The following is a 71,229-nucleotide window of genomic DNA, read 5'->3' on the forward strand; positions in this document are numbered from 1 at the left end:
CCCGGGCGCCTCATCCCAGACGTTCGGCAAATGGGCCTTGGGTATGACGCGATAAATACGACCAAGCACTCGTCTGATGGCCCGGGTCGTCCTCTTTCACTTGGTAGTGCCAGCTTCTCCACGACTTTATATGTTGACGCTAGAGAGGTTAACTGCCAGCTGAGAACGGCGAGCCCGAGGCGGTGATGGGGGATGATCCTCGTCTCATTTCAGGCAGCCGCGTTGCCCGCCTACTGGAGAAACTTAAGAAACCAGGAATTTGAGCACGGCTACGACATAAACCCGGGCGCCTCATCCCAGACGTTCGGCAAATGGGCCTTGGGTATGACGCGATAAATACGACCAAGCACTCGTCTGATGGCCCGGGTCGTCCTCTTTCACTTGGTAGTGCCAGCTTCTCCACGACTTTATATGTTGACGCTAGAGAGGTTAACTGCCAGCTGAGAACGGCGAGCCCGAGGCGGTGATGGGGGATGATCCTCGTCTCATTTCAGGCAGCCGCGTTGCCCGCCTACTGGAGAAACTTAAGAAACCAGGAATTTGAGCACGGCTACGACATAAACCCGGGCGCCTCATCCCAGACGTTCGGCAAATGGGCCTTGGGTATGACGCGATAAATACGACCAAGCACTCGTCTGATGGCCCGGGTCGTCCTCTTTCACTTGGTAGTGCCAGCTTCTCCACGACTTTATATGTTGACGCTAGAGAGGTTAACTGCCAGCTGAGAACGGCGAGCCCGAGGCGGTGATGGGGGATGATCCTCGTCTCATTTCAGGCAGCCGCGTTGCCCGCCTACTGGAGAAACTTAAGAAACCAGGAATTTGAGCACGGCTACGACATAAACCCGGGCGCCTCATCCCAGACGTTCGGCAAATGGGCCTTGGGTATGACGCGATAAATACGACCAAGCACTCGTCTGATGGCCCGGGTCGTCCTCTTTCACTTGGTAGTGCCAGCTTCTCCACGACTTTATATGTTGACGCTAGAGAGGTTAACTGCCAGCTGAGAACGGCGAGCCCGAGGCGGTGATGGGGGATGATCCTCGTCTCATTTCAGGCAGCCGCGTTGCCCGCCTACTGGAGAAACTTAAGAAACCAGGAATTTGAGCACGGCTACGACATAAACCCGGGCGCCTCATCCCAGACGTTCGGCAAATGGGCCTTGGGTATGACGCGATAAATACGACCAAGCACTCGTCTGATGGCCCGGGTCGTCCTCTTTCACTTGGTAGTGCCAGCTTCTCCACGACTTTATATGTTGACGCTAGAGAGGTTAACTGCCAGCTGAGAACGGCGAGCCCGAGGCGGTGATGGGGGATGATCCTCGTCTCATTTCAGGCAGCCGCGTTGCCCGCCTACTGGAGAAACTTAAGAAACCAGGAATTTGAGCACGGCTACGACATAAACCCGGGCGCCTCATCCCAGACGTTCGGCAAATGGGCCTTGGGTATGACGCGATAAATACGACCAAGCACTCGTCTGATGGCCCGGGTCGTCCTCTTTCACTTGGTACTGCCAGCTTCTCCACGACTTTATATGTTGACGCTGGAGAGGTTAACGACAAACTGCCAGATGAGAACGGCGAGCCGGAGGCAGTGATGGGGGATGATCCTCTCATTTCAGGCAGCCGCGTTGCCCGCCTACTGGAGCACTTAAGAAACCAGGAATTTGAGCACGGCTACGACAAAAACCCGGGCGCCTCATCTCAGACGTTCGGCAAATGGGCCTTGGGTATGACGCGATAAATACGACCAAGCACTCGTCTGATGGCCCGGGTCGTCCTCTTTCACTTGGTAGTGCCAGCTTCTCCACGACTTTATATGTTGACGCTGGAGAGGTTAACTGCCAGCTGAGACGGCGAGCCCGAGGCGGTGATGGGGAATGACCCTCGTCTCATTTCAGGCAGCCGCGTTGCCCGCCTACTGGAGCACTTAAGAAACCAGGAATTTGAGCACGGCTACGACATAAACCCGGGCGGCTCATCACAGACGTTCGGCAAACGGGCCTAGGGTATGACACGATAAATACGACCGAGCACTCGTCTGATGGCCCGGGTCGTCCTCTTTCACTTGGTAGTGCTAGCTTCTCCACGACTTTATATGTTGACTCTGGAGATCACACTTATACGGCTTCTCGCCTGTGACGCGCCAGGCTGATGTTCTGGCTGAATTGCTTAGGACAGAGATCGCACTTGTATGGCCTTTCCCCCATGTGTGTACGCTTCTCAACCCACAGCTTTCTGCTCTCTGCGAATTCTGCAGGACAAAGATCACACTTATGCGGCTTGTCGCCTGTGACGCACCAGGCTTGTGTTCTGGCTGAATGGCTTAGGAGAGATCGCACTTGTATGGCCTTTCCCCCATGTGTGTACGCTTGTGAACCCACAGCTTTGTGCTCCCTCCGAATTCTGCGGGACAAAGATCGCACTTATACGGCTTCTAGCCCGTGACGCACCAAGCTTGTGTTCTGGCTGAATTGCTTAGGACAGAGATCGCACTTGTATGGCCTTTTCCCCATGTGTGTACGCTTGTGAACCCACAGCTTTGTGCTCCCTCCGAATTCTGCGGGACAAAGATCGCACTTATACGGCTTCTCGCCCGTGACGCACCAAGCTTGTGTTCTGGCTGAATTGCTTAGGACAGAGATCGCACTTGTATGGCCTTTCCCCCTTGTGTGTACGCTTGTGAACCCACAGCTTTGTGCTCCCTCCGAATTCTGCGGGACAAAGATCGCACTTATACGGCTTCTAGCCCGTGACGCACCAAGCTTGTGTTCTGGCTGAATTGCTTAGGACAGAGATCGCACTTGTATGGCCTTTCCCCCATGTGTGTACACTTGTGAACCCACAGCTTTGTGCTCCCTCTGAATTCTGCGGGACAAAGATCGCACTTATACGGCTTCTCGCCCGTGACGCACCAAGCTTGTGTTCTGGCTGAATTGCTTAGGACAGAGATCGCACTTGTATGGCCTTTCCCCCATGTGTGTACGCTTGTGAACCCACAGCTTTGTGCTCCCGCCGAATTCTGCGGGACAAAGATCGCACTTATACGGCTTCTCGCCCGTGACGCACCAAGCTTGTGTTCTGGCTGAATTGCTTAGGACAGAGATCGCACTTGTTGGCCTTTCCCCCATGTGTGTACGCTTGTGAACCCACAGCTTTGTGCTCCCTCCAAATTCTGCGGGACAAAGATCACACTTATACGGCTTCTCGCCTGTGACGCGCCAGGCTCATGTTCTGGCTGAATTGCTTAGGGCAGAGATCGCACTTGTATGACCTTTCCCCCATGTGTGTATGCTTGTGAACCCACAGCTTTCTGCTCTCTGCGAATTCTGCGGGACAAAGATCGCAGTTGTACGGCTTCTCGCCTGTGACGCACCAAGCTTGTGTTCTGGCTGAATTGCTTAGGACAGAGATCGCACTTGTATGACCTTTCCCCCATGTGTGTACACTTGTGAACACACAGCTTTGTCCTCTCTCCGAATTCTACGGGGCAAAAATCGCACTTATACGGCTTCTCGCCTGTGACGCACCAGGCTTGTGTTCTGGCTGAATTGCTTAGGACAGAGATCGCATTTGTATGGCTTTCACGAAAGGGGGTAAGCTTGTGAACCCACAGCTTTGTGCTCTCTCCGAATTCTGCTGGCAAAGATCGCACTTATACGCTGCGAAAGGCACTACAACAGAATGTGTTCAAACTTACTTTTAGTGTGTACATTTATTTAGTTTGGTCGTGACACAAAAGGGAATTCTCGGGATTTTGGTATCAAGTTGGTATATGTAAGTGGTTGGAAATCATTTTTTTATTTTTTTACGTCGATTTCTTTGTTCACTTCACAAACAGACGAGACGTACGGCGTAAAACAATGGAAGCCTGAAGAGAAGCACAATGGTAGATAGCTGGGCTAGTTTGATGACTATCCCTGGTCTGATTAACGAAGTGCCAAAGGAGTATGAAGAAGAGATGTAAAACAAGCACAAGCGCTTGTGTTTCCCTTACCTCTCGTGTTCATGTTCCTTCCGCGCTTCAGTAGTCAACGATAAAGAAGATACGCATTCATCACGAGGGGAAGAAAAAGAGGGAAGGGAGCAATATAAGAGCATGTTGCTCAAGGAAATGAACGTTCTCTGCAGCTCAGAGCCTGTGAGAGGATGTCTTTTTCATGTCTGTTTGTCTCCCCGGCACTGGGTTTCGTGACACTTCAAGGCATCACCACCAAATCCAGCTCCAATCCAACTATTTTTGAACCTCAGTTTGTTCATGCATGCAAGTTTTGAAACATTCCACCAGAAAAAAAAGCAGAAATAAAATGGGATATGATATACACCGCATCTGCATAGCCTTTTCTCCCTGCGCATCATCATGTGTTCATGAAGGACATACAACAGCACAGAAGTGACACTTAATTGGACGGATTCTTTCGCCTGTGCATGGCATCTGTACTTCCACAGTTTCAAATCTCAAGTGTCTTGTGGAGACATGTGAAGCCACAGGTTCCTGCTCTGGCTGAACTAGCTCATGCTCAGCCAGCAGCTGTTTGGTTCGCTTGCTCGTGCCTGCTGGTCCTGTGAATGATCCCTGAATAACAGAAGTGGCATTTGTACGGCTTCACACCCATGTACCTGCATGCAGCTGTAACGCTGCAGGTTTGGCACTACCTCAAGTTTGCAGAACAGGGAATGCTCCTGTATGGCTTCGAGACTGTCTGTCTTGTGGCTCTGTAGGTGTCTGCTCTGGCTGAACTCTGCAGGACAGACGTGGTACTTTTATGGCTTCTCGCCCTTGTATGCCCGCTTGTGCTGCCGTAGGTTCCTGCTCAGGCTGAAATTACCAGGGCAGACATCACACATGTATAGCATCTCGCCCGTGTGTGTCCGCTTACGCTGCCGTAGGTTCCTCCTCGGGCTGAGCGCAGCACGGCGGGCACTGCACTTGTATGACTTCGAACTCATGTGTGTCCGCTTGTGCTGCTGCAGGCTCCTCTCACTGAACTCCGCTGGGCAAGCACCCCACTTGTATTGTTTCTCGACGGTGTGTGCTCGCTTGTGACGCTGGAGCTGTCCTTTCTGGCTGAACTCCGCCAAGCAGGCATCGCACTTGTACGGCTTCTCGCCCGTGTGTGTCCGCTTGTGCTGCTGCAAGTTACCTCTCTGACCGAATTCTGCAGGGCAAAGATTGCACTTGTATGTTTTCTCGCCCGTGTGTGTCAGTTTGTGAACCGACAGGCTCCTGTTCTGGCTGAACTCAGCAGGACAGAGATCGCACTTGTACGGTTTCTCGCCCCTGTGTGTCCGCTTGTGACGCTGTAGGTGCCCGCTCTGGCTGAATTTTGCTGGGCAGACATCGCACTTGTATGGTTTCTCGCCCGTGTGTGTCCGCTTGTGCTGCTGTAGGTTCCCTCTCTCACTGAACTTCGCTGGGCAGGCATCGCACTCGTATGGTTTCTCGCCGGTGTGTGTCCGCTTGTGACGCTGGAGATGCTCATTATGGCTGAACTTCGCTGGGCAGGCATCGCACTTGTATGGCTTCTTGCCCGTGTGTGTCAGCTTGTGCTGCTGTAAGTTCCCTCTCTGACCGAACTCCGCAGCAGAAACACTGCACTTTGATATTTTCTTGCCTGTGTGCATCAGTTTGTGATACGACAGGCTCTTGCTCTGGCTGAACCCAGCAGGACAGAGATCGCACTTGTACGGTTTCTCGCCCCTGTGTGTCCGCTTGTGACGCTGTAGGTGCCCGCTCTGGCTGAACTTTGCTGGGCAGACATCGCACTTGTATGGTTTCTCGCCCGTGTGTGTCCGCTTGTGCTGCTGCAGGTTCCCTCTCTCACTGAACGCCGCTGGGCAGACATCGCACTTGTATGGTTTCTGGCTGGTGTGTGTCCTCTTGTGACGCTGGAGATGTTCGTTATGGCTGAACTTCGCTGGGCAGGCATCGCACTGGTTTGGCTTCTCGCCCGTGTGCGTCAGTTTGTGATCTGACAGGCTCTTACTCTTGCTGAACCCAGCAGGACAGAGATCGCACTTATATGGTTTCTGGCCTTTGTGTGTCTGCTTGTGACGCTGTAGGTGCCCGCTCTGGCTGAACTTCGCTTGGCAGACATCGCACTTGTATGGCTTCTCGCCCGTGTGTGTCCGCTTGTGCTGCTGTAGGTTCCCTCTCTCACTGAACGCCGCTGGGCAGGCATCGCACTTGTATGGTTTCTCGCCGGTGTGTGTCCGCTTGTGACGCTGGAGATGTTCGTTATGGCTGAACTTCGCTGGGCAGGCATCGCACTTGTATGGCTTCTTGCTCGTGTGTGTCCACTTGTGCTTCTGAAAGCTCCTTCTCCGACCGAACTCCGCAGGGCAAACATTGAACTTCTGTGTTTTCTCGCCCATGTGTGTCAGTTTGTGATCCAACAGGCTCTTGCTCTGGCTGAACTCAGCGGGACAGAGATCGCACTTATTCGGTTTCTCACCCCTGTGTGTCCGCTTGTGACGCTGTAGGTGCCAGGTCCGGCTGAACTCTGCCGGGCAGGCATCACACTTGTATAGTTTTTCGCGAGTGTGTGCTCGCTTGCGAAGCCGCCGGTGCACAATACGGCTGAACTTCGCAGGGCAGGTATCATTCTTGTACAACTGCTGGTTCATGTGCGTTTGCATGTGACACCGCAGACTCCTCCTCTGGTGGAACTGTGCAGGACAGTGGTCGGACTTGCATGACTCCTCGTCAGTACGCTTTGACACGTGACTCGTGTCACTGCCAGACGGCAAGAATGCAGAGGGACAGATGTCGTACCTAAAACCCTCCTCTCCCATCTGATCCCCTGATGGAGTAGCTGGACACTTTTCAGACTCATTGTGACACTGTGCAAGCACGTGACGTCTCCGGCTGTCTTTCGACGTGCACGCAAGTGCACATGGCTTGCTCTGGTCTCGAGGTTGCTCCATGGGAGGACTGTCCATAGGGACTGGTGAAGTGCTGTCGAACTGCGCTTCAACGGTTATTGTGCTGATATTGAACTGTGCCTCTGAAGAAGTGCAACCAGAAGATGCTTGATCACAAGTGCCTCTGGGCTGGTCGTTAATGTGGAGCAAACCAGTGCTTCCTCTTGCTCCTGTAATTTCGGAAATTGGAGATTAGGTGGGCATACCAGCACAGGCGCACCTCTGATGGCACGGCCTTTGCCCTCAGGCTGTTCGTGTTTGACTCAGCAAATTATCTCCCTTGCACACTATTGAGGTCCTAGGTTTAAAGCGACTGCCCCCTCCTCTCCTCCAGGTATTTGCTGTGAGGCAAAGTGTCGTACTTTCAGGCAGAAGGCCCAGAGCTCGATACGGGACAGTGAGAGCCTTTTGTTTCCTTCCTTTCTTCGTTCCTAACCGGGGGCGCTCTTGACCGCATAGCACGCAGTATGCCAATCATCATCGCAGATGATATTGCTCTGTCTCCGGATCAGCTAAGAAAGGGGGTGCGCACCGTTTTATGTATCAACATTCCTCCCAATCGGAAGATAAAACAATACGGTTCTGAAGGTTGGTTGGCCTAGAATGATTTTGCCAGCGAAGAGCGCCACCTATTAGTGCCCGAAAATCCGGGCCCTATTGATGAGGAACTTGCGAAAATCACTGCAGTGTCTGAAGAAAAAGAAAAGGTGGAATCCCTTTAAATGGAACCTCAAGGAACCTGGAAAATATGTTCCGTTTATCGGAAGGTCCATTTACTAAATTACCGTATTTACCCGAATGTTAGTCGACACCCCCTCTTCGAAATTCATGAAAATGAAAAAAAAAAAAACTTTTGTGGTAACAAAAACGTCAAAGATGTATTCATCGGGAAAGAGTATCGCACATTGCTTCAATGACGCCGCGTAGAAACGACGCATTTTAACCATGGGAGAGAAAGGAAGAAGGAACTTTCGTTTTGACTGCTTTTATTGCTGTCGTTCGTCACACGTTCAAATCCCTTTCACCCCTTTCCCTCTCTCTCCCCCATTCCATGTGAGGAAGCGAACGCGCGTGACAAGCGCATCGGCCGCAGAGCAACGTGGTTGCGCAGACCACGATTATAAGTCGACCCCCTACTTTCGATCGTCGATTTTGGAAAAAGGGGGTCGACTTACATTCGAGCAAATACGGTATTTAAGCCATGCTCCTTGTTTTCACAAGCCACTGGCATCTGTACTCAGTGTTGTGTAATTTTTAGCAGGGACATGTAACGGTAATGGTAACGGAAACAGGAACAGTATATGTATTACTGATATTGGAGATAGTAACGATAACGGAAATGGAAACGCGTACCACTGTCCTCCATTACCGCAAACAGAAACGGAAAGGAAAATTATCGTCCGGTATTGAATTCAGGTAATGGCTAATACTGTTGTGCGACGACATTTCAGTGACTTTTCATTTTATTTTTATTACTTCATTCCGTGTAATGCCCTAAATGTTGCACGACAGCAATGAACTTCTGGACCAAACCAAACCTGGAACCACATACTGGATGTCGAGGGTGCATCATTCATGACATTACCTACCTATGATGAATCAAGACATGAGACTTACACAACAGGCTCCACGCACTGCACTCTACTCTACCATAGCACTTGGATGACAGCATATGAGTTTTATATTTATTTACTTTTACTTTCTGCGTTTCGCCGTGGCCACGGCAGTATTGTTTGCTACTGAGAGCAACTGCCAGTGAATGCGACACTGGATAAACTTTACGCCCATCTTGGGTTGCTGGACTCAGAATGACAGAAGACCGACTGAAGACATGTTCTTGCACTTCTTTAGAAACCTTGCAAGATGTGCGCATCTGAACAGCATAAAATTACTTGTGCAGTGTGTACGCGTGGCATACCGAAGCAGCACTGGGGGAAAACAGTGGCATAGAGCTGGCATAGAGCTGACATAGAGCTGACATATAGCTGACATAGAGCTGACAGAAAGCTGACAGAGAGCTGACAGAGATCGTCCTCCCGCAGCTCTGCAACAGCCGTTCCATTACCAGGAACAGTAACGGAAACGAAATAAAAAGCTGGTATCAGAAACGGATAACGGAAACGAAAATTACTTAACTTGAGTTCAATTACCAATGGTTTTAATGGTCATTGAAGAACACCCATATGACAGCCTGGGTATAAGTACCCTTGAGCACTTTGTACTTACCCTCTGATGCTGACAGACAGCTGTGTCCCATCTGGTCCTTCTCTGCCAAGAGTGCAACATTGTAAGGCTCCGTCTTCACTTGTACAATTTGATGTTCATTCGAAGAGTTCTCTTGATGTTCCTCTTTAATGTGACACATCCCAAGTGTTGCTCCTGAAGCAAAACAAAACAGGAGAGAATAAGCCACATCACTAGGCTTCAAGTCATGTGACGGCCACCCCCATAGCCTTTCTGAACCCAGTTTTAGGGCATCACTCTGGAGAAGGAATGCACCGAAGCATGTTTAGTAAAATTTTGTCTAGTGCTGTACTTTTCAATACAGTAGCACCAGAAGGTGTGGAGTGTGTTTGTTATGGCTAAACATTGTGGGAGCACATGAAGGGAGACACACTCTGCACCATGGATTATTTTGCACTTAATTTCTCTGGTTGCATCTACTGTTCCTTATCTTCTCAGTCACAAACATTATGTGCAGTTGTTTATGCGGCCAAAGTCTGCGACAGTTGTAGTAATACGAAATTGTATAAAGGATCTCCAAGTCTATTTCGTCCAGTTTGAGAATCTTCCATACTAGAGAACACATGCTGGAAAACTGATACAAAACGAACAAAAAACTGAAAAGCATTTCCGTTGCATGCCACTTTTTGTCCATATCGTGCCATTCAATTTGGTGTTGGCCGAATCCCCTCAAGCATTTTCGGTTTACCTTCTGATGTTGGGTCGCATCTGTGTCCCATTGGTTCCTGTCCTTCCAAAAGCACAACATTGTAAGCCTCTGTTTTCACTTCTATGTTTGGATCTTCCTGTGAAGATTCCTCCCGAGGTTCTTCTTTAATGTCACACATACCAACTGTTGCTCCTGAAAACAAAAAAGGAGAGAAGTAAGCCACACTGCATGGATTCTAGTCATGTGACGGCCACCTCGGTACCTGTTCTGAACCCAGTGTATAAAATATGCTCTTCAGCGATGAGGAAATTGGGTATGTTAAGGAGGGGTCTGAACAAAACCCCTGTTCAGCATAAGACTCATAAATCAATTGCCAGGCCAAGTCTCGCGTATGGGTGATGTCTGGGACTCATATAGGATGATCCATGTGGGAAAAAATTGGGACTATTCAATACCGTGCGTTGAGGTTTATACAGGCGTGATTCACGAATCATTTCAATTGGGGTTGATGAGAAAACGGAAGAACGAAAAAATATGCGGTCAACGACTCTCGTGCGGTAGTTAAGCTTGCCATCATCAAAAAATCAGGATGCATACCAAACTGCAGTGTTCAAATTCCCTCAATCAAATTCCCTGAGAAAAACAAAAGGAAACTTGGTGCCTGCTCCAACGTTTTGATACAGATACATTTTTTAAGTATTAGTGAGGCTTTTTTAGTTTTCTGCCTCAGAGTTTGTCGTACTGGCGATCTGCCAGTCACGGTCACGTTGCTGCGGTATTGCCTCTCAACCACCAGTCGGCGCTCGATCGCGATTCGCCGCGCATCATCACGGCACTACTCTGCGGTTTTCCCTGACTTCAGCTGTTTTTTGGCCAAATTCCCTGACAATTCCCTGTTTTCCAGGTTGGTAGACACCCTGAAAAATACTATTGTCGAATTTCAATTGCAATAACTTGAAATTTGCCTAGCCAACAGAACATTTGTTTACGGATAGACAGAACACTGCAAAAAACAAAAGGAAAGGGAAAGGAAAAGGCAAGGAATGAAATCGCAATAATAATCTGATCAGTGTTAACAAAAGCAACCAAAGCAGCAGCTCCCCTTTCCTTGTATTTTTAAATGCTCGTCCTATCATGTGGGCAGGGGCATGTCCTCCTCTCATCGCATCTTGGCGGCCGATTTTGTGCACTCCCCATAGCATTAGAGACTGCGCCTTCCCGTGTATTAGACTAAGTTCGCCATGGGCTTCCTTATTCTGTAAAAAGAAACGTTAGGTTGTCTAGGCTTGCAACTGAAATTCGACAAAAGTATTTTTAGTACATTTTCCTTGTACTCTAGAAGATTGCAATAGTGTATAACACGTACACGATTTACCAGTCTTTATTAGGGCATTAGAGGGCTGTATGTAACACTGCATCCATGAGATTCATGTTTCATTTGTTGGTTTCTTGGTCTTCCTTTGCTGTTTCTTCTCTTCTACATTGCACGGGTGAGTGTTCTTGGCGTATGCAGGAACTGCAGGTCTCCTCTTGACTTTGCGTTTCACACTGTAGCTATTGTACTTAAAGCCTTACCGTAGTGAATATGCGAGGATTGCATCTCTCCAGTAACAGTATTTATAAATAATAAATAAATTCACTGGCGATTTAGCGGTTAATGCGAGAGAAATACGTTAGCAAAATTAACAGTCTTTTTCTTGGCCATACTTAACTTCCGGGCATCCACTTCCGGTTGCCCACCTCTAGCCATTGCTTCATTTCTGATTTGGCACTCCCAATTACTATATGCAAGTCCATTTAATTAACCTTTAATTCCCCTCGGTTACTTTCAATTCTCCTTTAATTAATTTTGATATCGGCAGCTTAAACGAGGTAATCTTGAATTCCCTTAATTACATTTAAGTTTACTTTCCATAATCACTCTCAATTCCCTTTTAATTACCTTTAACCGCCCTTCGTTAGCTCTGTTAAAACCTCGGGTCACCTACAGTATTCTTCAGTTTCATTTAATCTTATCCCTTAATTACATATATCCTACATTAATTACCTTTAAACGAAACTTTTGGCTTTAATTCCCCCTAATCACCTTCGATCACTCTGACCTGTTACTCCTAATTACTTTTGACTACCTCAATTTCAAATAGTTTGCCTCCATATATATATTTACCCCCTTGTATCCGTTTTGCATATCCACTTATTCCACTTTCTCAGTGAGGCTTCACCATCTCACACCCGGACAGACACACATACATACATACAGCTTTTCCCATTTTGACACTCCCAATTCTAACGCATTTAATAAAGAAATAGTCGCGGTACAAGGATTTAAAAATTTTGTCGCCACTTTTGGCCATCAAAGTAGCTGGTTGAGTGAGTGAGGTGGAACGGGAGACAGGAAAATTTGGTATTGGGCCCTTGCTCAGGTTGTTTCAAAAACGAGGTCATGCACCCAAAACTTAGACGTAAGCTGGGACCTGTTTTTAGGACGCTTCGTGCTATGTAACAAATCAATGTGGCCAATGCAACCTACACAGAGAAAGTCTGCATATTTGTCGACGTGACGTTAACTACTAAGAGTTGGCCAATCAGAATTGTGTCTCCAACGGCGATAGCCAACCAGGAACGATTACACTGACTAGAACAGCACAGGTAAGACGGTTCGAACCGATTAATATCGGTTCAAACCAGTATTTTGGTTGCACTGAACCCAAACCAAACCAATAACCTTGAAACAGAACTTGAACCAAACCCAAGAAAATAACGGTTCCGAGCCCCGATTGGAAGCTTAGAAATCACGAGAAACGAAACATCTCTTCCCTAATTAAGGGTTCTTTCAGGTGCTTGCAGACTTAGCGGTGAAACAGTTCCAGTGTGGTAAGCAAAAGACGCTCGCACTTCGCACGCTGGAGACTCAGCGGCTATCACGCAAGGTAGTTTCTCTAGAGGTCACATCATGGCGCCACCAGTTTGTCGCACATTGCATATAACACAAACGCTACCCGACACACCAAACATCACGACTGCTTTTAATCTCTTTTGGCACACAGGATTGCCTCACTGTGATCCCTCCATATATATTGTTCCCCTGACGCTGGGTTTCCTGACATTTCACATGCATCACCACCCAATCCAACCAGTCCAACTCTTTTTCAACCTCAGTCCGTTCATGCGAGTGAGTTTCACAACATCGGACAGAAATAACATGATGTGGGATACAAACTGCGTCTGTACAGCCTTCCCCCTCTGCGCGCGTCGACCATGTGCTTCTTCAGGCCTCCGCACTCAGGACAACAGAATTCATCCTTGGGTGGCCTCTTTCTTGTGTACATGGTCTCCACACTTGTACTGTTGCTATCCCAGGCACCTCGTGGCTACTTGTGAAACCACACAGTCATGTACTGGCTGAACTAGCTCCTGTTCTGTTAGCAGCTTGTTCTATGGCTTGTGTGTGTGTGTGTGTACAGTGGCTGAGCTCTGCAGGACAGAGGTTGCAATTGTATGGCTTCACGCCCATAAAAGCCCCCTCGCAAAGGGGCAGATTTGTGATCTGCCTGAAGTTTGCGGAACATATAGAATGCTCCTGTATGGCTTGTCACTCGACGCTGTGGCTGATTTTTGCCGGATGAGGTCGCGCTTCTATGGCTGCTCACCCATGTGTGTCCGCTTGTGATGCTTAAGGTACCTGGTCTGGCTGAACTCTGCAAGGCAGACATCGCACTTGTACGGCTTCTCACCCGTGTGTGTCTGCTTGTGCTGCTGTAGGCAGTCATTCCGGCTGAACGCTGCAGCACAGGCATTGCACTTGTATGGCTTCTCACCCGTGTGTGTCCGCTTATGAACCTTTAGACGTACACTGTGCCTGAACTCCGCAGGGCAGACATCACACTTGTATGGCTTCTCACTCATATGTGTCCGCTTGTGATGCAGTAGGCCCCGGCTCCAGCTGAACTCTGCAGGACAGAGGTCGCACTTGTATGGCTTCTCGCCCGTGTGTGTCCGCTTGTGTTCCCGTAGATTCCAGAGCCGGTAGAACTCGGCAGGGCAGACATCACACTTGTGTGACTTCTCACCCGTGTGTCTCCGCTTGTGTTCCCGTAGATCCGAGATCCGGCAGAACTCTGCAGGGCAGACATCACACTTGTGTGGCTTCTCGCCCGTGTGCGTCCGCTTGTGATCCCGTAGATCCGACATCCAGCGGAACTCTGCAGTGCAGACATCACACTTGTGTGGCTTCTCGCCCGTGATCCCGTAGATTCGAGACCCGGCAGAACTCTGCAGGGCAGACATCACACTTGTATGGCTTCTGGCTTGTGCGGGTCCTCTTGTGATGCTGCAGGTCTGTGCTCTGGAAGAACTCTGCAGGACAGATATCCCACTTGTATGGTAGAAGCACAAACGAAATACGAAGTGAGAATTTTATAATTTTTTTTCCATAAACAAACCTTGACAACACATAATCATTCGCTCATACAGTGCTGGACTTTGAAACCCACTCTGTCACATTCTTTTCTCCATGCTAGTAGCCAATAGACCCTATGCAAAATGAAAGCGCCACCTGGTGCCGAGCTCCTTCTATTCGCCATTATACGCACGGTCCGGAGAACCGGTTTGTTTTGTATGTGGAGTTAGAGCACTGCACGGGCTTACCCGAAAGCCCGTGCCCGGCCCGTGGGCCGGGCTTTGCGTTTCTTATGCGGGCCTGGGCCGGGCTTGACAACGCCGACCATGGTCGGGCATGTACGCCAACATATTTGGCGAGATTGGGAGATCACCTTTTTTTTTTTCATTGAGTGTGATGTATCATGGTATTCTCATCTGAGAACTATCACTTTATTATATGTGATCATGCTTATTTCGTGTAATGGGTCTGGATTTAACACGTGCACTCACACACATTTGGAGACGTTTGGGGGTGGCTGGCGGGCGCGCTGAGCAAGTTCGGCACGAGGGTCAGTTAGGTTAGGTGTTCTGACATATTTCATTCGCGTGAGTGTTCGAGAAGGGGGAATAACACCTCTGTCATGGCAGATAAGGGTTTCACCATTGCTGATCTTCTGGAGCAAAAAAACGCGAGGCTGAACATTCCACCGTTCCTCCGAAACGAAGAGTTCCCTGCAGTACAAGTACAACAAACAAAACAGATTGCCTCCTTACGAATTCATGTTGAGCGCAGGACCCAGCACGTGAAGACATTTCACATTTTTGACAGACCTGTAAACCATGAGCCTTGGGCCAGTATCAAACCAAATGTGGACAGTTGCCGTCATCTTAACCAACTTTCAACGCCCCTTAGTTGAAGACAGGAACTAGTGCACTGTGCAAATGTATGATAATGAGAAATCCATTGCAGAAATGTTTTTATTTTCTTTCGCCTCGTCAGTATATTGAAGCTGCATTTCAAAACTTTCACTGCATTACAAAACACATTTTGACACACTGGGCGTCACTGAGCTTGTTTCCTACTACATTCTGAGCGCCACTGTCTATGGAATGCAAAGACTGCTGTCAAACCATGGGAGCAAGTTAACAAATGACACTGTTATAAACAGCACATCGTGTATGTATAGGAAAAGATCTGTATAGAGTATAACATAAAAATATTGCATCATGTATAATATCACAGTTGACCATTATCATATCGCAGCTTATGATGTGTCATTGCACATTTCCCGATTGCACTTGAGATAAGGGACTAGTGGTGCGTGACTGACTGACAGACAATATACAGCGTGTTTCACCTAAGGTCAGAAATTTTCACAACACAAGCAGGTAGTACTTTTGATGTACGGCCAGTCTGTAACCCAAGTAGCATAAAAGTGGTGCTCGTTTTCTTTTATCGCACTCTTTAAAAATAATTTCATACCACTTTAGGTGAAACACCCTGTATAAGTAGAACTATGTAGACAATGACACTGACATTAAAACAATGTAGATGCATCCGTTTCTGAACACTTACTGCAGTTTTGGGTGCCCTTCCTCATCAATAGCCATGTACGGTATGTTGTCTTTGGCGAACTGCGGCTCGCTATCTTTCAGTGAATAGGGACATCTTATCTCGAGCACTCCGTTTGGTGTATACTCTGTGGGGTCACATACTATAAATCTGTCCGGGGAGGCTCCCAGCCGGGGACAGAATGACCAAGGCGCGTCATCGCATCAGTGTAGGCCTGTGCAGCAACATTTTCGTGTTTGCTGCCATATGCTATAGCTCGTACCTTTGACACATCACTCTGGGCAATCAAATTACTAAGACCCTTTTCAGTCCACTCAATAAAACCTAGCCGGGTGTTTCTCTCCAGAGCCATGGCCGCCTTACTTGTGAGAATAATGCCCTTAAAGTCGGAGAGAAACAATAGACAGGATAGGTCAAGTACAAATCATGCTGCATAGCAATTTGTCAAGGGTTTTTCACGTAGTATCATATGCAAATGAAAATGTTTGCACACCCTTTAATTTTGCAAAATTTTCAAATCGCGAAAATCAAGGACACGCAAAAATAAAAGGTTTGACAGTGTCAGGCAAAGATGACCTTGTCGTGTGTGCATGAGTAGACCCTGAAGCTTTAGGGTTAAACCCGATTTTTCCTTGAATTTGCACCCCGAATCGAGGTTCGCCGGTTTAGGGTTAAACCCACCCGCAAATGGATTTCTACCCGCAAAACTAAGCTAAGCTAGGCACCTCACGGCAATGACATACTAATTTTTCACAAAATACACGGTTGATCTCAATGTCTGATACTCTGGATAGGCTGTACAACGAATCATTTATTCGACAATAGAGCCCGATTTATCCCAAATTCAGTCTGATGGTAATTTTTCCTCCCGAATTTGCACGAATTTTCGACATCAAGTGATTGACCTGAATTTTACCCCCCGAATTTGGAAAAAATAAAACCCGAAAACTTCAGAGTCTGTGCATGAAATATACACATGGTCTCATTAATTTCATACACGCAGAAAAACAATCGAGCAGCCACGCTACCTTGGTACTCTTGGTACCTGGTACTTGTCAAGAAGTGGCGGCAGCTGGAATGGAATGATGCTGTCACAAAACAGGCTCGTACGGGTGGGCACTGCTGGTTCATCCGTTGCAGTTTCCAGTGCAATGTTCATAGATCGCCAAACTTCGCGGTGTGCCGGCCTTCCTGACTGCTAATATGTCGGAGGTGAATCGTATGGGGCTGAACCAAACTTTGTCTCAGTAAATGGCAGCTTGGATCCTTCTTGAAGGGCAAAAGCAAAGAGCTGTCCTTGGCTCCTCAAACGTCCAGCAAGTCTTCTAAAGGCACTCTGCACACTATCTGCACTCTCTTCTTCCCGTCGTGGGTCAAATAGGCGAGAATATGTCAGTGTGTTCTTCCCACCTTCTCGAGGTTTCCACCAGGCAACCTCCTGCACAATTCTCGCTTTCACTGCAGCGGCCGTCGCCAACATTGTGGAAGCTCTGTACATGCAAGTTGAGGGGGAGATTCATCGAAACCATTCATCTTTAGCAGGGACACTACCCGAAAAAGTGCCATGGCATGACTGCAGGCCGCTGCAGCACCTGCAGGGCACTGGCACCGGGTGTCTACCACGGTTCCAGTGCTTGGCTGCAGTACCAGATGGGTCACGGATGGTCGTCCATTTTTGCTTAGGCTTCTGTAGCACATGGCACGCACATGTACCTTGTCGGACCTGTAAGGTAAATACTTCTAGTTTAGACAAGCATCAATATCACATTTCTTGTTTCCATTTATTCGCTGCAAGTACCAACACTGTAAGCCAGTGTACCGAACTCATGTTACAGCCGCATTACGCGTCAGTGCTGGGAAGTTCCAGGTACTCCTGAGTAAGTAAAGACAAATCTAGTGGACAAAATCCTACAGTTCAGGACGAAAATAAGCTTGAGCTTATGCTAACGGAGACAAGCAGATTAACTACGTATCACGACCTCACCCGAATGCGGTGCAGGGACCTAACCAAATGCGTACGTCGTCGTTTTGGTTTACCGGGTAATACAGTACCCCGAGCTCAGGCTTATTTTCATCGAGCTGTACTGCACTCACCAGTTACATGCATTCAGCTCCATTGAAGAACACGCGAGAATATTCGGTCGCACTATGCAATGTTTATGGTTTACGCTTGGGAAGCAAATGCACTCCATACCACTATGCGCTTGAAAGTACGTTACGAGCGTCCTCACCTGATATCCGCTGTGTTCGTCATGACAGTGCCGCAATCGACGTAAGATTCAACAGCGAAGTTGTGCGATTTTTTCAGCTGTCGCAGTGAACTTGATCCTCCAGCATAGTACTCCCTTATTGTGACCTCGGTTATTAAGGGTATCGGAAACAAGTTCTTCGTCCAGTTCTCATCATGAGAAAGGATGAGCCGAGTGTCTGACATGCTGTCATCAACGACAAAAGTGCGATGGGACAACACGAAATGAAACAGACGAAACCATGCACACGATGAGGACAGAGGCGCTAAACAAGCTAGCTTTGACTTGGAATGGGGCTCCGTATAGCATCCCTAGGAGCAGTACGTAAAATGGCGGGTTGCTCCTGTCGATATCGATGGGTCATGCTATTATGCATAAGGTCTATTGGACTGTACAGAGTTACAGACATGTGCCTGGGTAACCCAGTCACCTGTTTGCAAGTCCGCATGGTCCTGTTCGCTGCTAGGGCTGGAAAAGGAATGCACCGAAGCATGTTTAGTAAAATTTTGTCTAGTGCTGTACTTTTCAATGCAGTAGCACCAGAAGATGTGGAGTGTGTTTGTTAGGGCTAAACATTGTGGGAGCACATGAAGGGAGACACACTGTGCACCATGGATTATTTTGCACTTGATTCCTCTGGTTGCATCTACTGTTCCTTATCTTCTCGCTCACAAACATCGTTATGTGCAGTTGTTTATGCGGTCAAAATCTGCAATAGTTGCAGTAGTGTGGAATTGTATAAAGGATCACTAGGTCTATTTTGCCTGGTTTGAGAATCTTCCATACATGCTTGAAAGCTGACATGTAATGAACAGAAAACTGAAAAGCATTTCCGATGCATGCCACTTTTTGTCCATATCGTGCCATTCAATCTGGTGTTGACCAAATCCCCTCGACCATTTTGTATTTACCTTCTGATGTCGGGTCACAGCCCATCTGTTCCTCTTCTGCCAAGACTGGAACATTGTAAGCCTCTGTTTTCACTTCTATGATTGGATCTTCATTTGAAGATTCCTCTCGAGGTTCTTCCTTAATAGGACACGTCCCAGATGTCACTCCTGAATGTAAAACAAAAAGGGGGAGAAGTAAGACAAATTGCAAGGCTTCGAGTCACAACCACCTCCGTACAGTGTGGGGGATTTGAGGAGACAAAACGGATTTACATCAAATCCGAATCAGGTCCCGCTTTAAATTTGATTAAATCAAATCACTTTGAATCCAGATTTATTTTCAGCACACCAAATGAAATCCCTTTTTTAAATGCGGATTTTTCAAACGCATCAGAAATCCGGAAGAGCTAACGTAGCTGAACACCTCTGGAATGGCTTCAGAATCGACTGCAGTTTTCAAAGCTCGGATTTTTACACATAATACTTAATTACTAACAGGAATTCCTAACAACTGCTTAACCAGGAAAGAGAGGCAAAACACATGGAAGACATCTACAGTAGAATCTCGATGATAAGATCACGGATGATACGAATTCTTTTCCGGTCCCGGCCAGAATGCCTTTTCTTCCCATGTATTAGAGTTCGGATGATACGAACGCGTTATCTTCCCTTTACGGATGATACGAATGAGCCGAGGATGCGACAGAGGTCGTTCCCCCGTGATGCGAGAGCGCGCGAGTCATGCTGCTGCGTCTCTCGAAAAGGGAGGGTGCCCAAGCAGCACAATGTACTGAAAGTCGAGTGCAATAGGGGTGGACGGTAAGTGTCTTATCAGTATCCTTTAGTTTCAGGAGTATGCTCAACGCCTTCCACCTACCCGTCCACCCCTACTGCACTCGACTTTCAGTACATTGTGCTGCTTGGGCGATCCTCACCACAAACTCCCTTACATCATGTAGCGCAATGCAAGCAATGACTTTCCTTTTGGTGGTGGTGGTGGAAATAAGATCAAGGGGATTGAACAACACGGAACCTTATCACCTTATCTCTGTTCTGACCTTTTTACCACCCTCGCAACAATAAACCGCAAAGCTGTGTGACATCGCTCTGGCGGAAAACAGCTACCAGAACCTCAGAACACGTGGAGGGAAAATATCGGGACAACTTGTGGCAATATTACGCGTCACCATTCTGCAAGTCGGCTTCACCTAACGCCTGCTTGCTTTAGGAGAAGCTCGCTTTAGACCACTGTCGCATGACTCACGGGTGAAAAGCACATGCTACGTCTTTTGAATCATCTCGCGTATTTGGGCAGCATTTGACAAAAACGGAGACACAAAAGCGTTACAACCGACCTCTTTCATTGACAGTAACAGAAAATGAACAGTCACTGTCTATTTTCTTGCCCCAACTTTTATTTTGGTTTAATTTGTTTGATACGAATTTCTGATGATACAAATTTTTTCCGCGACCCTGTGAGATTCGTATCATCGAGATTCTACTGTATTACAGTGGAGCCGCAAAAAAATGCAACTTGGTCATTATCTATTTCATTATATTGAGATGCAACGATAACATGAAATTTGATAAAGAATCTCCACGTCTATTTTCCGTAACTTTCAGAATCTTCCATTGAACAGAACGTGTGCATGAAAGCTGATACCTGTCTGTCAGAAAACTAAAGTGCATTTCTGTTGTATCCCTCTTTTTGTCACGCTATTAAGTTCGTAGTTGACTAAATGTCCTCGACCATTTTGTATTTACCTTCTGATGTTGAATCACACTTGCGTCCCATTTGGTCCTGTCCAGTCAAGATTGCAACGTTATAAGGCTCCGTTTTGACTTCCACGATTGCATGTTCCTTTGAAGATTCCTCTCGAGGTTCTTCTTTAATGTCACATGTCCCAGCTGTCACTCCTGAAGTAAAAAAAAAAGAGAGAAGTAAGCCACATTGCAAGGCTTCGGGTCACATGACGACCACCTCCGTACCTTTTCTGAACCTAGTTTAACTATATTGCACCTAGAGGTGTGCGCTGTCGCTAATAACGAAAAGTCAGGACTACACCACAGCGAATGGAAGCATGGGAAAGGGTTGTTGGGGGAAAGGATTTGGGTTTCGGAAGGGTGAAGGGGCATACACCCCGTACAGCGCCTATAGAGGGCGTCACAAGCGAATCCCCTAGTGGGAGGAGTGGGTACTTTTCCCAGGGCTCATAGCACACTCTGCGGTGTTGCCTATATGCGGCCTGCTGCATCACATCCACCGTAAGCACATCAATCTTCAGAACACAAAAGCAGTAAGCTATGGGCTGTACGTGGAGCAGTGTGCCATCATCCAGTTTGAGAACGACTACGACTGTAGAGCGCAGAGATGTGGCACGTGTGTAATATTAGAGCACCAGTCATGGCTGTTCTGCATGCCCAATGGTGTTATCGTGAAAGACAATGATGTATGACGTCTACATGTACAGCTGGAGGGTCCATGCTCCCGTGCAAAAATGGACATAGACGGAACATACGAAGTACTTCTCGGATCATTTGACTTAGCACCATCAGCAAAATGGTGATTACACATAACGGTGTTATTTGTTGGGCATCCACGGCGATCTATCTTTACTAAAAGAAACAATGAATGAAGTTTGCATAGCTTCCCGACAGTGTTTAACGTCACTGCAAGTGAACACGTTTCACTGCAACGTTTTTACTGTACGTTTAACTACGCTTCAGTCTTCTCTCCTTTTCACGAGGCTACAAAGGAAACAAAGAAAATTTCGTTCCAGGCGGAGCACTTCATAGGTGAACGCACATTTCACCACACAACAATTGTTCTTCATCTTGTTCTGCACCATACAATGTGCAGCAAACCAGTGATTTCCCCAGAAATTCACTGCTGGGGGGGTGCCTAGCTCTCGGGGGGGGGGGGGGGGGGGGGGGTATGCTTGGTGAAGGTCCCACATACGGAATTTTTCTTAGACACGGAAAAATTCGTGTCACAATGGTGACATACATCCTCACAGCTTTCCCATTTTATTTGTACATGTTATTACGTTCGAACACAGTACATTAGAATATAGATTCATTATGAACGGCACTTCAACATTAAGATGCATAATCGCAGGACCGACAAAGAAAAAAGACTAGCACCTTGTCTCACGAAGCTCAATGAATACCTACCAACCAACGGTGAAAATCGTAGACGAGAGCAGAATACCTCGCTCGATTGATTTGGGCGCAAATGGTTCTTGATGATCCACATTGAGTTTGCGTGCCCGCACGCATTTTTGCTCGTATATGCGCGTAATATATGCATTGAACAGTCACTTTCAAATGATTTTGGACAAGTGCATGGAACGATCATCTGCATGACTGTGGTCCTGCAGCCCAAGTCTGACAGTACAGGATATAGTAATTCCCTGCGCCGGACTCTACCAGAACGTGTTGGTGGCCGAGCCCGTTTTAACGAAAGGGCCGACTGTGTCTCCGGAAATGCTACACCCTGCCGGGGCACGAACAATGTGAAACAGGGGAGAGTCCGCGTTTGAGTCGACTGACCTTCCCGGTGCCTTCCCCCAATCAGCTTCAACGAAATGGACCTTTTTCAGGTGGACGCGCTACGCATGCGCGAGCTGCGCCGCGCCGCCGCCATCATCTTTGGTGGCTCTCGGTGGTCAGAATAGCACGGCCGGGGTGCCCTTGGTTCGCGTATTCCGTGTGAAAAATGCCCGATGCGTTGCCGTTGGTTGCACAAGTGCATGTAGTTCTTAGGTGCCTAATTTTAGCCTTCTTATCTTCAGCTTGATGGGTTGTTTTTGCTCGTCAACCACATAAAAGCCATTCTTGTACCGCTGAAAGGGCACACACCCTGCCCATTTTGTGTACAGAAACCCTAGATGTTTAATGTGCCTGGTATGACTGCTGCCTTGTAAAAGTATACTAGACCTTCATGGACCTCGTTCCACATTTCTTTGCCGTTATCTTAAGGAACATGCGCCGTGTGTAATCCACTTGCCCATAAACAGACTCCTCATGCTAACCCACTTTTTCACGTCCAAAAAGCGGTCCAAGAGCCTGGGTTGTTCACCCTAGCCCGTTCGACAACTTGATAGGTTTTTCTGCTCTAACACATAATGACTAAACATGCCATATATGTTTTTCACCCTTATTCCCCAACACTTTGTCAAATAAAAACTGATGTCAAATAATAAACATTTTTATAAATCAATCAAATAAATCTATGACATTTTTGGATGATTTATTCGCGTCACATGTGGACAAATTTTAGCAATGTATTATTAATGTTTGCATTTAACTGACCATTGTATAGGAGAAAAAATAGCTTTGGTTTATTTACTTTGTGCCGATGTTCAAGTGAATCTAAATTTGGTTCTTCAAACGTACATGTTACCGAAGAAGCCCTTCGAAACCTAGACAATATAAGCCGGGGAGCAGATCTTTGTACTGTCTTTTCTTTTTTTGATAACGTGCATGTATGGAACCCACAGTGCAGACACATCGTCGAAACAAGGTTGAACGAAGGTTTTATATGCCTGGTAATTCAATATCTTTCGTTGTACCATGGCGAAATTTCCTTCTTAGCATCCACAGACTTCGAGTGGCTTTCGCGCACATATGGATATCCCATTCCAGATATGCCACCAGTAATGAGAAGGGTGCCCATAAGAAGCACGGATTATCGGCTGTGCTCAAAATGAGGCCATTTTCTTCAAGATGTGTCCTACTGGTCCGCCGGATTGTTCCGCACTGTTCTATTCAACTGTTCTGTTCGCGAATGACAAATATATGGAAATAACCCGTGGTCTCCCCTCTTCAACTGAAAAAGCAAAGAAAAAAAAAGAAAAAGAAAGCAGGGGACACTGGTTGCCTGCTCCGTACGCTCAAACAGAGTACAACAGAGTCAAAAGTTACAGGAAAATAGGTGCGGACAACACACTGAACTCCCTCTGAACTCCGACTGAACAAAATTATTTCGAGCAAACAGTGTCGATCAACCGGCTTTCAGTCAAAAGGCTTTCGACCAAGCGGAGTTCAATCAGACGTATCCAATCACAAGGTGTTCGACCAAATGTACAGACACCCCGCGGCGCGCACAGTCACGATAGGGAAGCGTGCTCGTCTTCTGCTGTCTCATTGGATGTCACTCTTTGTATCTGTAGAGCGAGAAATGAGGCGACCAGGCTCTACTGAGGTTGATGGGTTTAATGACGGTTAATGGCGATGAACCGAAAACGAAAGCTCGGGTCACGCGCAGTGCTGCGCGTAACCGATGGCGGTGCTGGTGATGATTATGACGCTGCTGCTACAGGGCTCCCCCCCGTGGCGGATGACAAAGCTGGCGAGGAGGGCCGAGGTTGGCGGAAAGGTCGGGCGCCGAGGCCAAGGAGTGCAGCTACATATCCTTTCTGGGATCCCACTCGTTGCTGTGTTCATTTGTGTTTCTTCTAAGTGGTAACATTGCGCAAATTAATTTGGTTTGAATTGTTAGGCTAGATTCCTACTGCAAAGAGTGCTAAACCCCATGGTTTTGAAACTACCGTAACTTCACGCATATAAGCTGCACCGCAGATAAGCCGCAGGACGCGTCTTTAGGGACGTTTTGAAAATTTTCTGGCAGATAAGCCACGGGCGTTACGAGACGACTGATTTGTGCGACAAAGGAGACCATAGAGGAGGCCATAAACCCTGTGGTCCATACTCTGGGGTCGTCATGGTGTACAACGAAGGAGGTCAGCTCTAGAGTTCTACCAAGATCGGATTGTGCCCTTGTTGTGTGTTTTTCATGGCTTCATGGGTCAGTTGTTTTCCAGAAGAAGTGAATCACTGTCACCACTTTCGTTAAAGCTGCTTTGGGGAATGCACCAGGAAGACCAATCTATTCGAATGTGGACCCATCCCTGTTACGCACTGTATGTGCATCGGCAGGGCAGTGCTGTTCCAGAGACACTGTTGGCCCTTTCGTTAAAACCAGCATGTGGGGAAGGTACCAGAAAAAAAGTCATCAGATAGCGCTCGTGGGGAAAAAAATTTTAAAATTATGATATAGTTCAAAACGACGGATAGCTCAGCATAAGTAGAATTTGCACTACCAGCCCCATGAGAATATGAAAAAAAAAAAAAAAAAAGATGCAAAGTTGAGAGTTCTCAAGGACTGTGGAAAATTCCCAGGTTTTCCAAACCTCGAAAAATTGCATTTTCAAATTCTAGGGCATTCGAGTGTTTGAAGGACTAGTGGGAACCATGACAGTGGACGATTTTTTCCCTCCCGAATTCGCTTCAAGTATTTAACTAGAAAAAGTCACACACTATCTATAAAACATTCCCCACCTGAGTGTAAATTTTACACGGACTTTACAATAAGTATCACCTCCTGAAGCATACTCACCACAGTGCTGTTGATGTACCTGACCCTGTTGTGGCAGGCATGCAACATCAGGTGGTTCCGATTTCACTCTCACGTGCTGATCGCGGAACTCCAGAGAGAACTGCATTTTCTTGGAGTTGTGATTCCAAAGGGCCTGGCACGTGATGACTCGAAGTCACAAGAATCTCTTGCCTCTTCTTTAATGCCGAGTGCTGTCCTCATCCCACGTAAATTGGAAAGGGAAAATTGGGTCCTGAAGTGAAACAAATACAGCGACGGTTTTCGTACGCTCACAGAACATGAAGTCCCTGAACAGTGTATTCGTGAAAGCAGCGACTCACCGTTTGTCAGAGGGTCAGCTACGTTCAGACAGAAGAGGTGCCGGTGAGAAGTTCCCGACGAAATATTGCGTGGACTTCTTTTCCTTCCGAAGAAACATGATACACGTATTTAACTACTTCCCAGATTCAAGATGTAACATTTGGAAGGCGTAAAGTGTGATGAACAAGGTTAACATTTTCCCCCTTTCCAACACTTACACACCAGGAAGCCATGGGCAGTTTTGTGCAGTATACAACATCTGCTTAGCTGGCAGGCAATTTTATAACAACGGTTATGTAAATAGAATTCTCAATGTGCGTGTGTGTGCATGAAGACTCGCTTAATTAATTTATATATTCGCAGTGTATGACAAAGTACCATCCAAGTAGGAAGAGCACATACAGGGTATCCAAGAAAATGTCTAATTGAATTACAATTTTAAAAAACTACGCCACCTAGAAATCACACGGTCAACGGAATTTGTTCTTACTAGCTTTTTGCCACCTGCTGAAGTGATTGTCACCTCAATTAGGTTTTATTATGCAAATTATTACGAATGGAAATAAAAAATTTGTCACTTAAAGATCTGTCTTTTACCCCACCAATGTGAAGCACTTGCCAAATTTGCTCAAGTTCCTGATAAATGACGGGGACGTATAGCCTCTGCCGGATAGACCCAATTGTTTATGCAGGGAAGTCCGTCGGACTGTCCATGATATGAGGAATGCTAAACTAATTTAATCTAACAACCACGACACTGCATGAAGGAAGCCGACTTGCGGAACGGTGACACCAACAAAAGAATGCCAGCCGATGCATTATGCTTCATCATTATGCATCAAGTTAGGCGCCCATTTGGCAAAAGCGAGCATATAGTTGTTAAGACCCACACAACATTTCATTACTCATCCAAGATGAATTATGCGGGCTAATGTTATACGCCGAGGTCTAACTTACTATTTTCCGTAGATTAGTCCCGTTTTTCTCACTCGAGCATGTGGCCTGTGTCTTGCTCCTCCAGGTCCTGTTCTGGGTTCTTCTCCAGCTTGTCTGCGCCCTCTCTCTGTTGTCGATTCTTCTCAAAATTGTTTTGTTGTCCTGTACAATGCTGGTGCACTAAGAGAGCACGGAACAAATGGTGTTTTCAAAATAACGAAGATCCCAATAGCCCCTTAACTGACGGAGTACCTCATTTCAAATGGCTCGAAGTGAAAAGTAAACACCGGAAGCTATTTTGCCACTACTAGAACCGCGCTGTGCCGAGCATGTTTGTTTACGTGTTTGTTTGCCGCCATGTAGGAAAGGAGGAGGAGGAAAGAATGGTGCCGATGTCCTTGCGTGGCGCTAACTGTAAGAAAGAATAATGATAGGTCCAAGAATAATAAAATTACTCTGTATGGCGGTAAAAAAAGGGATGAAATATAATAATAGCCTGTGAACGATAAAATTGCTGTCTTTATAACTTATTTTGAAGAATTTAATTTTCGATAACATTAAAATCGCGTTAATTTTTATGCACGCAACAAAACAAAAACGTCTTGATCACCTAAGTTATTTTAATTTAATTGGTTCTTGGACGTTGGATGCAGCTAAAAGTCAAGCTTGGGTTCTTTAATATGTGTGCTATAAATAAAGATCTTATTAACCTGGAACAATGTTTCTATATTTTACGGCATTCAGAGCTCGGACGGCATTATACAGTTAGCGCCATCCAACACCGTCGGCAGCAGCATTTCGCATCTCTATGCCGGGCCCTCAGTTGAGAAAAGTTTGAATACAAAAATGGGAAACAAAGCGCTGTTTATTTTGGTGCATGCTTTGATGCATTCAAAAGGTATAGGCTGTGAATGTGACACGGTGAATATCGAAGCGAAAAGATGACTTTCTACTGATTGAAACCCCAGAGACTGGTTGAGTTTGTTGTCGTGTGCAAATGAAGCGCGAAACAACGAAACACACTAACGGGCTCAGACGCGCAACCTAAAAAAGTTCCGAATCACATGAAGCCGGAGTCAGACAGGTGCTTATGCCCCGACAGGGTAAGGCTTAAACCGTCGACAAAAGTTTCAAAATTACGACACATAATAAAAAATGATCAATATAACGCTGAAAAAATGGCTAGGAAGCAAGCGAGCTGGTGAAGATGATGCATAATGTAAAAAACCCCGAGACTAGGGAACACGAAGGGACAGACACAAACACGAAGTCTCAAACACAGCTGTGTTTGAGACTTCGTGTTCCCTAGTCTCGGGGTTTTTTACATTATGCAATATAACGCTGTTTATATTGCGCTATGTTACGTTAGACGACGCTTTCTTGAGCATGCTACACGTGAAATTTCATGCGGATGTTTGTGACTGTGAGTTCTGGAATGTCTGGGAGGTTGTCAATGAAAAAAATGGCTAAGAAGCAAGCGAGCTGGTGAAGATGATGCATAATGTAAAACCCCGAGACCAGAACACGAGACTTCGTGTTGTGTCCGTCCTTTCGTGTTCCCTAGTCTCGGAACTTGTGTTCTTCTCTCAGGAGTCAGGGTCCCTTCGCCGCAATAATGCATTTTCTCTTTCTTTCTCTCTCTCTCTCCTGTCCTGACTTGTTGTGTCCCATGTGATGCTCTACTGAATGTCACAATGCCGCCATGTGACACGACATTCTCATGTGACTTGACATTAGTGCGAGAGTGTGACAATTAAAAAGCGATAAAAAACCCTGCCGTTTGGCGGTATATTTTAAAAAGCGATAAAACCCCAGTGCAGGGGTGCTTCGTGTGTGTGTCGTCCGTCTGTATCTCCAGCACTGGGGTTTTATCGCTTTTAAATTGTGGCAGTTATCCAGCCACAGTAACAATGACGGCAACAACGGTTTTAAAGAAAGTTTGTTATTAATATACGGTACGTACCGAGTGACATCGGCTGGGCACGTTGGCGTCACCGTTCCGCAAGTCGCCTTTATTCACGCAGTGTGGTAGTTCTTATAGGTTAAGTTAGTTTAGGTTTCGTTAGTGCAAGTTAGCTTGGTTTGCAACATGAGACAGTAATTGATGTTCCGAGGCTGGAACAACATCGAAAGGACAAATACATACAAAGCCTAAAGTGCCTAAGAAATTAACGATGAAAGATGGATAAGCCACTGAAGAGGTTAGTCTGCTGTAGGACTCGAACCCAATGCACATCCAGAAGATGTCGGCTCATTTATTTATTTATGGTTTGGGACCTGCAGCTGGCTAGCCTTTTCAGTGACCTCCATTTTTCGTCGTTACTTTCCAAATGAGGTAGCAAGTTAGTACATCTCTAGGTTATAGGTTCCGTTAGTTGAGGTAATTGAGTTTAGTTCCTCATATCACGGACTGTCCGGCGGACCTCTAGCCACAGTGGGTGTTGTAACATTTCCCACATGAGGAGGGTTCCATCTTTTTGCTCATTTTCAAAATTGCAATCAAGAGTGAACATATCTTCCCTCACCACTCCTGTGTCCCATAATAGCTGGGTCATTCCATGCCAAATGTCCCAGACATTGCGCTCGATCATTCCCGATTTCTTTCAAATAAATTGGGGTTGATTGTTCCCATGCAGCCAATGTACTCCCAGCTTATTTTTGCAGCAAAATTTGTTTTCGCGCAATGGCCGCCTCTTAAAGATTGCCATTTGACATGTAAGCTACCTGGCGAAAAAAAATTCTAACAAAATAGCTTTTGCGCGAATTCCAACCAAATCTCTTCTGAGTGAAGACAAAGCATAATACTTTCATGCCAAGACCAGTTGAAGGTTGATGCACACTTTTCATCGAGAGTTCATGCCCCGAGAGAACTGAAAAATTTTGGGAACTTTTGGATTTTTTCACGGAACTCCGCAATGTTTTCAGAGCTAGTTAAACTATTTAACTCTGCTGTGAAGGAGGCATAGAACGTGTTAAAAATATTTTGAGGCGCGCAGACTTTGAAGAGTACGCAGAAAGAAATCGTGAATTTCTTAAATGTTTTTTTACCACATATTCAGCCGTCAATTGCACACTGAGGTGGTCCCGATAAAAATATGAGACAAATTGCATTTGATAGTGTGCCCCTCGAACATTTATTTTACAAAGTATCATCGAAACACTCTTTGTTTTAGCAGCGAAAAAAAAAAAGTTTGAACTTGACCGCCCCCGCACTCATGGGGCATTGCTCCTCAAGCCTGCTTCACCCGAAGACGCATCGCCGCCGCTGCTGCTGCCAAACGCATAGAGGAGCTGCCCAAACTGAAATGCGTTGCCTGCAAAAACATGTTCTATGTACAAATTAACTTTCGAAGCTTCAGGTTCTCATGAGAACGGCCTTCTGCGGTGCTGCTGTACACAAGGAGCACTGGAGCCAGGGATGTACTTCCACAACGACGGGTCTGCACCTATTACATCTGGCTCACTTTGATCGGAGGCGACACCGTCCTCCAGAGCTGGCTCCTTATATTCAATGACGTCACTTGGACAGTTTTAAGTCTTCCCTTCTCTTATTGTGTTCTTTGGTGATAGCCAGAAGAGTGAAGTTATCGTTGTTGTTGACTAGCGAAGTAGCTGTTTTTTTTTTTGTTTTTTTTCTGTGTTTCTCCATAAGTTTCTGTGTCTCTGTTTCTTCTTCTTATTTGTTTGTTTCTGTTTGCTTTTGGGAATAGCGAGCCTCCATCATGACTATCGTCTCCGTTCCTCTTTTTTTTTTTAATAATCATTAAACATATCCCCCCACACCCATCATTGCCTGGCGCTGTAGAGTCGGTGTTAGTAAGCACTGTGTGCGGCATCGCTCGAAAAAATTAGGTTATTCAATAGCCCGCCAGTGCCCGTTGTCACCGAAGTACATCCCTGGGCCCAGTGCTCCTACTGAACTGGGTCGCCGCAGTAGGCCGTTCTCGTGAGAGCCTGAAGCTTGGAAGATTAATTTCCTTAGTGTTCCGTTTGTTTGTTTGTTTGTTTTTTTGCTGAAGAACGCATTTCGGTTTGGGCAGCCCCTGTATTCGTTTGGCAGCAGCGGCGGCGATGCGTCTTCGGGGGAAGCAGGCTTGAGGAGCCATGCCGGATGAGTGCGGGGGTGGTCAAGTCAAATTTTTTTTTTTCGCTGCTAAAACAGAAAGTGTTTCAATGATACTGTGTAAAATAAATGTTCAAGGGGCACACAATCAAATGCAATTTGTCTCATATTTTTATCGGGGCAACCTCAGTGCGCAATTGACGGCTGAATATGTGGTAAAAAGCAATATTTCAGAAATTCATGATTTCTTTCTGCGTACTCTTCCGAGTCTGCGCGCCTCAAGATATTTTTAACACGTTCTATGCCTCCTACACTGCAGAGCTGAACAGTTTAAATAGCTCTGAAAATATTGCAGAGTTGCGTGGAAAAATCCAAAAGTTCCCAAAACTTTTCAGTTTTCTCGGGGCATAAACTCTCGATGAAAAGTGTCCATCAACCTTCAACTGGTCTTGGCACGAAAGTATTATGCTTTGTCTTCACTCAGAAGAGATTTGGTTGAAATTCGCGCAAAAGCTATTTTGTTAGAATTTTTTTTCGCCAGGTAGCGTACATGTCAAATCACAATCTTCAAGAGGCGGCCATGGCGCGAAAAAAAATTTTGCGGCAAAAATAAGCTGGGAGTACATTGGCTGCATGGGAACAATCAACCACAATTTATTTGAAAGAAATCGGGGATGGTCAAGCGCAATGTCTGGGATGTTTGGCATGGAATGAACCGGCTGTTTTTTTTTTAACTGGTGCAAAGACTAATTTTAATAGCCGATGATCAGAGCACAGGAACATCAGTTCCCTGACAAGAACTTGAAGAACTATCCATGTGTGCCAGGATAGATGATATCCCCCTCAGCAACGTCACTTTCGCAGAGCTCATCCGAAGACTTTTGTGGGTATTTGCAGTGTTCTTGCGTAATCCGCGGTACCTCCCCAAACACACGCGGCCTCATCTTCATGAAACTGCTGAAAACAACATGTTATGAACGCAACGCCAGACAACATGCTCATGAACCCAGGGTGGGTCAGGGACCAAGCAATTTTGTGGGGGGGGGAGTCTAGCTCATTGAGAGATGCGGAGAGTAGGGTTCGGGAAGGTTCCTCTAAGAGTTACCACGGTGCAAAAGTGCCGAGTTAAGTTCCAACTTACCAAAAAAAAAAAAAGAACTTGGTTACAGTAATTGCAGTAAAACGAGTTACGTCGAACAGTGAGTATTATATTTCTTCAGAAGGGGAAACGTCTAAGCAAGTTCCGCCAAGAACTTCTCACTGACAGCTCTCACATCTCAACTGGGAACCCATTCGGACGTAGTCGACCCTCTGAGGAACAGTGAGTCGCAGCTTCCATCAGTACCCCGTTAATGGCAGTGATGGCCAGTAGTTAACATCATGTAGTTAAACTACCTGATTGTAGTTAAAAAGTAGTTATCAACTACTTGCAGAAATGTAGTGTGCAACCCGTGTGCAGTCCGATTTCTGCACTCGTCCTGTCTACTTCTACCCCGTCCTTGTCTTCTTGCTACTATTCGTCATCATGAACTTATACCAACTACCCCGGATTGTTCCTATTGTAGTGTGCAACTACTAGTTAAACTACTATTTCGAGTAGTTAACTACAGTAGTTAGGGTACTGAAAGCGCCAACTACTTCCGGTTTAGCCGCAAGCTTTACGGCACTATTGTGCTTCCGACTTTTACCTCGAGCTACTTGTTTGATGATAATGGAGGTGCACAGCAATTGTGTCGTTATGTGTACTAAATCTTCATTTTTAATGCTTGTCTAGTGAAGCCTCATTTGCTGTGAAGTAATTCTGCAGCTTAGTTTATCGCGTAGGCACAGAAAGAATCCCGCCGCAGCCTTTGTATTTGACGATCGTAGCAATGGCTTGAGCCAAAGTTTATCATTGCTCGTGATTCATAGTTAGGTGTGCAAGAAACCAAGGGATTGCAGTTCATGGACAATGTTAAGTAGTTATAGATGTAGTTAAGCTACGTTGTAGTAGTTAAAAAATAGTTAACTACTCCTCTGAAAAGTAGTTGAACTACTAGTAGTACTGTAGAAGTAGTTAGCGGCCATCACTGGTTGGTGGTTTTCATGTTCTGTGAGTGTACGAAAACCGTCGCTGTATTTGTTTAAATCCCGGACTCAATTTTCTCTTTCCTGTAATTTATACGGGATAAGGAGGAAGCAAGAGGTACTTGTGTCTACGAGCCATCACCTGCCAGCCCCTTTGGAATCACGACTCCAAGAAATGCAGCTCTCCCAGGTGTTCAGCGGTCAGCCCGTGAGGGTGAAATCAGAACCACCTGATGTAGCATCATGCCTACCAGAAGAGGGCCAGGTACATCAACAGCACTGCAAAGAGTATCCATCAGGGGGTGATGCATCTGGTAAGGCCCTGGTAAATTATACAGTCAAGTGGGGAATGCTTTATAGATAAAGTATGACTCTTTTGGGTTAAATGCCCCAAAACAAATTCGGGATGCAAAAGAAAAAAATTGTCCGCTGTCACGGTTCCCACTGGTCCTTGAAACGCTTCATCGGTCTAGAATTTGAAAATGCAATTTTGAAGGTTTAGAAAACCCTGGATTTCGCACCCTTTTATTCTCGCGGAGCTGGTTGGGCAAATTCCACTTATCTGCGGTTTTGAACTATGCGTAGTTTCAAACCCGCAGGTGCTAGCCCTTCTTGCAATAGGAATCTAATCTGACAATTCAAAATAAATTAATCAGCACGACGCTGCCATGTAGAAGAAAACCACACTGAAAACACACAGCCATGATTGGTGCACTGGTATTATACGTGTGCCACATCTCTGCACTCTACAGTCATAGCCGTTCCCAAACTGGATGATGGCACACTGCTCCACGTACCGTCCATAGCTTACTGCTTCTGTGTTCTGAAGATCGATGTGCTTACGGTAGACGCGATGCAGCAGGCCGCATACAGGCAACACCGCAGAGTGTGCTGCGAGCCCTGGGAGAAGTGCCCACTCCTCCCACTAGGGGATTCGCTTGTGGTGCCCCCTATAGGTGCTGCACGAGGCCCATGACCGTTCCAAGTCCAAAACCCTTTCATCCAACAGCCCTTTCCCACGCTTCATTTCGTGCACTACTGGCTGTGGCGGCGCCCCTACTTTTTGTTACTGGCGACAGGGCACACCACTAGCTGGAATATAGTTAAGAGGGCATACCAGCTCTCCGTCCCAATGTATTTCCTACGGAACAGCTTTTATGCTTTTTCTTGGTAACCGCCGCTCAGACTTTGACGCGAGTGGTTTCATCATCAAGAGGAAGGCGAGATGAAGATATTTACGCTACTAGATTTCTCATACATGTCGTATGTATTTTACGGCGATGTCACGACTGCAAAAAAAATACCCAATTTTTCTCCTCCCTCTTTGAACAGGTTTTATTAAACTTCTATAGCCGTTTCGAAAAAAACTTTCAATTTACTTTCACTGGAAATGTTTCAGGAATCGATAGACATCAAATTTATATGTGTATCAATTTCCGTTTTTATAAAAAAAGCATGAAACGTGAGTACGGATAAATACCGTCTCAAAGCTCCGTAAACCGCGTCATTCTGTGTCGCCCTCTAGCCATAGCACAGGAAAAATCGTGCGGAACATTTTGACCGTATCCATCCGCCGAACATGCGGCGCATATGCGCACCGTAGTGGTGGCTGTTACGAATGGTGTGGGAGTGTGGATGCTCATTTTGCAACCTACTTTCGAGTTGGGTTGGGTACAGACGGGGTCATCATGTGACTTGATGATTTGTAGTGTGGCTTACTTCTCTCCTTTCTTGTTTTACTACAGGAGTGACAGCTGGGACGCGTGACATTAAAGAAGAACCTCGAGAGGAATCCTCGAAGGAACATCCGGTTACGGAAGTGAAAACGGAGCCTTACAATGTTGCAATCTCGACAGAACAGGACCAAATGGAACACAACTGTGATTCAACATCAGAAGGTAAATACAAAATGGTCGAGGACTTTTAATCAACACCAAACTCGATAGCGTGACAAAAAGAGGGATACAACAGAAATGCATTTTAGTTTTCTGGCAGACATGCATCGACTTTCTAGCACACGCCCTGTTCTATGAAAGATTCTGAAAGTGGGCAAAGTAGACACGGAGATTCTTGATCCAGTTTTGCATCACTGTTGAACCTAAGGAAATAGTAAATGACCAAGTTGCTGTTTGCACAAAAAGGACAGATGTTTTCTGGAGAAAGCAACATGCTCCTGTATGGGCCTCGACTAGTCTTATTCTGTATGTTGTACCTGATCCCCCAGGGGTACACGACCCAAATCACGCATCTGTATTTGCTTTCATGATTCGGCTCTGACGACTTTTGATTTGACTGCTACATAACCCAGAAAAGTTGTAGGTAATGCGATAATCGCAGCTCTGAATTATGGAAGCTCTCGGCGCATTTCCGAGTTGTCACCCAGAAGTTCGCGAGAGAGGGGGAGTCGCCCCTTAAAGTTTTTCGTTAGCAGTTTTATAGAAAGAAAATGTCATAAAGATTTAGCCTGAAAAAAAGTTCGGCCTCATCCACAGATCGTCAAGAATGCCATTTTGTCTACCACAAAGAAAAGAAACACAGCAGCTGATATGGGCCAAAGAACATGCAAAGTGCTCTGACCATGAGCACACATACACAAAATATCGAAAATAGGTTTTCGGTTTCCCTCCGAATCACGTAATTTTGTTTCAGTTTTCATTTTGTTCCGGTTCGTCCAAAAATTAACTTTTCTTTTTGTTTTCTGTTCAGGTTCCAGTTTTGCTCGTTTTTTGTAACCCCGCTCTTAGCTCAGTACCTTAGGAAGAAGCCTTTCAACAGCCCGTCAGCTCAGGTAGATGATCTTGAGCGGCTTTGAGGCACTTAAGAAAGCCTCGATCGATTACAACCATATGAGCCCAGCCAGCTGAGATGTTGAATGTTCATCTTCCCAGTCTTTCTTTTTTTTCCCGTTCTAAGCCTCCATCACCAGGATGGTTGTGTGCCAGAGTAAGGGCCGTGCACACCTTGCCTGCCAAGCAGCATTTACACTAAAGAGACTGGTACATTCTAAGGGAAAAAAAGGAGTCAAATGGGGAGTAATTGCAGCTTCTAGTCCCCAAGACGGCAATTATACTCCGTATTGCACGCACACACCAACACATTAGCCATGTGCACCTCCGTACACATCCATAGACAGCCTGAAACAGCACATGTTTGCACAATGTCACAGCGAGTCTGAAAAGTGTCCCATTACTTCACCAGAATGATAAGATGGAAGAGAAGGGTCTTACGTATGACATCTGTCCCCCTGCAGTCTTACCATCTGGGAGTGACGAGAGCCACGTGTCAAAGCGTACTGACAAGAAGCCAAGCATGTCCGATCTCTGCCAGAGCACGAGTCTGGGGTGTCACAGGCGAACATATATAAACAAGAAACCGCACAAGTGTGACCTCTGCCTGGCAGAGTTCAGCTGGATTGCGCACCTGCAACTTCACAAGCGAGCGCACACTGGCAAAAAGCCACACAAGTGCGACGGCAGCCCGTCAGAGTTGAGCCAGAGCTTCCAGCTACAGCGTCACAAAGAGAGAAACTCGGGCGAGAAGCCGTACAAGTGCCATCTCTGTCCTGCAAAGTACAGCCATAGTAGGAGCCTGAGATATCACAAGCAAACACACACGGGCAAAAAGCCACACAAGTGCGACGTCTGCCCTGCGGAGTTCATCCGGAACGATCAACTGCTGCTTCACAAGCGAACGCACACGGACGAGAAGCCATACAAGTGCGATGTCTGCCCTGCAGTGTTCAGCAGGGGCGGGAATCTACAGCAGCACATGCGGATGCACACGAGTGAGAAGCAGTACAAGTGTGACCTCTGTCCTGCAGAGTTCAGGCACAGCTCGAGCCTGTCATATCACAGGCGGACACACACGGACGAGAAGCCCTACAAGTGTGATGTCTGTCCAGCAGTGTTCAGACAGAGTGGGAACCTAAAGCAGCACAAGAGGGTACACACGGGTGAGAAGCCATACAAGTGTGATGTCTGTCCAGCGGTGTTCACCCTGAGCGGGAACCTAAAGCAGCACAAGAGGGTACACACGGGTGAGAAGCCATGCAAGTGTGATGTCTGTCCTGTGGAGTTCAGCCAGAGCAGGAGTCTACAGCTGCACAAGAGCATACATACTGACAAGAAGCCATTCAAGTGTGATGTCTGCCCTGTGGAGTTCAGTCAGAGAGGGCAGTTACAGCAGCACACGTGGACGCACGCGGGCAAAAAGCCGCACAAGTGCGATGTCAGCCCTGCGGAGTTCAGCAGGGCCGGGAATCTACAGCAGCACATGCGGACGCATACGAGTGAGAAGCAGTACAACTGCGACCTCTGTCCTGCAGAGTACAGGAACAGCTCGAGCCTGTCATATCACAGGTGGACGCACACGGGCGAGAAGCCATACAAGTGTGATGTCTGTCCAGCAGTGTTCAGCCAGAGGGGGAACCTAAAGAAGCACAAGAGGGTACACACGGGCGAGAAGCCCTACAAGTGTGATGTCTGTCCAGCAGTGTTCAGCCAGAGGGGGAACCTAAAGAAGCACAAGAGGGTACACACGGGTGAGAAGCCATACAAGTGTGATGTCTGTCCAGCGGTGTTCACCCAGAACGGGAACCTAAAGCTGCACAAGAGGGTACACACAGGTGAGACGCCATACAAGTGTGATGTCTGCCCTGCAGAGTTCAGCCAGGACAGGAGCCTAAAGCAGCACAAGAGGGTACACAAGGGCGAGAAGCCATACAAGTGTGATGTCTGTCCAGCGGAGTTCAGCCAGAGCGGGAACCTAAAGCAGCACAAGAGGGTACACACGGGTGAAACGCCATACAAGTGTGATGTCTGTCCTGCGGAGTTCAGCCAGAGCGGGAGTCTACAGCTGCACAGGAGGGTACACACGGGTGAGAAGCCATTCAAGTGCGATGTCTGCCTTGCAGTGTTCAGCCAGGGCTGGAGCCTAAAGCAGCACAAGAGGGTACACATGGGTGAGAAGCCATTCAAGTGCGATGTCTGTCCTGCAGTGTTCAGCCAGGCCGGGAGCTTAAAGCAGCACCATAGGGTACACACAGGTGAGAAGCCATGCAAGTGTGATGTCTGCCCTGCGGAGTTCAGTCAGAGAGGGCACTTATAACAGCACATGCGGACCCACACAGGCGAGAAGCCATACAAGTGCGACCTCTGTCCTGCAAAGTTCACCCGCAACACGACCCTGAGAAAGCACAAGCAGAAGCACACCGGAAAGGAGCCGTAGAAGTGCAATTTCTGTCCTGCAGAGTTAAACCTGGAGTAAGCACCTGCAGGTCTGTAATTGGATACACAGAGGCAAAAAGCGATACAAGTGCGATGTTTGCCCTGCAGTGTTCAGCTAGAGAGGGACGCTACAGTTTTACAAGCCGACACCTACGGGCACGAAGCCATGCAAATGCGATGGGAGTTCAGCCAGAGCGGGAGCTTACAGCAGCACAAGGAGACATACACAGATGAGAAGCCCTACAAGTGCGATCTCCGTCCTGCACAGTTGAGGCACAGCCCGGGCCTGTCGAATAACAGGCAGACACACACGGGCGAGAAGACAAGTGCGATGTCCACCCAGCAGTGTTCAGCCAGAGCAGGAACCTACAGCTTTGCAAGCAGTCACAAACGGTTGAAAAGCCATACAAGTGCGATCTTCTGTGCTGCAGTGTTTAGCCATAGTGTGAGCCTGTTGAATCCATCGGTTGTCATTTTGGGCTGCAGAATTGACAACCACAACGATCTGATAAGTGAGGCCAGCCGCGGGCTATGAACTATCGCAGGGGTCCACATAGCCTACTCACCATCGTGCTACTTGTTAGCGCACTCACAGGATAACATCATACTTGCCACAAAAGCCTGAGTAAATTTTATTATTGCCCATATCTGGTCACAAGCGTAACGTTATCTGATGGGCTTGCTAATATGTGGCATGATCGAGCTCAGTAATGCGCCACGTGGGCCTTCATATGAGTCACACACGGCTGCACTCATGGCTTATTAGATGATTGCAATCGTGAGTTCGGCAGCCTAAAATGTTGAGCTATGGTCATATATCACAAGCGGATACACACAGGCGAGAAGCAGTACAAGTATGATCTCTGTCCTGCGGAGTTCAACAAGAGCAGGAAGCTGTGGAATCAGAGCAATAGGTGGAGACATGAGGGCGTGAAGCCGTACAAGTGCGATATCTGTCCTGCAGACCTCAGACAGAGCAAGGGTCTGTCGTATCACGAGCGAAAACACGTGCGCAAAAAGCCCTACAAGCATGAACTCTGTCCTGCATGGATGGGCCATGGCAGGAACCCACAGCACTGCATGCGGGCTAGAAGCTATACACCAGTCTGCCACGCAGAGTTCGGCCAGCTGACGAACCTGAACAATCATAACTGGACGCACATGGCTGAGAAGCCGAATAGGTGAGCCTCCTCTGCTGCAGGGTGCGCTTAAAGTTGTGTGTGTAGAGATGGATTGTGGCGTCACAAGCAGACGCGTTCGACTGAGGACCTCTATAAGTCTGATGTGTGTGTGTCCTGCAGAATTCAGCGACAGTGTGCGCCTGGGGCATCACATGTAGCCTAGGACAGGTGCGAGGCCATACTGGAGCATTCTCTGTGCTGCAGCCTCGAAGGACAGCACAAACCTGCAGTGTTACCAGAGGGTGTGCATGGGTGTGAAGCCATATAAACGCAACATCTGTCCTGCAGAGTTCATTCACTTGATGAACAGACACAGACCAGAGAACAAAACAGCTGCAGGAACCAGGAGCCTGTGGCTTCGCACGTAGCCCCGAGAGACAATGAAACCGTGAAAGTACAGAGGCCATGTACGCGTATGCGTGAAAGAGTTTATCCAATTGAGTGTCAGTTCTGTTGTGTCGCATATGTCCTCGTGTCCAGGAATAAAAGTTCCCTGAAAACCCCAACTCAAGATCATTGTTTTTATTGATGTCGATCGAGTGAACGACTGAAACAGATACGAGACAATAATTATTTCGAGCAATCATTTTCTAAGACAGGCTAGAAATATTTAAAAGTTTTCTACAGAGGAAATCAACGGACACAACTCATACATCCTGCATACATAGTTACCAACTCAAGAGAATATTTTTATTAATACATACCAATCGAGTGAACACCTGAAACAAAGTCAAAACAACAATTAATTCGGGCTGTCATCTTCTAAGCAAGCAGCGTGAATACACCACAGAGTCAGTATAGGAACTTGTCTTTTCTAGTTAACAAACAGGGTCAACTATTAGATTCGAACAGTAAAGTAAGAGAGGGAAGACGCTGACCAATAAACTTTCCATACACTCCCGTTAAAGTTATGCCTACAAGGAAGGGGGGGGGGGATTCTCGCAGGGTCGTAGAACAATTGAAAGCGCACGTTTTTTCATACAGGTCATATATTTTTGTAAATCTGTTGCGATAATTCTCATGGTGTCATGGGCAGGATATTAATAGCATTCTAGACCTGACAGCATGACAGGTTTTTAAACGATAAAATGAGCACATGTATGCTTTAATGAAGTGTAGAACCACACTAGAAAACAGAACAAACAAGGAGTCGTCATTGAAGAGATGGACGGACTTTTCGTGGTAGGATGTGATAAAAAAACTACTTCGAAAATGAAGACCTTGAAGTGATTCCACTGTATTGCATTTCATTGCATTGCATTTCGATACATCATAGACATGGTTGTATTCGGAGATATGGTAGAAATTACAGAATTGAAGGTGCAAGAATTTGTATGCCGAATCTACAATCGTTGTAAAAATATCTGAACTTCAAGATCGGAAGGACCACTAGGATTCATTGTTGGAAGTTTTGAGGTCGGCTGACGGGGAATTGAAGTATACTGGACATCAAGTGGAATCGTAATCATTACAAAGGGGCATTGCATTCATCAAGAAAGCAGTGAGATCAAATTATCATATACAAGTGGTCTATATCGCACGACTCATTGTAGATATGCTAAAATTACATCTAACTATTGACATGGGAAGTACACTAAAAGCCTTATCACGTGATATGTTCCACTACCACGGCTATGCATTTAGTTTCTACCAGCTCTTGCAACAATATCGAATGAGCAGAAGTTCAATATTGTTGTACAAGGTCTGACGTATCATCACTTATTAAAACTCAACCCATCTGATACCCTCTTGTACGTCATTCAAGAATCTTTCTACAAACAAAGGAAACATCAATACGAGATTGCGCAACCGTGCACAAGTTCGTGGCAACCAAATGAAAGTTAATGATGCAATACATATACGGCGACATCGTATCGATTGCATTAATCAACGCTGGATTCAGGCGACCCATAATAAGACACTACTATATGGTGTATTCTCAATTCATCACTCAAGACGACGCACGGAAGCACACAGCAGTCACACCCGTCTGCTATAAAATGAACATTGTGGCATTCTGAGTGCCATGAACGCACATTTACATATCATTTGCACAGCTTTTGCCTGTGGATCACGTGTGCCATGAAGTGGACATTCGTGAGCGAGCATGGATTTGCAGGGAAAAGCGTTATGTAGCATTCCGTAAATTAGGCTGCATTTGTGGATGCTGAATGAAAGAATTTCCGCTTGCATAAGAATTTGTCGTACAGATCTACAGGGTTAGCACGGGCTTGGTGTTATTACGAAAGTCAAGGAGACAGTGGTAGGTGGTGCTTTATTTTGTACACTGACTACAGTTACTCTTCCCATCTGTCACTTAGTCCCCTGACTGTGATTCTTTGTTTGAGGTTTAACATTTAGATTGTTTATTGCGTCGTTCGAACAGAGTCTACTCTCAGGAACTTTCATTAATTGGGCTCGTCACGAAGCGCACGCTGTGGTTCCTGTTTCTCTGTGTTTTCTTCGCAGTCGTGTGAAATCCACTGTCTGTTGAATTCAGTGAGAATGGCTGTTGCAAGCATCTGAGAATGAAGGATCCCTTTCGACATTGGAAAAGACAGTTCACTTTTGGAAGGGCAAATCCAGCTGAAAAAGGCAATCCTTGTTATTCATTTTCTGCTTACAAAAACACAAGTCACTCCTGGCCAGGATGTCGAAGCGTAAAAGGTGTTTTCGGTTCGAAGAAAACGGTTCGGTTCTTGTTGAGCTCCTGAGCAAAAACAAATGACTGTTTGAAACCGGTTCAGTGTCACGTGGTGTACTGAGAATTGATTGGAGCAAAAGTAATCCCCAACAGAGAGAGAGACAGGGAGTAGAGCTTTGAGGTGTCCAAACAATACGAAGGTTTACGAAAAATTTCATTAAAAAAGGGATGAAAGACAAGGTTGTGACTGTCCTGAGTCGACCTCTGGGTCTTCCGTGTCAAAGTCCGACTCTTTAACTCGCAGGAAGTGCCAGAGTAAGGGGGCAAGCCACTTTAAACATGGGGCCTCAGTAGTGCACAAGGTGGACTATTTGCGCAGTCGGAAGCGAGCAGCGTGACAGGGAATGCAGCGCGATCAAGTTTTTCCAAAAATCGTCAATCAGAGATGCACTTGTACTGTATGCCCTCTTAATTTCCGATTTCCGAAATTCCAGGAGCAAGAGCAAGCACTGGTTTGCTCCACATAAAGGACCAGCCCAGAGGCATTTGTGATCAAGACTCTTCGGATTGTACTTCTCCAGAGGCACAGTTCAAGATCAGCACAATGACTGTTGAACCACAGTTCGACAACGCTCTACCAGTCGCTACGAACGGTGGACCCACTGAGCGACTTTCAGACCAGAGCGAGCCATGTGCACTTGCATACACATCGAAAGACAGCCTGAAACAGCACGTATTTGCACAGTGTCACAGTGAGTCTGAAATGTGTGCCGTTACTTCTTCACCGAATGATCAGATGGGAGATGAGAGTCTTACGTACAACATCTGTCCCCCTGCATTCGCACCGACTGGGAGTGATGAAAGCCTCGTGTCAAAGCGTACTAACAAGAAGCCATGTAAGTCCGATCTCTGTCCTGGACAGTCCCACCTAAGGAAGAGCCTGCGGTGCCACAAGCAAGCACAGACGGGAGACAAGCCAGACAGGAGTGATATCTGCCCCGCGAAGCTCAGCCAAATCACGCATCGGCGGCTTCACAAGCTGACACAGACAAGCGAGAAGCTGTACAAGTGCAATGTGTGCCCTGCGGAGTTCAGTCTGAGAGGGAAACTGCAGCAGCACAAACGGACACACACAGGCGAGAAGCCATACAAGTGCGATGTCTGCCCAGCACAGTTTAGGCAGAGCACTAACCTACGGAAGCACAAGCGGATACACACAGGCGAGAAGCCATACAAGTGCGATGTCTGCCCTGCTAAGTTCAGCCAGAGCAGTAACCTAAGGCGACACAAGCGGACACACACGGGCGAGAAGCCGCACAAGTGCTGTGTTTGCCATGCTAAGTTCAGTGAAATTGTGACCCTACAGCGTCATGAACGAACACACACAGGCGAGAAGCCATACAAGTGTGATGTCTGTCCTGCTAAGTTCAGCCAGAGCAGTAACCTAAGGCGACACAAGCGGACACACACGGGCGAGAAGCCGCACAAGTGCTGTGTTTGCCATGCTAAGTTCGGTGAAATTTCGACCCTACAGCATCATGAACGAACACACACAGGAGCACCAGGAAACGATCTTATGAAGGTCATCTTGGAAGGCAATTTGTTCTGACGAACTTGATACATGACGATAAATGACGCTATCATCAGCAAATATGCGAATACGAGATGTCAATCCAGATGGAAGGTCATTAATTTAAATTAGAAATAACAGGGCGCCAATAACCGAACCCTGGAAGATTTTGGAAGTTACTCGGTCTAATGAGGGCGGGAAATCGTTAACAAACACGAACTGCTTTCTGTTACTTAAAAAGTTCCGTATCCATGTAAGAATCCATAAGGTATCCATATCCTCCTCCTTTTTCATCGTCATGCCTCTATCATTCCTGTTACTACTGTCACTCACACGCTCTTCACTTTTTTATTTATTTTATCTATTTATTTAATTACTTACCTCATATGCTCGAGGGCTTTACATGATGGGTGGGAAAATAAAGCGACACAGAATTACATTTTTATGAAATTCTGTGCCGGTTTATTTCTATTATTTTTAGAACTAACGACCGACTACCGGAACGACCGACCGGAACTACCGACATATTCATTCGACATATTCATCACTAGAGAGACTTTTGAGCACCTCAAACTTTCTTGATGTCCACCCTACTACACCCTTCCAAATACTGCCTCCGGTTCCTCCTCTAACCTGGCTTTCGTCATCTTCAGCATCCTGCTTGTTCTCATGATGAACCTGATGAAAGACTGCACTTTCTTCCTCAAGTGCCCGCTCATTTCCTTATCTGCTTTTCCCGCAATATTCTCCCGCATTTCTACCGAATTTTTATCGCCACCATGCGCATCCGCCGAATTTTTCACATCCTCAGCGACACCGTTGTTCCCCTCCATGTCCGTGTTTCCAAAACAAGGAACATTCTCGTCGGAAATCCACGGAGTGTGAGCAGGATCAGAAGCTCCTCCCCACACCGAAACTCTAACGTCGGCTGGGACGTTCCGTTTCCTCTCCCTTTTCTGCCTTACGCTTCCCACATTCTCCTTCATAGAGGGAGAGATACCACCGTCATCTAAGGGTCTTACAATCATACTCAGCACACCTTCGCGGAACCCCGTGTTACAGACATTCAATGCGTGTCCCTCTCACCGTCAAAAAGCTGGGTAGTTCCCCTCTAAGCTCCATGAGAAGGAATCCCGTACCCATTACAACTCTGTATCGCCTCAGTTCCTTCTCTAAGTCTGTGTGAGGATAATCAATCGGGTACCTGAACACCGTGACCCTCTTCGTCTTTACTCCCAAATCAAACACATCAACGTCACCTCTCTCCAATCACAACCGATCCCTCTTCCTAAAGCAACCTCACTGCTTCCAAATCATTCATTACCACCTCATAATAACCGTACCTTTTATTCTGCCCATCACGAACTTTACCAGGCGCGGCGAGTTTAAATTCATCCAATACATCTTTTCCAAAGTAACGCTGAGGTGCTCGCACTTTGAACACCAACACGCATTTGTTGTCGCACATTTTATCATAGACCCGTTGTCTCAAACGGGAGGCACGGCTTCGCACCCAGTTATTCAACAAAACAGTTGCAGTTACAAGGAACGAACGTGAAAAAATTTAAAGGACATAGTTCCACCAGGCCTAACAGAGCAGCGACAGTGCATGCCTTCGTATTGCCAACTGTAGGATGGGACAAATGAAAGCTTGCTCACATCACATTTCAAAAACAGTACTGCTCTCGCCCTAAAGCGAAGAGCAGTGCACGTCTTGCCACCTCGTCGTATTCATATACCGTTGTATTCTCATCAAGCAGGAGAATTACCTATGGGGGCTCCTTCGTGTATTGTCATCAAACAGTAGAGCATGTATTATCATCAAGCAGCAGACCTACGTATGGAGGTAGTCCCCTTTCGACAGACGCTAACTTTACGTTACAGTCCCACAAGCTAGATAACAACACTCTCTAGGATAGTTTGCTTTTCGTACTGGGCATACCAAGCGAACAATCCAAACACGGAGGTGTCGCTGCGGAGTGCAGTACAGTCCTACGGGCTGGCTAGAACATGATATGCCACTCACCCTCAGCGTGGCGGAGTAAGGGTTCTATTACGTATGTGTGCCCTGACGTGGTGACGCCAAATTCTGACCTCGCACAGCAAGGACCTGCTAGAAGTTTGCTTTGTTCTAGGTTACATATACTTAGTGGAGTTACGTGGTATCTCTTTGTCATCTTTTTGGGACTTGTGTTAAGATGACTCCTACCACACAGGGACGGCTTGACGGGGAGGGACGGGAAGAGCATATAAAACACGGTAAAGTCTGTGTATTGTTACCGCGGCGATCACCGCTAACGCGAAATTCGGGTCCGGCGACTGCTATCATCAACGCCAGTCATTCAACTTCGCTGGTGTGACGGATGCGTTCATAATAAAAATGTATAGCGGAACGCGATGACGGCGACGCCTGAGTTAACTGGTGCCGGTGACACAATCCTGTGAAATATTCTGGCTAGGATCATGCCCAGGAACGCGACCATGTGAGGCCGACAACGCCGAGCCCTTTTACCACCACCATCTAGGAACTCGTGCCTTGCGGTGGCAGTTTGAATCAGTGATGTCGGCGTGGCCACGACTCCTATAGGAACCACAAGTCACTGTAGTACCAGGCCACTACCAGGTAAGCGGGAAAGTGATGGGCAAATTAACGAACTTAAAGGGACCATGATGATTTCCGTGAATAGCGAGCACTCTGCAGGACAACTTTCTCATGATATCCTTCACTATCGAGTACACACATCGACCTCTAACTGTATTCAGTACAACTGGGGAGGAGTTATCTGACAAAAATAGCAGGACGTGACTGTTGGATAATTGCCTTTGAAATGGGCTTACGTCATAGCTATCCAATTCTCTGAGCCAACTGTGAACGACGAGGATGACAGACGCCGCGGGACCATGTGGGTGGATGGTTTTGATTTGGACAGCAACGACGTGGTATATATCTGCCCGTCGAAATCACACGAAATACGGCGAAAGGCAAGCATCAGAAACGGAGGAAGAGATTATGCGACAGACACAGTGTCTATGGATCGTTCGGTACTCAGCAGCTCGTAAAATGTCCCCGATGTATGTCATGTATGTTCTGACGAAGAAGTTCAGAGAGAAAAACGTGCTCCGGTAACCATGCTGACAGTCAACGGCTATATTATAGTTGTCTTAGGATTTATGTCCAATCTTTCGTCGTGGAGCTTCGCTTAAAGGCAGTTACTCAAGCATTCCATCGTAGCATCATTTATTTGCGACCATGTCTCGCGATACTCGAACCAAGAATGCACAATGCGGCATAGTCCTCTCTCCATGAGAGGAACCGTCGTAGGGCCTGTAGAAAACTCTTGCTGGACATGCCCTTGGAGAACTCGAGTTTTCTACGGGCCCTACGACGTAGTTGAAGGACGTCGCCTTTGGCATTATACCTCATTCATAGCTGCGGAACTCTACGCCATACTTTTCTTTCTGCAGTACATCGTTCCCTTCACCCCACGGAATTGGGTGGTCTTTACTGACTCAACCTCTGCGCTGCAAGCAACTGAAAGTTCTGGCATACGAGGCTCTTCCGCACCAGTGGTTATGGATGTGCTAACGTCTTACAAACTTGTCTACGATGCAGGGCACAGTGTCGTTTTCCAATGGGTTCCATCCCATTGCGGTGTCGAAGGCAATGAACAAGCTGACAGCGCCGCCGAAGCAGCTCTCTCGTCTCGGGGACGGACGCGTATTACGCTGTTGAGAGAAGATCGGCGATTCATACTTCGACGCCTCGTGACTCCTCTGGCTACCCGCCAACGCACTGCTGACATTCTACCCCCCGCCATGCTGAGCAGAGGTGACCCAGCGCTCGCTTTCCGCATGCCAGCACATATCTCTCGGCGAGATGCCGCATCGAATGCGCCTCGACGTGGCTTTCACAGCACAGTGGCACTACCGCTTGAGACAAGTCGCCTCTCCCCCCTGCAGCCACTGCGGTGCTGTTGAAGATCTCGAGCACATTCTTCTCCTTTCTCCACATTACCAATTTTCCCGATCCCCACTCTCCGCATCCCTCAACGAGCTATACTCCCACCCCCATCTCTCACAAAATTGCTTGACCCCTGGCCGCATTCAGCTCACCAACGCTCTGCCCTCAAGGCGCTCTTCACCTTTCTGGACGCCACAAGATTTCGTTCCTTATTGAGATGGGACTCATTATTTCATTCCCCGCCTCACCTCCAGCAACGGGGAAGAGTGTCGCCGCCTGGCGATGAAACTCCCCATCGGTCATCCCGAAATAAAGTTGTTGTTGTTTGTCTTAGAATCCTGTGTCAAAGGTTAGATACAATCTAGGTGAAATTAAAACACATTTCATGGTGAAGTTTGCAAGCTTGTTTGCAAATTTTGCAGTTTGCTCCCAAAAGCCCGTCCACGAGTCCTCACCACGTTCTGTGCATGGTGTCACTCCCAGTTCACATCGAAGGCGGGCCGTAACACCTACCGTTCCATCCCGTGGTTAATATACAATATATTTTCTATTTGAACCATTTTAAACTTCGTATTTCACAGAGTGAATTATCTTGCTTGATTATTATCTTACTAATTACTATCTTACTAATACAGGGGAACCAATTCGAAATGATCGTGGGATCGGTCCTTTCAAGATTCTGCAGGACAGCTCTAAAAACATGTGGTCAATTTACTCTAGATATGCCAGTGCAATTAAAAGTCACGTCAAGAGTCTTGACATCTGGTCTCTCTGGAACACGTAAAGGAGCCCCGCAGGAGCGCTGCAGGTTCAAAAACAGTGCTACACTTTTTGATCTTTTCAGTCTGGCCGGAAACAGCTCCGTAATCTTCAAACGCCTTCTAAACAGGCTCTAGGGAACACTCGCCAGAAGGTATCACAGAGGTGTCATCCACGTACAGAAAAAGAAGAGGTGGAGGCATCCATTGGGCAGTGTCAGAGTAACAGGAATCCAACACAGTCTCTCGAATAGAGTGTTGATGACGATGGCGTACAAAAGAGGACAGAGAGGGCATCCTTGACGGACACCACAAGTTGGATTAAAGTGCAGCGACAGGCCGCCAGCGACAGTGACAACGCTTCTAGTGCCCCCTATACAACTTTTCCACGTACCTTATACAAGCAATGGCGAACCCATAACACCTTCTCCAACAGAGGTGAAACGCGCAACAGAAGAGTTGTAGCTAGTGTCTTATAATCGCTCGTCTGTAAAGTAATCGGGCGATAAGAACCTGGGTCCAGTTTTCGAGACTTATCTTTGCACAGGAGGAAAACAACACGACTCTGCATGCTAGGGCATAGCAACCCCTTAGCTAGGCAGATGTAAAAAACCCGGGTCATGCAAGAGTCTATTACACTCTAGGAGGACTTTTAGAACTCAACTTGAAGGTCGAAAATGCCGGGGCACCTTTCCGCTCGTCATTGAGGAGGCAGGCGCAAATGCTTCATTTTGGGTGAGCAACCCTGAGCAAACATGCTCTATATGTTATGCCAGCAGCGGACACTCTCGGCTGAAAAGAGGATCGTCGTCGGGTGACTCCTGATAAAGGGCCCGCAAGGGAGATAATGGGCATCGTGCAGAGAGTCGCTTACAAAGGCCTTTCGAGACATTAAAGGAGCCGTAAACAGGTATAAAAGGTGCGCATCTCTCTGCGTTATATTATTGCAACTTAAGCAGGGAAAGTTACTAGCGCTCAAAACAAAAAGGAGCTTGCATGCGAATGAAATATTCGCTGCACTCTTTCGCATTTTAGCTCCGCCCTGCGCTCTAACTTCCCATTATTTTGATGTCGCACTTTCCTCACCAATTACGGTCAAGGGTTCCACGTATGATTTTATTCCCCTTGGGGAATGGACTAGATGAATGCGAGTCCTCTTCTATTCAATACCAAAACAGTTACAATCTCAAACTGAAAAAGAAATGCATTTAATTTAGGTATCACACGCGCACTACGTTTTCCGCGCAGTAGCACGCAGCACGCCGCGAGCGCGCATGGATCCGTCACTACAGTTACGGAATCTAAGGTAAGAGCGCGATGGGCCGTCTTCGTCATGTTCGAATGGTTCCGACGAGGGCGCTGCCGTACTTTGGTTTGAGTCACGCGGCATCGCGTCTCCAGCTCGCCTGGTACAGTGGTTAGCGTGCTCGCCATGTCACCCAGGACCATGTCACCATGTCACACACGGGTTCCTCCTGGGAACCCGGGTTCGAACCGCGTCCAACGACAGCAGTCCATCTGCTGGCGTTTGCTCCAGGCGAAAATGTTGGAGATATCATGACGCTCAATTTCAGAACCGCGGAGCGCAGACTCAAGTTCCATAGAAAACAAACGAAGCGCTCCGCCTTACAGCCATAGAAATCATAAGGAGAGAGGCTAGAAGAAAAGCTAGGAGAGAGAGAGTGATGGGGAAGAGCAAAGGTATTTGTACGGGGCCGAGACCCTCTCCCAATGTCCAAGTCCGGGAGGCGCATTGATAGACATTCTGGATTCAGTCGGATTTGCCACAGCATTTCCAAGTGTGAAGACAGGGTGCGTTCGGTGCAATGATATCCAATCCAATGCAAGTCACTTCCGCTGGGCTCCGTGTGCCACGCCCTGTGCGAAGTGTATTTGTTTTGTCTGTCATCACCTGTGCGTTTGAATTGTTTAGGGAACGAGTATCGCACAGTTTAAACCCTGCGCTGCGACATGAAAGAGCAGCGCAGAGAACTCGTAGGAGCCACCGTTCGTAACACGCTAGGCCTACCGTATCGATCACGGCGGTCCACATGTTGAGATACCCCTCTCTGCTGGCTGTTTCTAGTTATTATGAGAGCTCACAGCTGATAATGAAGCGCGTTTATTGGCTGGTAATTTGAAACGTCATGTTCGAAGCTCGGCCCCGCGATTGGACGGCAAAAGGCTTCGTAGCCATTTGACGTACGCATGATGGAAAGAGGCGCGCTGGCTACTCATCTTTGAAAGTTCAGTTATATGGGTCATTGCGAGCTGGTATGAACCGAACGAAATGTATATTTGCGTATTATGACCAGAGTTTTCTTTTACGGAGTCCCATTAGATGCGAAATGTTCGGCGGCCTGGTTATGGTCGATCGTTTTAAGAAATGGAGATTAATTCAGAGTTTCTCCATTCTTTCGAGGAGATAAATGTCTTGAAGCAATTGAGACAGGAGAGAGACCGAAACATTTGTACTGTTTTTTGTTTTTGTATTGTTGACTGATTAGATGAGTCACAAAATTAGTGAGCCATCTTCCTTATCTTTTAGCCTACCACTCCCTATATCCTGTTGTACTGTTTCTATGTACTGTTTTGTACTGTTTTTGTATTTCTACTGTTGACTCGTCTTTTACGAACTTCGAAATTTTGAAATGTTACTGCGAATATCGCTATAAGAACTGAGTTGAAGATCGACCACGGCTCCATATAATCACTGGCTGTTATCCAAATTTGCCGGTGTCACATAAGCTTTAAGAAGGAAAGTGTTCGCCACTCCCGACGCTATGCGGCACGCAGCGGTGACGACAACGACGATTCAGTTTTAAAACCATAGAGTTTGTGGCGGCCCGTGTGTGATGACGAAGACGTGCCTCTGCTGCCACGCGCTACGGCGCTGGCACGGCAGTTCTACCGGCACCGTCCTAGCGTGAGGCCACGTCCATCTGCCCGCTGGGACATACCATCATCGCCGGTCAGGACTCATGTAGGGGAACACCACCTCCTCTACATTTGGTGACCCGAACTATGAACACCATGTTCGGCGTAATTCGGCCCAATACCATCCCAAATTCCTGGAAGCCCACCTCTGAAGTCATCTCCGAAGGTGCGGTGCATCGTTCAACCGAGGAACCGCTAGGCGACGACGCCAATCCACCGCGGCTCTACTCATCGCAACGCCCGGCCGCGCAGCACCATGGTTCTACCCAGCTCGCTCATCTACTCAGCTCACATCGCCATGGTCCCTCACTCTGCGTCACGTCGCCACATGCTTCGCGATGGCACTCCTCGGGCTTCCACCAGCGGCACCTTCCCGAGCATCACGCTCCTGTACCGGTCGCGGTACGCCGCTGTCGACCGCCCCACACGCATCTGCTACGCTTGCGGTCCAAGAACTCTGCCCGCCTCGCCTTCCCACCAGGCTTCCATACAAGACACTGGCAGCTCGTCCAGATGCGGTCAAGAGGCTCCGGGACCAACGTTCCACCGGGGACACGCACGGAGGCCACAGTGAGTTTTACTCCCGGTCTCCCCGTGCTTCACGATGGTCCTCCCCGCAGTCTCCTTGGCGACAACACTACGAGCCCAGCGCTCACTAACCGGTCGCGGTTCTGTCGCCCTTCTCTGAATTACTTCGGCATACCTGCCCTCACACCGCCCATGGAACCCGCCCGGTCAGCGCTTGCCCGCACCAACCACTCTGCTGCTACTGCGATTTCTGAACAAGTCGTCCCTGTACTACGTGTCGCCCGTCTTCCTCCACTTCATGTATCAACGCGGACCCCAACCGCTAGCTCTACACCGCTCCGCGTCTGAGGGGGGGGAGTGATGTGGCGGCCCGTGTGTGATGACGAAGACGTGCCTCTGCTGCCACGCGCTACGGCGCTGGCACGGCAGTTCTACCGGCACCGTCCTAGCGTGAGGCCACGTCCATCTGCCCGCTGGGACATACCATCATCGCCGGTCAGGACTCATGTAGGGGAACACCACCTCCTCTACAAGTTAATATAGGAAGACGCTAGAGAACGTAATTGTCGCGCCGTCAATGGTATTCTCCTAGCCCCGAGCGTGACCTCCCGGGCGCAGCCATCCGTTGGTCATGGACAGTGTTAGTGGACGAATTTCTACCCCTTAACTACTGCGGAGCTGCTCCATTTGTTGCCAACCCTGTGTAGCCACGTGGGAAACAAACGGGGAAACAAGCCGATGGAGGGAATAACGCCCAGCGTAGGAAGCGAGGCAACCCGTGTAATTACGTTGAGTACGTATGAACCTTCGCAACACGTGCAGAATTCAGTAGTGCTACCGGAATCGCAAGGTAAACGTTGTCATATGAAACGTGAATCATATTTTATCTATGAGATTACATGCGACACCGCCATCCCTTCGCTTTCGACTAACACACATGAAGATGCTTACCGCCTATGGCGTGTTGAAGTGGCGTTTGTATGCCTTGCGAGCGAAATCAATAAATCGTTATCCATCGTAACAAATGTAGGCACGTATTTCCGAAGACAACAATAGTCCAAAGATGAATACACACAGTAAACCGACACGTCCGTGCCACTGATCTCGATTGTAAAAGGCTGGATCGCGGATAGGGAGCGCGAGCGTGCGGCAACCGGCCGCCATCTTAATGTACCCAAAACAGTCGCTGCAGCGATCATGGCAACTTCTTGCAATTACGCTCGTACCAACCGTACCGGCAAGGATACAGGGCCAAAATTTCTACAGGTGAGTCATTCTTTATCAAGGAATAAATAGGCGTCCATTTTGTACATTTATTTGACAATTACCAAGTGTTTTTTCCCCAGAACCAGCACTGGGTGCAAGTTGTTTGATCGCTCTTCCGAGGTTCAATCGAACACACTTCCATTTTACCCGGCAAATACAGTTTGAGTGCATAATTTGCTGGAGAGAACATGTTACACTACACTGATAGTGTCGTCATCAATATGGGCGAGCACTGGAGCGCTTTTCTGCATGCATTGCTAGCACGGTACACGGTGTTCTCTACGGAAGCAAGTGCACAGTCATTTCTTTGAATCACTTTCGCGCACAAGTTCAGTATTACGACGTAATGAGACCAAGAGAGTCGATCTTTTTCATGTATTGGTATTGTTTTGTGCCTTGGTTTGATTTGTGACAAAGAATCCTACGTAACGGTGCTGTGGTGTGACTTATGGATACCGCCTTTGTGTCTGAGCTATGTTGTAAGCTTGTTGCGATAATAATAATTTTTATTGATAATTAATAATGTTAATAATAATTTGTAGCTGTGTTTAAGGCAAAAGTGGTCTCTCAATACAGGTTTCCTCACGGGGGCTACCCAGAGGATCGTCTGTGCAGTGTGATGCGATCGAGCTTGCAGATAAGTATCATGTGTTCCTCATCCACGGGTTCCTACTTTATGGGGAGGAATCACCTCAGTGCACGCACTGTGGTGAGCCTCTCTCAATTTTGCACATTCTCTCTACATGTTCACATCATGGATCACATCACTTCAGAGAGTTTTATATGCACCTTAGGCCCCTTCACCCAGCATTGTCTTGGTGATGAAGCTATAATTCTTTTTAAAACGGCGTTTAAACGTTGCAATTTCTAAAAGATATCGGGATTGTAAACCCCGTTTTAAACTGATGTTTTAAACATTTATGCAATGCTTTTGCTAAACAACATATTTATTTTTAACTAGTTGCATCCTAACCAGTGTTCTCTCCTTCACAGCTGCCTCGACATACTCAAGAAATGGGTGCAAAACCTGAGCAGTGCCCACAAACTTCGATCACCGCAGCACCTCCAAAAAGTAAAGGCATATGTGTCACATGAGATTTTTAAAGGTATTCATAGTATATAATACCTTGTATTAACTGTTGTAGATCTAGCCCACCTCTACAGTATACACCCTCAGGAATTAAAACTTGTTGGGGAACTGTGATCATTGTTTCGAATCGGACCCAAGAATTCGTCACCGACAGATCTGATGCCTTCTACAAACTGAACTTTTATTCCTCTCTCTCGCGCTCCTCGTCTTCGTCCACCACTGAGCCTAAAAGCCCTCTCCTCCTCCTCTTTCTTCCACATCCTCCCGGCCCACGGGTGGTGCGATATCCCCTTCCAAGCGGTGCAGCAACTGCACGGGACGGTGAAGAATGGTCTTGTTGGCCAGCATGACCGCACAGGCACGAACAACACCGTCGCGTCCGGGAATGGTCTGAGTTACGCGGCCGAGCTTCCACAGTAGCGGCGGTCCTTTTTCGTGGATGACGACCACATCTCCGACCCTCAGTTGACTCTCCGGGTCCCGTTTCGCCATATGCGCGGATCTCAGCTGGAAGAGGTATTCCTTGCGCCACCTGCTCCAGAACTGCTGGCGAAGACTATCCTGTGCTTTCAGGTAGTGCTTGAGTCTCCCTGCGTCCAACGGCTGTGCAACTTCGCCCGGTGTTGGGGTGGCAGTCAAGCGCTTCCCTACGAGGAAGTCTGCAGGAGTCAAAGGGTGCAGGGCGGCGGGATCGGAATCCACATACGTCAGCGGCCGGCAATTCACTATGCATTCTACTTCGCATAAGGCCGTTGTAAGATCTTCATAGGTCAAATGGCGCCTTCCTAAGCAACCCCTGAGGGAGTCCTTCACGCATCTGGCCACCCTCTCCCACCATCCGCCCCACCAGGGTGCTCTTTCGACAATAAACCTCCATTTGATGCGATTCCTTGCGGCAAAGTCTTGCACTTCTGAGGACACGGTGGTGAGAATCCGTGACGTCTGATGGAAGGTGCGAGCATTGTCTGACATGATCAGTGACGGGACCCCGCGTCGGGACGCAAAACGCCTAAATGCGCCGAGGAAGTGTTGAGTGGACATCCCGGTCGCCAATCCGAGGTGGATCGCGCGGGTAACGCCACAAGAGAAAAGGACGATGTACGCCTTCCGCTGTTCGTTATTGTCAAATGCATAGACCTCTCAAGCATCAACATATGAAGTCGTGGAATGGCTGACTCTACTAAGTGAAAGAGGACGACCCGGGCCATCACAACAGTGAGGTCGTATTTATCGCATCTTACTGAAGGCCAATTTTGTTGAAACTCTGGGAGCAGGCACCCGGTTTTCTGTCGTAGGCGTGCTCAAATTCTTGGTTTCTGAAGTGCTCCAGTCGGCGCACAACGCGGCTGCCCCAAAAGAGACGAGGATCATCCCCCATCGCCGCCTCGGGCTCGCCGCTCTATGCTGGCAGTTTGTCGTTAACCTCTCAAGCGTCAACATATGAAGTCGTGGAATGGCTGACACTACCAAGTGAAAGAGGACGACCCGGGCCATCAGAACAGTGAGGTCGTATTTATCGCATCTTACTGAAGGCCAATTTTGTTGAAACTCTGGGAGCAGGCACCCGGTTTTCTGTCGTAGGCGTGCTCAAATTCTTGGTTTCTGAAGTGCTCCAGTCGGCGCACAACGCGGCTGCCCCAAAAGAGACGAGGATCATCCCCCATCGCCGCCTCGGGCTCGCCGCTCTATGCTGGCAGTTTGTCGTTAACCTCTTCAAGCGTCAACATATGAAGTCGTGGAATGGCTGACACTACCAAGTGAAAGAGGACGACCCGGGCCATCAGAACAGTGAGGTCGTATTTATCGCATCTTACTGAAGGCCAATTTTGTTGAAACTCTGGGAGCAGGCACCCGGTTTTCTGTCGTAGGCGTGCTCAAATTCTTGGTTTCTGAAGTGCTCCAGTCGGCGCACAACGCGGCTGCCCCAAAAGAGACGAGGATCATCCCCCATCGCCGCCTCGGGCTCGCCGTTCTATGCTGGCAGTTTGTCGTTAACCTCTTCAAGCGTCAACATATGAATTCGTGGAATGGCTGACACTACCAAGTGAAAGAGGACGACCCGGGCCATCAGAACAGTGAGGTCGTATTTATCGCATCTTACTGAAGGCCAATTTTGTTGAAACTCTGGGAGCAGGCACCCGGTTTTCTGTCGTAGGCGTGCTCAAATTCTTGGTTTCTGAAGTGCTCCAGTCGGCGCGCAACGCGGCTGCGCCAAAAGACACGAGGATGGTGGAAGGTGGCGTCGACGGCGTGGATGCTAACGGGTTGAAGGGTGATGACGATGAGGACGAGCATGCACAGGGGAACGATGTTCGGCGACCATGGGGTGATGAGGCGATGGGGACGCTGTGCTGCTCGCTGTAGGGTCAGTGGTCCGAGGGCGGGAGCTGAGCCATCGCGGGGTGCTGCTGTCATGGGCGTCGGTTCTCAACGGGGATGGGGACTTCTGGTCAGGTCGGGTCATCTTGGGTCTCATAGGTCTGTTGGCAGGTCGGGCTGGGGTGTCGATGACCCTGGCGGCAGCAGATCCGTCGGGGCGAGCCAGCACCTCCACCAAAATGATACGGGCAGTACAGCGTGGTGATGGCAATGGTTTAATGGACAGAATGAGAATGCGTGAGACATGAGTCGCGTGGCATGAGTCTTCGTTATCGTCGTCACAATATGAGGTTCCATGGTGTAATGGTGAGCACTCTGAGTCCAGCGATCCGAGGTCGACTCTCGGTGGGACGTGTCGGTTTTTGTATCTATACCTGTTTCATGCGTTGACTACTTTTTTCATCTGAATTCCTTTTCTCTATAAACCAACCCCTGCCTAACGTGTCCGGTGTGGTCTAGTGGCTGGGATACCTGGCTTTCACCCAGGAGGCCCGGGATCGATTCTTGGCATCGGAATATAAGGTCCCATGGTGTAATGGTGAGCACTCTGGACACCGAATCCAGCGATCTAAGTTCGACTCTCCATGGGAACTGTCTGTTCTTGCATGTATACCTGTTTCAGGCGTTGACTATTTTTCATCTTCTTTCTATTGACCAACTCCTGCTTAACATGTGCAGTGTGGTCTAGTGGCTAGGATACCTAACTTTCACTCAGGAGGCCCGGCATCGGAATATGAGGTCTCATGGTGTAATGGTCAGCATTCTGGACTCTGAATCTAGCGATCCGAGTTCGACTCTCCGTGTGCCTGTCTGTTTGGTCTCTATGCCTGTTTCTGCCGTTGACTACTTTTTTCATCCCAATGCTTTTTTTCTATAGACCAACTCCTGCCGAACATGTCCGGTGTGGTCTATTGGCTTGGATGAGTGGCATGCTAAAAGCAAGCCGTGTGTGGGGGGCATCGTGGGGATAGTAGGGGGACGAAGTGGTGGACTTCATTTTCGCTAATGACCTGAGCGTTATAAATGTGCCCGGAGGGTTATCTACACAGTAAAACTTTTCACAGCCTTAAGAGTGTTTTTTAAGCTTTCCCATGGCGAACACCTTTAAGGGTGTTAACGTGGACACCCTTTCAGTATGGAATAATAATGTACACCCATTTTACACCCATGAAACACCCTTGTAGCTTGACAAGGGTGTAGCGAAGGGTGTAACTGAAAAAAGTGGGGTGTCATCCGCAAATTACACCCCTTTTACACCCTAAAGGGTGCAAAAAGATTTACTGTGTACCTTTCATCGTATTAACGGTCACTCTTAAATCGACTTAATCTCTTAATAACTTAATAAACTCTTAATCGGGATTATAGGCCGATCTGTATTCCTTTCCTTATGGGGAAAATTTTGGAAAAATTACTTCTTAACAGGCTATACAGGGTCTTAACTACAGCAAAATTCTTCAGAGGTGGACAGTTTGGATTTTCCCATGGACAATCAGGTACGTTAGCATTACATCTAATTATTGGCAAATTAAGGAAAGCGTGGATGGAAGACAACTCTGGGCTGTTATTGTCTATGGATGTTTCGAACGCATTCGGGATGGTTAAGGAACAAAGGATACGCTCCGTGTTGAGGGACATCAACTGTCCAGATAATCTCATTAATGTGGTGGGTTCTTGGGGCACCTGTTACCAAACAACTGTTACCGATCGGCACTGCTGACTGCACTCTTTACAGTTGACTGCAATTATTTAGTCAATTTTTTATGACTGTTGGTTGACCATTTTGCATTTGAGATATATATTTTTATGTATCTCAAATATATTACATTTTGCATAGTCTTCGTCACACTCTACGCGCTCTACCCAAAACACGAAAGCACGAAAATCAACTCGCCGTCTTGCACAACAGTTTCAAAAGACTTACGAGACAATCGTCCCTTCTACACACGCATAAACACCGGGTACAATAGCATAGAGGAGAGACCCAAGGTCAAACGATGCAGTCCCCAGCTGCTCCACGCGTAACGGGGTCATCCACGGAAACCGCGAAGGTGGCGCCCCGTCGTAGGAAGCCCGTAAGTACATTCAAGATGGCTACCGTGAAACCGTAGCCTTAAAGGTGTGAAAACTGTTCCAGTGTATACATTGTCAAGACTGCGTTTAATCATCCTCCGTGATTTTCTGTGGGTTTCCGTGGAAGCTTTTGATGTGAGCACAGCTCATCATCGGCATTACTCCTGTGTCCATGTGTTCTGGTTACTCAATGTGTGGCGTTACGACACAGGGTCTCCGACAGTGTCTTCCCACAGGAAATATGAACCAATCAACATACCGAGTAGGTCTGATATGCGCCGTGATATAACAAGAAGAAAACGCGTATAAGCGGACAGCCATCTCAACATTTCATTCCACAGCTAGTAACACGTACCGCGTGACCATGTGGCACATTCCAAAAGGAAATTTTCCTTCATTTTTTTTTACTCCTTCTATATTGCGAGCGTTCGATTTGACTTCTTGTAAAAAATGTTCTCATTTCGGTTGTTAGTGTCAGCACCAACAGTAAACAGGAGAAGTGTACTTGCTGGAAAAGAAGACAGACCCCAACCGTTAGCCCTGTACAGTTCAACTACCCTGGCATAAAGAATTCAGCACTGTGAACAGTAAAGTTTATATGTGTTAAAAACATATATGTGTGGATGAATGCGATGAAACATTATTTCTTCTCGCTTGTTTCGTTGTACATGGTGCAATATGCTGTTCATGGCATGCTTTGTAGAGCTAACATGTTGCAATCCCGAGTTTCGCACTCAATGTGTCCAAAAATCATTAAAGGAATGGATATCCCACATTTTTCTACGAGCGAAATAAAACGCAATAATGGCTGCACAATGGTTATACACAATGCACGATGTTAATTCTGGACAGTAACGTTGAAACATTATGAATGGCATTCTTTTTTCCCTGGAAAGTCCGCTTGTAATGAGGCACATAGCATTTTACTGTTAAACCTGGCTAAAGGAAGGCAGGAGAAACTGGGAATTGGAAGTAGCTGTACAGCCTTTGCTGGTACAGCTTGGAACAAGAGTTTACGGAATTCGGCAATGGCGTATTCTTCATTGGGACGGCTCTCTGCTATACATCAGGAACATACCTGAGTAAATTACTTCTAAAATGTAATTAAATTACATTACTCATTACTCCAGCTAGAATTTAATTATACATATATTACATTACTCGTTACTGCACTTGAAATGTAATGAAATTATATTAGAATTACTACGAAACAGTAACTACATTACAGAGTCATTACTGCGAAGTTAATCGCACCGCTATTGAGGATGTGGAAAATAATTGTCAAAGAGCACTATGTTGTAACAACAAGACATTTTATTCTGTTCATCACAGGTATTGTCACTCTCTCTTATTGCAAAGAAAGTTCTTCTTGGAGCATAGAAGCAACGGACTCTCGAAGTGGCAGTCTTTGGGCTACCCCCTCTTATGAGGAAACACGTCTTCAGCCATGCGGAAGATTCTCGGTGTCGATGCGGACACTGGCAACGCGGTGTTGTACTCATAGTCATCATCCTCATCTACATCTTTTAACTCGCCAGTCGGCAACTCTCTTTCTGCCAAGTGCCAGCACAGGACACACACACGATAGTTTTGTAAAAGTTATGAGTAATGTCAGTAAAAGTAACATGTGATTACTTTTGTAATTTACTGTAACATGTCTGTTGCGGGTTGCTTCGATACTCTGTGTGGACATAAATATACAGCGATGAAACGTGATCTCGTTGGGGTAGAGAGCAAGATGCTGAACATATATGTACGTTCTGACCTTTATGGTACCACAGCACAGTCTCATATATATGAGAGTATTCACAGATCTTCAAAGCGAACTGCACTCCCCAAATCACTTTTGCAAACTTCTTGATGTAATACGCGTCTGCGAAACCGTCCGTAAAATTGGTGTCACCACATAAGTTTTTGGCGTCGCTGTGCTCAATGTCGAAGAGGACATAGCCGCAGTTGTAGCTGTACAGTCTTTGTGCGTTGCATATCAGAAAAAAGAGCAGTCAGTAACTGTTCGTACTTTGATTATACGTTGACGATCCAATATATATCTGCTGGAGAGCCCTCCTTGATGCTACGTATCTTCTATGGTTACGGTTCCTACCCTAGGAGGAATAGTTGCGCGTACGCCATAACTTCCTTGTTTGTACCTGCTTGCAAGAGCCGGCGATGCTATGGCGCCCGCCGCTACGAAGGTGCGAAGCTACGAACATCAAGCCGACACGATGGACATCGACACGATCAAAGCGAGAGAACTCCCCGACCTTTTAGCTTGAGGTTGTCGGAAGTGACTCGTGCCCAATCGGCTGCTTCGAGGGGGGGGGGGGGGGAGAACTCTTGAACTCGGGGCGCAACCACTGGAACTCGGGGCGCAACCACTGGAACTCGGGGCGCAACCACTGGAACTCGGGGCGCAACCACTGGAACTCGGGGCGCAACCACTGGAACTCGGGGCGCAACCACTGGAACTCGGGGCGCAACCACTGGAACTCGGGGCGCAACCACTGGAACTCGGGGCGCAACCACTGGAACTCGGGGCGCAACCACTGGAACCAATATTCGCTAACGGAGATTAAACAGTTTCTTACAGAATGTGCGAGGAACTTGGCCGTATTTGGCTAAGAAAGGAATCTCTGCCCGTCCGTCAACGGCTGTCCACCATAGGCAGAGTAACTCCAGCGACGTCACCGTAGTGCCTCCAAAGCACACAGACAACACATCCAGCGCAGATCCATGTGGTGACACACACTGAAGATAAACCAGCAATCCTGAAAAAGACCAAGGCTTTAAGCAATCCTAATGTTCCTTTACCGTTTGCCCCGTTATCCCAAATATGCAACATCGGGAACGCCAAGTTGTTACGGCATTTGTAAAGTTTGAAACAGGGTCGGTTCTTTTCACTTCGCTAGTTTTCAACGTACAAAACAAGCCGCGAAATTATAGCAAAAACTACCGTCAACAGCCCACCTCAAGATTGCCGCAACCCCCTTTAAGACGTACAGGGTCGGACACACATAAGCGTATCGCGGGAGCGCATGACCTGCAAGTATGCCAGCGCCGCGCAACGGATGCTTCTGGGTTTGAGACCTCGCGCCTAGCAAACATTCGCCACCTCTCGGTTGGGTCCGTCATTGCTCTCGTGGCGCCGGCGGGTGGGGAGACCCACCTGCTCTTGCTATTCAATCTCTGCTGACGATGTTTTGATCAGTGCGTGGCGCGACGTAATCTTTGTCTTATCGGAATCGCGAAGAAAAGTGAAACAGGCGCATGTCGTGGCATACGTTGTGTTGTTCGCTGAAAATTGCATGATAACAATACAATAAACAGACAGTATCACTGGATTACAAAATGGAAAGATTCAGCAGCACCAAACGGCCATTGTTTCAGCGTGATGAAGTGCTTTCTCTTTCAATAACAATTCGGAGTTTACGTCGCGAGACAGCTATGATCATGAGCGATGCCGCGGTGGTCGGTTCGTGGATTAATTTTGCCCACCTGAGGGTTCCTTAACGTGCGTGAAGCGTATTCTTTTAGTTTACGTTATATATCTATTACTATTTTTGAGGATTGATTAATGACTTCATGGGGTCACAAGCTCAACGCAAGAGGATTTTTACTGATTTTTATTGACTTTTTAAGTTACTACTGGTGAGGCTTCAGGCTGTTAGCAGACAAATCCAAATAAATAAATATTTCAGTCGCACTTAAAAACGTGTAATGCCTCCGGAGTTATTTTTCACGGCAGCCATCCTTTCTGGAAGGCTCTCATACAAGGCGTCCACGACGTCTTGTATATCCCCATGAGATATCCCCATTCTTCTTGCATAGCGGCCCACAGCTGCCCTCCGGTGATCAGACTGAGCCTTGTCCGCCTCGCAATGTTTGACTTCAGTGTCCCCCACGCATTCTCAATTATATTTAAGTCGGGGCCATTCCAGTTGCCCGTTCTTCAATGAGGCTTTGGACGGCTCAAGCCGTGTGTATAGATGCGCCGTCCTGTTGGAACCAAAAGAGTCCATCGGGGAACGGGCCATCTAAAGCCTATAAAGCGGCCCGAGCCCCTCGTAGCTGATGGCTCCCCAGACGATGACAGCTGTGCGGCTGCTGGATCTGACAGGCCAGACGTAGCGCTCGTCGTACCTGTAGTGGAATAAGAGTGAGCGATGCGAGTTAGGCGCCATCTAAAGACCTACTCCGGGAGAAGGAGGGAGGGAGGACCCAAATGGAAGATACCTACCGGAAACAGTCTGGGCGCCAGACCCTCATTCGCTGGTCCCACCTGGTGCAAAAGCTGCACTCATCGGTGAAGATGACGTGCTTCCAGTCGTGGGCGCTCCAATGGTCGTCGCTGAGTCGCTGTTGCTTGTGGGCGGCGTCAAGTGCCGGCTTTATTGCCGCGACGCGCGAGTGAAGCCCTGCGTCGTGCAACCGCCTTCGGATCGTCCTTTCGCTCGCCTCAAGTTGCAGCTCGTCGCGAATCTCACCGGCAGTCATAAATGGGTCGTCTACGGCTGCCGCCACAATCCCGAGGTCCTCCTCTTGGGTTGTTGCGTGACTCGGGATACCCCGGGGGGCGTCTCTGATTCTACCCTCATTTACGTAAGCACGGACGATCCTGCTCACAGTTGCAGGACGGCAATGCATGACAGATGCAATTTCGCGTTGGGACATCATGCCAGCCATTTCAATAATGGCTTGTCGCAGGGTTTCTGTTAACCGACGGGGCATGATTGCAAATGAGGCCACGGGATACTTCAAATGAGGCTTTTATACTTTAAATTTAACCTTCCTTTGTCCCCTCACATCATTCGCGGTTCTGATTTGTTCCTGCAGCTTATATCACCTAGATCTGCTAGTCTGTGGAATGCGTAAGGAGCTGAGAAAAAGAGCAAAATGCGAGCAACATTTAAGTATACTCAGCTGATACGTGTGCACGTGTCTGTTTATCCTGATAAAGGATAACATTAATGGTTTTCCACAATGTCTTTAAAGCGAACTGGGATTCCTCGTCGTCAAGCCTACGGTGAGCTTTGTTGCGCACGGTTAGTTCGCCTTTCCGTAGGGATGGGGCCTATTGTTTTGGGCGGACAGTGATCAGCTCAATGAGCCTGTACATGCGAGGTTAATGAAAGTCACGAATAAAGGCTAGCACCAACGTCGGAGCATTTGACGCAGAATGAGTGTGGGGTGCACTAATGGATGGAAGCAGACCGACACGTTGATCCACGAACATTTTCATTTAGAGGTGAATTCAGCCACAAGTTACTCAAGTTTTCTATTGCCGAACACAATTCAGAGCTGGGTTGCCCTGAGTCGCCAAATCCGCATCTCTTTTGTATACATGTCACTAATCCATCCTAAAAAATAATTACGAATAGATAAAATTAAAAGCAAGATGGCATTCTCCGCGCGAGAACGGTGTTAAATCATCCGATTTTGTAACTGCAGTAACTGTTTATTGTAATGTATAGTTGTCTGTTCGTTTGCGAAGGATGCATCGTATGTCATCACATCCGTCTGTTTCACTTTCCTTCTTGATCCTGATAAGACGGTGATGTCGTAAAAGATTACAGCGCGCCACGCACTCATCAAAACAAGCAGAGATTGAATAGCAAGAGCAGGTGGGTCTCCCCGCCCGCCGGCGCCATGAGAGACCCAACCGAGAGGTGGCGAATGTTCGCCAGGCGCGAGGTCTCAAACCCAGGAGCATCCGTTGCGCGGCGCTGACATACTTGCAGGTCATGCGCTCCCGCGATACGCTTATGTGTGTCCGACCCTGTACAACACCTTCAGGAAGAACAACACGCGAGCATCAACTTACCAAGCAGCTGAAGATGAAGTGGCCTAACCTTTGCACGGCTTGACTTTGGACTGGACGCCTAACCTTGGTATACCCAGGAGTGTTCGACGTCACCAGCCTCAGTGACAAATGACGATGATCGGTTAGGAATATCATATGAATCGGCAGAAGGTGCAGAGTAAGGGGGCGTCGATGAGGGATTGAAGGAAAACTTCAGAAAGAAAGGGGGAATTGTTATCGTTATCAGGCGCGACGTATCGGGCCATCGCAAGCGCCAGAAATGCTGTCAAGATGTCAAGCGCAATGGGGGTGGCCGATATGCCTCTTATCAATGTTCTTTAGTTTCACGAGTCTGTTCAAGGTCTTCCACCTACCCGTCCACCACTATTACACTCGACTTTCAGTAAATTGTGCTTCTTCGGACGTGTCCTTGTTTGTTCGGATGTCTTTGTGTGCGTGTGTTATTCTTGCTAGCAATCTTGACAGCGCATCGAAAAGCATATGGTAAAAACCAAGTATGACACCTCATTTGCCATCAGGGAAAGCGTGCAATCACTTAATCCAGTGGGTAACCCACAGCGCTCGGCATTTTGACTCACGCTAACTCACGATCACAATCATCTGATAAAGTGTGCGCCCATTTCAGTCGCACGCGTAATCAGCGGTGGCTGCTATGGCGTCCGTCATCTCGTACTCACAGGAAACTAATTGCAGCGCCGGTGCGATACTGTACTTACTCAGCCGAGGATCGCTGGTTACCGCAGGCTAAGACGCTTCTAGAAAAAAGCGGTGACACTGGTGACTGCAGTCACACGTTGGCGTTATTATAAAGCGTGATCATGGGGCATTACGAGTGCATTCGTGCGATAGCGATAACAACACACGTGCCACCCCGCAGCGCCAGCTGCTGACGCTGTATCATCTCTGATATTTATTTATTTATTTATTTATTTATTGTCAGTGCCCACCAACAGCTGAAGCCTACACGGTGGTGCGCTCTAATTGACAGAACACCAATACAGTAAATACAACAGATAAAACAGAAAAGCGCTAAGCAACATTAGACGCACAAACAAGAATAGACAGCAGTTCTAAAAACCTTAAAATTAGAAAAAATATCAACATCATTATTTTGTAAGTCATTGTAAAAACACTGCATTCGAACAATCGGAGAGGATATATAAGGGAAACCAGGGTAAAATGTAGAAGGAAACCTAGTTAGCCTTGGAGGGACGTAAAAGCAAACTTCAGACAAAAGTCCAGGAGCATCCATTGTTCCATGAACGAGCTTGTGAAAAAATATCATATCACGCAGCTGTCGTCTGTTACTTAGGGGCATCATGCTCAGCTTAGATAGAATATTGTTATAGCTGAAGTACCACGTCCGACTCACAAATCTGTCGTAAACAATTCTAACAAGTCTCTTTTGTATAGTTTCCAAATGGTCCGACGATGATTTCGATAAGCTGTTCCAAACTACAGAAGGAAACTCCAATTTGCTTCTCACAAGGCTATAATACAGACTAAGAAGTGAATGCATATTCTTGAATACCTTAGAGATACGAGAAATAAACCCCAGAGACCTCATACTGGCAGAGTACACATACGAAACATGGTGATTGAACTTCAATGCACTATCGAAAAAGATACCAAGATCACGGATAACCTCAACCCTCTCTATAGACAAGTTATCAAGAACATAATTAAATTGTGCTGCTCGGGTCTTCTTCCGTGTAAACGATACGATTTTAGTCTTGGACACGTTCAGACACAATGCGTTAACTTTACACCTGTTCTTAATCTCTACTGCATCCTCTTGCAGCAATAAACTATCCTGCATAGTTGAGACGGAACGAAATATTTTTACATCGTCCGCAAATAAGAGTACACGAGACCGCTTAACAACATTTACAAGGTCATTAACAAACACTAAGAACAGGAGCGGTCCTAAATTACTACCCTGAGGTACGCCAGAGACAGAAATGAATGGATCAGATGACGCAGTGCCAACTCGTACAATGTTACCTCGGTCCGAAACATAGCTCTTCAATAACGCGCAGTACTCTTCACATAAACCATACAGTTGTAATTTAGAAAGAAGTAACTCATGATTAACTTTATCAAACGCCTTGGTAAGGTCGAAATAAATTGTGTCCACTTGCTCACGGTTACAAATGAACGGGACCGTATAGCTCATAAACGTACACAGATTCGATTCCACAGATCGATTTCTCATAAATCCACATTGCTCAATTTTTCTACAAAAGTAGTTATAGAAACGTTCATAGAGAATAATCTCAAATACTTTCGAGAACGCACAAAGTAAAGACACTGGACGATAATTGTTAACAACACAAGGATCACCAGACTTGAAAACAGGTACAACAATTGCTGATTTCCAAGTGATGGGATAGTGACCAGAACACAATGAAATATTGAAAATATGTGTAAGACTCGGTAACAGTAAATCCGTGCAACCCTTGACGATGAAGCTGGGAATACTGTCAACTCCTGACGTAGTTTTCGGTTTAAGTTTCTTAATTGCGCGTCGAACCTCATCATCATCAACTTTGAGTTTGAGTTTGAGTTTGATTATAGAAAAAAACCGGAAGATAACATCATCATCAACTTCCTTCGAAGGAAGGCAGTCATTACATTGTATAACTGAAGGCTGCACAGATACAGTTGAAGAAGAAAAACTAGAGCTGAAATGGGCAGCAAATAAATTGCTCACACTGCGGGCATCAGATACTAGACCACCCTGTTCTCTCAGTGTAATGTTATCCTGATAATTGTGCTTCTTGTGCTGCTTAACATATTTCCAGAAGTCACGAGGGTTATGTTCGGTTCATTCCAAATACAAAGCCTTCCCAAGCAACACAATGTACTGAAAGTCGAGTGCAATAGGGGTGGTCGGTATTCGTCTTATCAGAGTACTTGAGTTTCACGAGCCTGTTCAAGGCCATCCACCTACCCGTCCACCCCTATTGCACTCGACTTTCAGTACATTTTGCTGCTTGGGTTATCTCTTGCAAAGAGCCTCTTAGACAACGCACGTGCCACACTGAACTTGTCATACCAGTACTGTGTTAGGTTCTTTCTAAACATACGGTGATAATGAAGCTTGCTTCGCAAGCATCGTTTCAGTTCCAAAGAAAACCAAGCAGGATATTTATGATGTTGTGATTGCTGTGATTGTTGTGATATGGTACAGGAGTGGTTTGTGAGAGAAAAAAAACACTTCATTTTTAGGGGAGAGAGGGTATGTTATCATAAATAGCGACAATCTGTTGGTTCATGACCAGAATTCAGGGACACCTCCTTTGATGCAGGTTCTGCCTGATAGCAGAAGAACGTGTAAGAAAGCCAACTTGAAAGAAAAGTATGCGGCGAGGAGGAAGGGAGATGGAATGAGACGTGGGCAGACGAGAAAGGGAATTTGTACATCAGATATCGCGCGCGGAGCCCGGCTATCAGCAGCAATTACCCAGCGCAGAATGAAAACGTGATGAATCAGCTTTGATAAGCTTTGCCAAACTTTTCTTCGCTGTGCTGCTGCTCAGAGTTCTGGGGTGCTGCTCGTAGCGTGTGGAACGGGGTGATTGCCACTTGTAAGGCTAGCCCTGGTCCATTTTTTGTTCTGTCTGTGGGGAATGGGGATGCCGTCGACGATGACCAATGTGTGTCCTGGGGCGACTTCTGAGGGAAATGTGCCGACTTATGTGTGACAGCGTCTGAGGAAAAGCCCAGAAATTGTCCTACATTATGCTCAAAAGAAATTATGCTCTATAAGCTAAGAAAGCGAATTCAGTAACCGCACCGCACTTTGTTACTTGCACCTTGTTACTGAGTGATCACTGTATCGTACGCTTCAGTTTGTTCTTGGCCTTACCATGAGGACACTTCAATGCTTAATTTCAAATTTTGCGTCTTAGTCTCTTCCCGGCACCATCAAGAATGCTTGTCGGTTATCAACTCCCTCCCATAGAGAAATAAAAATCAGAAAATAAACAAGCGGAAGACTGCTTATTTTCAGAACATCTAGAGCTGAAAGCAGAGTCACGTTTGGCACAAGAAAGTGCCGAAACCAACACTTCCTAAATAATGTCGGGCATGCACGCTTACGTCACCTATATGGAGACCTGCGACCTGCTTCTAGCTTTCTTCTCGTTCGTTCTTTCATTTACTTCATGGCAGCATCCACAATAGTAACAGCAGGCCTTCCAATGCGACGCAAGGCACAGGCTTTCTCCATATCCTGTAGGTGATGCTCAAATAGGCGCTCGAATCAAAGACAAAAGGAAGAAAGATTCCCAAGCAGCACAATGTCTCGAGTGCAATAGTTGTGGATGGTATGTGTATTATCAGTGTAATTAGTGCGGCCGTTAATTGTTTTTGTAGTGAATCTTCATAATTCCTGAAAACAAGCTGAGCGCGCAATTCCAAATTGGGAGAACACAACTCTGAGAAGTCTAGTCAGCAGGAATCGAAACAGTAACACTTCTCTGTGCCCTTAATAAATAAGCGAAAATGCACTATCGTCGAGAGTTGCCGCGAGTTCGGCAGCCGCTCTTTCCTATCACCTTCACTGTCACCGTTTGACGATACTGACATCACGCTGTTCCTCAAAACATGGGGCCCCCCGCTTGCTAGCGTCCTCGTTGTTTTTCTCTCGTTAAAATCTGATACAACGCAGACATTTATTAAGCAGCGGAATCGGTGATTGCCTTTTTGTTATCTGCCAGGTTTTTACAGTAATGCATTTGTAGTTTTATTGCGTGACGTTTATCACATCACATCGCGAACTGTGTTGTGCAGATCAAACGAGATAACGCGGAAAGAAAATCAAGTACGGCACGTTTTATGATAATGTAGACTGAGAAACAACATCGCTATTTCCCTCGCTCCAGGGGCAAAGCGGGCTGTTCCATGATTTCAGGAACAACGTGTTGTCAGTTGAGAAGTGGTGACACCGAGTCAGGGAGAGGAGAAATCGCCGCAAAACCCGAACAGTGTCAATGATTTTGTATGTTCGCACATCTTTTTACTACAGCGCAAAAAGGTTCTGTGATTTCGGTTCTTGCGGTTTTTTTGCGGGTTTTGGGGGTTTGCGGGTCTCAGGGTTATGCTCTACATCTTTGCAATTACGCAGTCAACGTATTTTAACTAATTATAATGATTTATCGCGAATGTTAGTTTACGGCTGCGCTATTTGTTTATACGCCACCACCTTTGAATTGGTCGCGTACGGAATAGATATATTCAACGACTTTTGCGAGAAAGCCATTTTGAAAGTCATTCGCGGATTTCATCAAATTCATTCAGTCTTACTTCACCTACCCTGCATGCAGGGTAGCCCAGCTAAATGTGACCATATTTTTTTTTAAAATATATCTATCACTCACACTTCCGAGATGAAATCAATTTGAGATATAGCGTATGCTGAAGGGCATTCCCTAGGAGGGCATTAGCAGACTCCTAAGGCAATGTCTTAATTATTTCAATAATTAACTTTTTAATTAGAAAAGCTACGAAGTTGTTCCAATGAGAAAATCTTATCTCTTCGGTCACCAGATACCAAAGCCGTTTTCAGAACAAAAGTCTGTTCGATATACCACATGAAAAAAATTCGTGAAGAAACACCCTTTTTTTCTTTATTTTGTTCATTGTGCATCTTCGAAAAAGCGTCTTCGTTGACCCCCGATGCGAGAGAGGGAAAGAGCACAGTGCCGACTCATGCGTGGAAGATTGGTTAACTTGCGGAAAGAAAAAAAAATGTATCGGGGTGACTCTATCGGAGCTGCGCTTACCTTGAGCTGAATTTTCCGTCGTTTTTTTTTTAAATCTTTTTCACGGACGCAAGAGGCGACAGTGTGCTCTTTCATTCTCTCGTGTTGGGGGCGAAGGAAAGACGCCACTCTAGAGATGCGTAATAAATAAAATAAAGAAAGAAATGGTGTTCCTTCACGACTTTTTCTTCTGCGAACGATCTATCGAAGGGATTTTTGTTCTGAAAACGGCTTTGGTATTTGGTGACCGAAGAGGTCAGATGTTCTCATTGGAACAACTTCGTAGCATTCATAACTAAAAAGTTAATTATTGAAAGTTAGTTAAGACATTGCCTTAGAAGTCTCCGAATGCCTTCCTAGAGAGCGCCCTTCAGCATATGATATATTGCAATTGATTTCATATCGGAAAAAGTTATAGATATACTTTTAAAAAATATGGTAACATTTAGCTGGGACACCATGTATATGACAATAAACACGCATGGTATTTTTAACATATTCATTATTTTGCTATAAGAACGAGTTAACCCGTAAGGAGGTTACGGCCTTGCACAATGCTGCATGAGAACGAAAAATTTGGCGAGGTACAGAATAAAGGAAGTTTAAGCCACATGTCCGGAATTTATGTTAGATCATTGAAATACATCTACACTGCGAAAAGCATGCGTAGGAATTTATTCACTTTAATTCCAATTACCATTAGAGCGAGTCAAAGCTGACCCGCATAATTGGTTCCGTCGTCATATTGACCGCGAATGAAAATTTGGTGAGTTGTGTCTTTACAGGGAACAACGGACGTTTAAGCCACATGTTTGGAATTTATGGTAAATGGTGGACAAGCGTTTCCACTACAACAAACACGCGTGGCACTTTGTGCATTTCAATTAGTTTCGCCATTATAACGCGCTAAAGTGTACCTGCTTGACGATTCTGTGTCAGGTCGACCTCTATCAATAGAAATTTGATGAGTTCCGCCTTGACAGGGAACAAAGGACGTTTAAGCCATATGTTTGAAATTGATGGTAAATGATTGACAAGCATGTACACTACAACAAACACGCGTGGCACTTTGTGCATTTCAATTAATTTTGCCATTATAACGCATTAAAATTTACTCGCGTGACGATCCCGTGTCAGATCGACCTCTATCAATGTAAATTTGATGAGTTCCGCCTTGACTGGGAACAAAGGACGTTTAAGCCACATGTTTCAAATTGATGGTAAATGATGGACAAGCATCTACACTACAACAAACACGCGTGTCACTTTGTGCATTTCAATTAGTTTCGCCATTATAGCGCGTTAAAGTGTACCCGCGTGACGATTTTGTGTCAGGTCGACCTCTATCAATGTAAA

General features: G+C 46.9%; 3 protein-coding genes across 7 annotated transcripts; 2 read left to right on the forward strand and 1 right to left on the reverse strand.

Annotated features, from left to right (window-relative positions):
- Positions 1–3,687: 3,687 nt before the first annotated feature.
- Positions 3,688–26,582, reverse strand: LOC135376251 (zinc finger protein 271-like). Of its 3 annotated transcripts, none has more exons than XM_064608855.1 (8): positions 26,567–26,582; positions 25,630–25,712; positions 25,310–25,505; positions 20,674–20,826; positions 18,931–19,077; positions 9,857–10,009; positions 9,151–9,303; positions 3,688–7,094 (listed from the first exon to the last, which is right to left on the reverse strand). In XM_064608855.1, the coding sequence occupies exons 3-8, from the start codon at positions 25,413–25,415 to the stop codon at positions 4,765–4,767; spliced, it is 3,042 nt and encodes a 1,013-aa protein (XP_064464925.1). In that variant the 5' UTR covers positions 25,416–25,505; positions 25,630–25,712; positions 26,567–26,582; the 3' UTR covers positions 3,688–4,764. The 3 variants fall into 3 exon arrangements, with proteins under 3 accessions (XP_064464925.1, XP_064464924.1, XP_064464923.1); XM_064608854.1 differs by having other exon boundaries at positions 25,310–25,541; XM_064608853.1 differs by lacking the exons at positions 25,310–25,505; positions 25,630–25,712; positions 26,567–26,582 and adding an exon at positions 13,468–14,173 and having other exon boundaries at positions 20,674–20,786.
- Positions 26,583–27,341: 759 nt separating this feature from the next.
- LOC135376253 (zinc finger protein 271-like) lies at positions 27,342–38,983 on the forward strand. Of its 3 annotated transcripts, none has more exons than XM_064608860.1 (5): positions 27,342–27,648; positions 31,829–31,929; positions 32,781–32,989; positions 34,421–34,573; positions 35,926–38,983. In XM_064608860.1, the coding sequence occupies exons 1-5, from the start codon at positions 27,610–27,612 to the stop codon at positions 37,779–37,781; spliced, it is 2,358 nt and encodes a 785-aa protein (XP_064464930.1). In that variant the 5' UTR covers positions 27,342–27,609; the 3' UTR covers positions 37,782–38,983. The 3 variants fall into 3 exon arrangements, with proteins under 3 accessions (XP_064464930.1, XP_064464932.1, XP_064464931.1); XM_064608861.1 differs by lacking the exon at positions 27,342–27,648 and adding an exon at positions 27,964–28,500; XM_064608862.1 differs by lacking the exon at positions 31,829–31,929.
- LOC135376244 (zinc finger protein 845-like) lies at positions 37,788–43,334 on the forward strand. The gene is made up of 5 exons (XM_064608839.1): positions 37,788–37,897; positions 38,009–38,226; positions 38,739–39,081; positions 39,370–39,494; positions 42,220–43,334. The coding sequence occupies exons 1-5, from the start codon at positions 37,788–37,790 to the stop codon at positions 43,332–43,334; spliced, it is 1,911 nt and encodes a 636-aa protein (XP_064464909.1).
- Positions 43,335–71,229: the final 27,895 nt, after the last annotated feature.

This window comes from Ornithodoros turicata, unplaced genomic scaffold (assembly GCF_037126465.1).
Source record: "Ornithodoros turicata isolate Travis unplaced genomic scaffold, ASM3712646v1 ctg00001066.1, whole genome shotgun sequence".
NCBI lineage: Eukaryota > Metazoa > Arthropoda > Arachnida > Ixodida > Argasidae > Ornithodoros > Ornithodoros turicata.

Excerpts from the sequence above, each read along its gene's own strand:
- LOC135376251 (XM_064608853.1), bottom strand. The coding sequence starts at position 18,984 with ATGTTCCAGTCTTGGCAGAAGAGGAACAGATGGGCTGTGACCCGACAT. Across the intron at positions 9,304-9,856 it reads ATGCGACCCAACATCAGAAG|GAGCAACACTTGGGATGTGT; the intron begins GTAAACCGAAAA and ends GTTTTGCTTCAG. Across the intron at positions 7,095-9,150 it reads CTGTCTGTCAGCATCAGAGG|GAGCAAGAGGAAGCACTGGT; the intron begins GTAAGTACAAAG and ends CCGAAATTACAG.
- LOC135376253 (XM_064608860.1), top strand. The coding sequence starts at position 27,610 with ATGAAGCCGGAGTCAGACAGGTGCTTATGCCCCGACAGG. Across the intron at positions 31,930-32,780 it reads AGTCGACCCTCTGAGGAACA|GAGGAAGCAAGAGGTACTTG; the intron begins GTGAGTCGCAGC and ends ATACGGGATAAG. Across the intron at positions 34,574-35,925 it reads CTGTGATTCAACATCAGAAG|TCTTACCATCTGGGAGTGAC; the intron begins GTAAATACAAAA and ends GTCCCCCTGCAG.
- LOC135376244 (XM_064608839.1), top strand. The coding sequence starts at position 37,788 with ATGCGGACCCACACAGGCGAGAAGCCATACAAGTGCGACCTCTGTCCT. Across the intron at positions 38,227-38,738 it reads ACACACGGGCGAGAAGACAA|GCGAGAAGCAGTACAAGTAT; the intron begins GTGCGATGTCCA and ends GGATACACACAG. Across the intron at positions 39,082-39,369 it reads ATGGCTGAGAAGCCGAATAG|AGTTCATTCACTTGATGAAC; the intron begins GTGAGCCTCCTC and ends TCTGTCCTGCAG.